The 72,089-nt window shown below is 42.7% G+C and overlaps 1 pseudogene; it reads right to left on the bottom strand.

Moving 5' to 3' along the window:
• Positions 1–55,425: 55,425 nt before the first annotated feature.
• On the bottom strand, positions 55,426–57,770 carry LOC128136171 (uncharacterized; annotated as a pseudogene).
• Between the last annotated feature and the right edge of the window lie 14,319 nt (positions 57,771–72,089).

Raw genomic sequence — 72,089 nt, 5'->3', positions numbered from 1 at the left:
TTGATGACATCGTATGGGGCAACACGGCAGAAGTCGTCTTTGAGAAAGGGAAGAAAATAATCCAAATCCTTCTGAAAGCCGGTTTTGCCATAAAAGAAAGTAAGGTCAAGGGACCTGCACGGGAGATCCAGTTTTTAGGAATTAAATGGCAAGATGGACGTCGTCAGATCCCAATGGACGTGATTAACAAAATAGCAGCTATGTCTCCACCAACTAATAAAAAGGAAACACAGGCCTTCTTAGGTGTCGTGGGTTTTTGGAGAATGCATATTCCAAATTACAGTCTGATTGTAAGCCCTCTCTATCCAGTGACCCGAAAGAAGAACGATTTTAAATGGGGGCCTGAGCAACGACAAGCCTTTGAACAAATTAAGCGGGAGATTGTTCATGCGGTAGCTCTTGGGCCAGTCCGGGCAGGACAAGATGTTAAAAATGTGATCTATACTGCAGCTGGGGAGAATCGCCCTACCTGGAGCCTCTGGCAGAAAGCACCTGGGGAGACCCGAGGCCGACCCCTGGGGTTTTGGAGTCGAGGATATCAAGAATCCAAGGCTCGCTATACTCCAACTGAAAAAGAGATATTGGCAGCATATGAAGGAGTTCGAGCTGCCTCAGAAGTGGTTGGTACTGAAACACAGCTCCTCTTAGCACCCCGACTGCCAGTGCTGGGCGGGATGTTCAAAGGGAAAGTCTCCTCTACACATCATGCAACTGATGCCACATGGAGTAAGTGGATTGCACTGATCACACAACGGGCTCACATAGGAAACCCCAGTCGCCCAGGAATTGTGGAAGTGATCACGGACTGGCCAGAAGGCAAAGATTTTGGAATGTCACCAGAGGAGGAGGAGGCACGTGCTGAATAAGCACCGCTGTATAATAAACTGCCAGAAAATGAGAGGCAATATGCCCTGTTCACTGACGGATCCTGTCGCATTGTGGGAAAGCATCGGAGGTGGAAAGCTGCTGTATGGAGTCCTACATGACAAGTCACAGAAACTGCTGAAGGAGAAGGTGAATCGAGTCAGTTTGCAGAGGTGAAAGCCATCCAGTTAGCGTTAGATATTGCTGAAACAGAGAAGTGGCCAGTGCTCTATCTCTATACTGACTCATGGATGGTGGCAAATGCCCTGTGGGGGTGGTTACAGCAATGAAAGCAGAGCAACTGGCAGCGCAGAGGTAAACCCATTTGGGCTGCCGCACTGTGGCAAGATATTGCGTCCCGGTTAGAGAATCTGGTTGTAAAAGTACGTCATGTAGATGCTCACATACCCAAGAGTCGGGCCACTGAAGAACATCAAAACAACCAACAGGTGGATCAGGCTGCCAAGACTGAAGTGGCTCAGGTGGACCTGGACTGGCAACATAAGGGTGAGCTATTTATGGCTTGGTGGGCCCATGATGCTTCAGGCCATCAGGGAAGAGATGCAACATATAGATGGGCTCGTGATCGAGGGGTGGACTTGACCATGGACATTGTCACGCAGGTTATCCATGAATGTGAAACCTGTGCTGCAATTAAGCAAGCCAAGCGGTTAAAGCCCCTGTGGTATGGAGGGCGATGGCTGAAATATAAATATGGGGAAGCCTGGCAGATTGACTATATCACACTCCCACAAACTCGCCAAGGCAAGCGCTATGTGCTCACGATGGTGGAAGCAACCACTGGATGGCTGGAAACATATCCTGTGCCCCATGCCACTGCCCGGAACACTATCCTGGGCCTTGAAAAGCAGGTCTTGTGGCGACATGTGTAGGAGTTGGTTAGAAAATCAGCATTCTCTCAACACTGTCATCAGGAACATGAACAGTACATTTCCTGACAATGGCCTGTTTGGAGCGCAGCGGCCAATCCCAAGAACGGAACGCGTGGTACAAGGCTCCTGGAAGGTACCTGGCTAGAGCCATTAGACTGTCAAAAAGGATGGATTGCAACTGTTGCCATAACATCAATGAAGAAATCATGAACTTTAGATGAACTTTGCTTCATTATAATACCAAAACACACCTCCTGGTCGAAGGCTACCCGCCTCCAAGACTTACCACGCCTCGGACACTGACCCCGCGCCTGCGTGATAGCCTCGCTCGAGAAGGGCGGAGACTCCTGAGGCAGAGGTGGAGCAAGGTGTGTTACTAAGCATAAAAGATGATTTCTGAACAACGGAAGTTTGAAGCTTCCCCACCAAGGACCACGACGATCGACGACGCAGCATTAGCTGGACCCGGGACCGTTAGGAAGTCTTGAGATCAGCGGTGGTAGCTATAACTTCTCTTTCTCCTCTCTCTAAACTTAACTTTACTTTTCTCCTTTCTTTCACCCATCTCTAACTATCGCGTGCCTCTTCACAGGCAATACAATAAAGTTTTACTGTGTGATTATTGCTATCCCCTTTGGTGTTGGTCACCTTAATTTTGCACTTTCGAGATCGTAGCAAATGAACCATCATGAGTCCACCGAGTGGACCGTGACAACATGGCACCCCAGAAAGAATTGAGTCAGACAACGGGACTCATTTCCGAAACAACCTCATAGACACCTGGGCCAAAGAGCATGGCATTGAGTGGGTGTATCACATCCCCTATCATGCACCAGCCTCTGGGAAAACTGAGCGATACAATGGACTGTTAAAGACTACATTGAGAGCAATGGGGGGGTGGAACTTTCAAACATTGGGATACATATTTAGCAAAAGCCACCTGGTTAGTCAACACCAGAGGATCTGCCAATCGGGGTGGCCCTGCCCAGTCAGAACTTTTACATACCATAGAAGGGGATAAAGTCCCTGTAGTGCACATAAAAAATATGTTAGGGAAGACAGTCTGGGTTACTCCTGCTTCAGGCAGAGGTAAACCCATTCGTGGGATTGCTTTTGCTCAAGGGCCTGGGTGCACTTGGTGGGTGATGCAGAAGGATGGGGAAGTCCGATGTGTGCCTCAAGGGGATTTAATTTTAGGTGAGAACAGCCAGAATTAAACTGTATGATATTAGTTGCTATATAACCCTGCTACTGTATGTTATCCTTACTATAATTGTTATATGCTATATCCATAGTACTATAGTAAGAATCACTTAGATCAAGCAAGAAAAGAACTGTGATAAAACTGAGCAAAGCGCAGTAGTGATGGAACCAGAACTGACTCCAGCATGCAACAATCCAACGGTGCACACCATCCTCCTGCTGCGCCAAATGTCACCTGCTCGTCACACTGCACTGAAGCCCAATTCTGCTCTACTGACTGAAAGGACTTTGCACCATCCCTCCTGCCCAGAAAGACTGGTATGACAGATGGAGCCCAGAGTCAGAAACTAAATGAACTCAACGAACATTTTATGAACATAACCCATAAACTAAAGGAATGATATCTCTGTGTGTGTATACATATATATATATATATATATCATTGTTCATATGTCTTAAAGGGATGGAAAGGTGATGATGATTGATCAGGATGTAACTAAAGGTATGGGAACTGAGCATGACGTCAGTGGTATAGAATAAGGGGTGGATACTGTCCTGGTTTCAGCTGGGATAGAGTTAACTGTCTTCCTAGTAGCTGGTACAGTGCTATGTTTTGAGTTCAGTATGAGAAGAATGTTGATAACACTGATGTTTTCAGTTGTTGCTCAGTAGTGTTTAGACTAAAGTCAAGGATTTTTCAGCTTCTCATGCCCAGCCAGGGAGAAAGCTGGAGGGGCACAAGAAGTTGGCACAGGACACAGCCAGGGCACCTGACCCAAACTGGCCAACGGGGTATTCCATACCATGTGACGTCCCATCTAGTATAGGAACTGGGAAGTGGGGGCGGGGAATCGCCGCTCGGGGGACTAGCTGGGTGTCGGTCGGCGGGTGGTGAGCAATTGCACTGCGCATCATTTGTACATTCCAATCCTTTCATTATTGCTGTTGTCATTTTATTAGTGTTATCATTATCATTATTAGTTTCTTCTTTTCTGTTCTATTAAACCGTTCTTATCTCAACCCACGGGTTTTGCTTCTTTTCCCGATTTTCTCCCCCATCCCACTGGGTGGGGGGGAGTGAGTGAGCGGCTGCGTTGTGTTTAGTTGCTGGCTGGGGTTAAACCACGACAGATGTTCAACTTAGAAAAGTAGAAAATAAGGGATTTTTTTACTTAAGAACAACTTTTTAATTATTTTCTGAATTTCATATTCCATTGCTATGTTTTTACTATTACTTTAGATACTAGAGCATTTCAAGAACTGAAAAATAAAATGTTGAAACTAAGAGCATATAAGGAAGAGCTCTTGAATGCTTTGGGTGAATTCCTAGAAGAACATTTTCTTCTTCCAGAGAAAGGTGGAAGTGCTAAAAAGAAAAATTAAGACTTTCTTAACTATTAAATTTGGAATGTTCAATTTTTATTGAATTACACATAATGTCTTTTTAAAGGCACTAGCATAGAATCTTCAGTTATATTTTGAAATAACTATAGTTCTTACAGCTGATGCTTTATGTTTAATTGATATTTTTCAAGTTGGTTTATATTATTTAAGGCTGTTCCCAGCTGGATATTTTCTTTTTTTAATGCATATATGCTTTGCCAAATAAGATGCATAGCAATGTATTGTATTTCTTATTGAACTGCAAGCTATGCCAAATTTGGAAATAGTGAGGGGTTCACTCCAAATTGTTCCACTTTTTTTTTTTTTTTTTACTGGACTAGGCAAGTGGATTCATATTTTCCTTGGCAAAGAAAATTGTAATTGTCTAACAATGTTTTTGGAACAATAATAAGGACAAGTGTTTATAATTACAGTGTAGTTTAGAATGTTAACCACCAGTTTCTCTTCAGGCAAACTGGGCCAAAAATTATCTTAAAACTTTAGGGAAAATAGGCAGTCAGGGAGTATTTTGCATAATAAATTCAAAGACTACCATTACCATTTGAAAGAATAGTTACAAAATAGCTACAAAAAAGGTGGAGGTTGATTTGTCTTTCAGACACAAGAACACAGAAATAGAAAGGATTTCTTGAATCCGGTTTCCTGCTATTGCAGACAACCGCATAATTTCTTTCATACTATCATTGAGCTCCATTTTAAAACTAATTTTTTTTGTTACTACTGTTTCTATTGGAGTTTATTCTAGTGCCTCAGTACTCTGGTTAGAAACTGTATCCTTATTTCCAGTCTAAATTTATTAGCGCCTAACACAGATCCATGTATTCTTATACCAGTATTGTCCTTAGAATAGCTCACTCTCTTTCTTGTGTTTATTTCTCCTAATATATTTATAGACAGCAATCATATCCCCTCTCTTTCTTTGTTTTGCTAATTGAACTAGCAAAACTTACTTGTTCTCCTCCTGTAAGATAGTTTTTCAGTTCCCTGGCTTATCCTAATGTGAGAGACTGAAAGAGTTAATGTCTCAAACATTGTGGCAGGGCAAGTTCTGCATAACAACGAACCCTGCATAACACCCGTGCACAACCTGTGCTGGACAGACTAGGGAGGGGTCATGGTGAGTTCTGAGTTCCCTCGGGCTAAATTAAGGTGAAGTGACAGCAAACGATCAGTTGAATGTTTTATTTATGGCAGAAGCAAACTGAACTTGGAAGGCACAACAGTAGATGGGGGGGTTTCTCACAACAAGAATTGGCATGAAACTACGTCAGTAAACCGTAACCACATATACATCAATTCAGGGAAGAAAATAAGGAGAGCCCTCCTGTTGAGTCACGAGGTTCAGAGTGGACTCCCTTGCTTTCTAGACTCCTTCTCAGAGAAGAGCCTAGGGGTGGCTAGATCCAATCCTAGTCCCAGACTTGGTCAATGGGTTTGTGTCTAAAAGGGATGAAGTGTAGGGGTTATGGAAAAAAAAAAAAAGAGGCAGAGGAAGAGAGAGAGAGAAAGGAAAAGAAAAGAGAAATATTTCACCAGTCCTGGGTCCAGCATTGGTCCAGCCAGCCTAGAGGTCCGGTTCCAGAGGGCGTGCGCATGTGGGGCTTCAATTCGTGTCCTTTTATAATCTACTTGCCCCTCCTTCGGGCGGGCACTCAAACTCATTAGGCTAATTAGGTGTCACACGTGGTTTGTGCTTTCAGAACCTTCTGGAAATGGGTGGTGGGCTTGGGGGTCATTTGGGGAGTAACTTCTCCCTCCCTGCAGGCATGACCATTGTTTGACCTTTGGCCATATATGGTGAGCTGCCCTGCTGAGCATATCAAACATGGAATTGCGCATCCTCCAGTATGCCCTCCGCATCCTGTTGCTGACCAGCTTCTTCACTTGTGGTTTGTTGTTATGCAGGTTCGTTGTTATGCAGAACTTGCACTGCCACAATGTTTGAGACACTAACTCTTTCGGTCCTTCACATATGGTGTTGCTATGCAGCCTTGCAAGCAAGTTCTGTTCCTTCCCTCAACTGCAAAAGCCAGGCCCTGGTCTCTGTCCATCATGATGGGTGTTTGAGGCATTAACTACGTCCAGTCTCTCACAGTCTCTTCAAACACTAACGACTTTCCCAGATGCATTTTAAGTAGTTGTCCATTTTTCCCATATATATCATTATTATTTCCTTAAAAATATATTTCCTATAATGAGATACATCAGTTCATTTGCTCCCATATGTGTAATGTCATTGAAAAATTCAGGCTGGAAGTGACCTCTGGAGATCTTCCAATCCAACCCCATCATCAAGGTAGTGCCAATTTCAAAGCTGGATCTAGTTGCTCATGGTCATGTCCATCCGAGTTTTAAAAATAAGAAACAGTTAATTCCTGTGTGTGTTTTGGAATTCTGCAAAAGATTTTATGTAAAATCTCCTGCCCCAGAGCAAAATTCAACTACTTGAATTCTCTCAGCCTATGTTATACTGACTGTCAGAACTTCTGATTAGCTACCCTGCCTTCATCTCTTTTCCATGCAATTTTCCTTATTAAAATCTAAAAAAATGATCACCCAAGGTGTTTGGGATTAATCTACCCTTCCCCTCCTCAGAGAAGCTCACCTTCTACCTTTTTTTTTACTTAAAAGTAAAATTTGTTTTGATAAATTTCCAAGCAAGGTCTTATCTTGTATTAGTTTTAATTTTATTTATGCATTTCCTGAACTCTTAAACACAGTTTATTTTCTGATCAGTCTCTTTCTTTCTTTCCACTCCTTTTGCATTCATCGCTGCTTCTATATCTTTTGACTTAGCTGGATCTCACTGGTTCAACTGCAGATCCCCCGTAAACTGCATCTGAAGCAGGGAACCATCTGGAGACATGAGCCGAGTAACAACAGGACACCGATACGGTTAAAGTTGTTCTCCCTTTATTGCCCAAATAGCGTGGTTATATACCTTGTCAAGCTAAGCATCAGCCGTCCACGCGCCGTAAGCTAAAATGCCACTGGTTAATGTCCTCTTATCACGCACCCGGAAGGGAGCGTGATAGGCGCTCGTCATCAAATCCTGTGCCCAAACTCCTCCTGCTTTGCGGTTAACACATCCTGTTAAACATCCCTATTTTACATAACACAAGTGTCTTTCTTCCTCCTTTTGTCCTGCCAAGGTGACGCCAAGGACATTACGCAATGGCCTCGTCCTTCGCTATCAGTCCTGGGTTGTCCAAACCCTGCAGTATTATTTCATGGCCGTTCTCTGCAAGGAATTCCTCCACATGCATCTAAGTGATTAACCATGAAGGCAGAAGAGACAGCCATTTTCAACTATATTATTTCCTTTAATGTGTCAGAAATACAAATTGTAGGCATTAACAATGACATTTGCTGCTACATTGATTCGGAGGAATCCATTATTCGCATCTATTATCAGCTTTGTTCAAGACTCTGGAAGCACAGAACTCTTAACTCTGTATGTCAGTAATTTTGCTTTGCTTCATGGAAGCTTCTTGTGCTCTCAGTAGTTCTATGTGACCATGAAAGTGCAGGGCTGAAGCCTTTAGGGCACAGCTCCACAGCAGTGTGAACTGCTCCAAACCTAGCTGTTCTGGTTCCATCCTCCTTTCACCAGACACCTGCATCTGGGAGTGGGAGGGAAGACTGAATCACGGCAGCCCAGGTCAGCTTCTGTTGCCATGGTCCAACACCTTTTGTATAGGTAGTGCTTGAGATAAGAATTATCTTGCATTTGAAATCATAGAATCATTTAGGTTGGAAAAGACCCTTAAGATCATCGAGTTCAACCATTAACCAAACACTACCAAGTCCACCACTAAACCATGTCCCTGAGCGCCACATCTACACGTCTTTTAAATACCTCCAGGGATGGTGACTCCACCACTTCCCTGGGCAGCCTGTTCCAATGCTTGACAACCCCTTCGGTGAAGAAATGTTTCCTAACATCCAATCTAAACCTCCCCTGGCACAACTTAAGGCTGTTTCCTCTTGTGGGAGCAGCTCAGAACACCTGGCATTTGTTTTCAAGAGTGACTGTTAGAATTTGTTGTGCTGCATGTTTGCCAAGCCTTTGAAGAACTAGTTTCACAAGGTCAGGTTGGAGGATGGCCTTGTGTAGGCCTGGGAAGATGTGGCTGAAGACAGTCACGAGTATGTGTATGGAATGTTTTTATCTTTAACTGTTCTGAGGACTGGCAAACATCCCAGCTGGGCCAGATATGCCCTCCTGTGTTAGTAGTATTGGCTGTATGCCGTTAGTACTTTCTAGATCTTTGTTGAAACATATATAAGTTGGATTCTTTTGTGAAATAAAGGGAATCTTGCACAGAGAGCTTGAGCGCTTGATTGAGTCTCCGCAGATGGTGACCCCGACGTGATCGAGAGAAGAAGATGACGTGATCGAGAGAAGACGACGTGGTGGAGAGAAGAAGCCGGCACGATTAAGAGAAGAAAACGACGTGATCAAGAGAAGAAGAAAAGACGTGATTCCCCTTCACTGCGGAGACCACACATTCTAATGGGGAGAGTTTTGAAGAAGTGGCCACGACTCCGAGAAAATAGGTAACAGCAACCCCTGCGGAACGGGTGAGTTGCGAGATTGCGGTAGCATGGGGCAATCAGTTTCTCAGGAACATAAGCTCTACTTAAATGCTTTGCAGCACATTTTACGGGCTTCTGGGTATAAAGTAACAGAGGGACAAATTGCTTCACTTTTAATATGGGTAAAGGATAATTGTAACTGGTTTCCCACAAAGGGAACTTTTGATAGCAAGGTTTGGGAAAGAGTCGGGGAGCATTATAAACGTGAAAAACTTTGGCCTTTGGTGTATCAGAAAATTTAATTATGACATGGAGATTTATTTATGCTGCGCTGGTGCATTTACAGCCGGCAGTGAAAATCATACCAATACAGCCTGATACTGCTTTTGAGGAGACAGTCTGTAAGCAGGCCGCTAATGAGCAGGATTCTGATTCTGATAATAATTCTTTTGTATCAGGCAGGGTGGACTCTGAAAAAGAGCCGGATTTATATCCCTCATTACCTCCACCACCGCCTGCACTAACACCGTTAATGCACACATCCCGCCGGCAGGCAGACAGGCAGGCAGCACGGGCTCCGCGGTGTCGCTGACCCTCACCACCGCATACAGGTCCCCGCCGCCTCGCCGCTGCCTCCCGCCGCTTTCGCACCCCCTTTGCCGCCACCACACCTTCACCACCGTTGCCTCTGCATCCGCCATGGCCGCCGCTGTGCCGCCGCCGTCCCCTACCCCCCCACCCCAATCACCTGGTACTCCCTCTCCAGGGTTTGCAGAACTTAAAACAGAACCTGGCTTTGCTGCACTGCCTGTATCTCCTTCTCCTGCTAATCCCTCTAACTCTGTGCCTCTGTCTAATCCTGTGGCTCCTGCTTTACAGCGGTGCGGAGAAAACATTATAGTGCCTTCAGCTCCGCCTTTAACAAGATTTTGATGCTAAATGTGACAATTCACTTAATGATTTGGGAAAAAATACACATAGCTTGATGCAACGCTGTCGAGAAAAAGCTCTACAGCAAGGTGATACCATGTTCACTTTTCCTGTTATATACAAACCCCATACTCCACCACAGCATGACGGTTTACCTTATAAAATGATAAAAGAATTACGGAAATCAATTCGTGAAAATGGGTTACACAATTCATTTACAATGGGACTAGTGGAAGCAATTGGAGGAACTTATACTATGACTCCTTGGGACTGGTTATTGCTGTTGACTTCTGCTCAGTATTCTGTATGGCAATTAGAATACAATGCTTTGTCAGTGGAACAAATTATGGAGAACTTGTCATCAGGGATACTTATAGATCAAAACATGTTACAAGGAACAGGCCCTTACATTACACCTCAGGCACAAGCAGCTTTGCCAAAGCAAGTTTTCGATCAAGCCACTCATATTGCAATCATGGCTATACGATGTGTACCCGAAACTGGGCAAAGTACCACTTCGTTTGCCTCTATCCAACAGGGCTCTCAGGAACCGTATGTATCTTTTATTGATCGCCTTCAAGCCGCGATAACATGGCAGGTAGAAAATCAGGAAGCTGCAAAAGCATTATTATTTCAATTGGCTTATGAGAATGCAAATACAGACTGTCAGGCTGCACTGAAATCAGTTAGAGGAAGAGCTACTGACATTGGGCAGTATATTAAGATATGTCAAAATGTAGGGACAGACACTCATAGAGCTAACATGTTAGCTGCTGCACTGTCACAGCAACTAAATGTTAATCAAGTTACTGTGAAATGTTTTGAGTGTGGAAAATTGGGACATATGGCTAAGCAATGTCCTAAACAACAAAAATCCAAATGTGATAAACCCGTAAATCACTTCTGCCCTCATTGTAGTAAAGGATATCATTGGGCGAATCAACACAAATCGAAATTTGACAAAGAAGGTAATCTCTTCCAGGGAAACTACAGGAGGGGCGCGAGACCTGGTGCCCCGCAAACCAACAGGGTCTGGAATTCAGTGCAGGCACCACTAACCAATTGGACTGCTACACAAACAGGCAGCCCGCAAGAACCATCTATGACCTCCAGCCCGCAACTACAGGGAGTGCCGGGCTGGATTTGGCAACAGCAACCGACCTCTCAATAAAAGAACAGAGGATTTATATTGTGGGGACTGCAATATTCAGACCTTTGATGGCATGTTAGGATTAATAATTGGACGATCTAGTGCTACGACACAGGGAATAATTGTATACCCTGGAGTTATTGATTCAGATTATCAAGGGGAAATTAAAATCATGCTAGCTTCAATGCAAATTCCATGTACAATTCCGGCAAACACAAAAATAGCTCAATTAATATTGCTTCCTTGTTGGGTACCTCAAAACATGCAAAATACTCGAGGCGACGGTAGCTTTGATAGCACCGGGAGTCCTTTTGTATTGTGGTCACAGGAAATAACACAGCAACAGCCGATTTTAAAATTGCAAATCGAGGGTATATGGTTTTCGGGATTGCTAGATACCGGAGCAGACGTTTCTATAATATCAAAAAAGGACTGGCCAACTTCGTGGCCATTGCAAATAGCTCTTTCTACAATTGTTGGTATAGGAGGCACTCGACAGCCCATGCGAAGTGCCAAACTTTTGTCAGTAAAGGGGCCTGAGAAGCATGAAGCATGGATTCAGCCTTATGTACTTGACTCATCTGTAAATTTGTGGGGCAGAGATTTATTGAAACAATGGCACATTACCCTAACCACAGACAATTCAAATTTATCCTAAGGGTCACTGATGTAAAACCCCTGCTCAAACTTACATGGTTAACCTCTGCGCCTGTTTGGGTCGATCAGTGGCCGTTAAAAGGGGACAAATTGATACAAGCACATAAATTAATTCAAGAGCAGTTGCAGCAAGGACACATTGTCACTTCAACTAGTCCATGGAATACACCGATTTTTGTTATTCTCAAAAAGTCAGGAAAATGGAGATTATTACAGGATTTACGAGCGATAAATGCAGTGTTACAACCTATGGGGATTACCCAGCCGGGAACACCAAATCCTGCAATGATCCCTAAAGAGTGGGAATTACAAGTCATTGATTTAAAAGACTGCTTCTTCACGATTCCTTTACATCCTGATGATTGTGCACATTTTGCCTTTTCAGTGCCTAGTGTAAATAACGCCGAGCCTATGCAGCGTTATCAGTGGACAGTGCTACCTCAGGGCATGATGAATAGTCCTACTATCTGTCAGATAGTAGTTGCTGCGGCTATTCAACCGAGCTGAGACGCATTTCCAAATGCTATAATATATCATTATATGGATGATATTTTAATTGCAACAGAAATAACACAGTATTTGGAAAGTGTTGTGCAACATCTTGTAAATTCTTTGCACACCTTTGTACTTCAAATTGCTACAGAAAAAATTCAAAAGATGCCGCCCTGGAAATATTTAGGGTGGATTCTTACGGAAAGAACAGTACAGCCTCAATCATTAAAGTTGCAGACAGATATACAAACTCTGAACGATGCTCAAAAATTATTAGGAACAATAAACTGGGTAGGACCCATGTTAGGTATAACCACAGAGGAATTAAGTAATCTCTAACATTCTGAGAGGTGATCCTGATTTAACATCACCATGGATCTTAACTCCAGCTGCCAAGGAAGAGTTAAATCTAGTTTCACAAAAGATATCTACATTACAAGCCTATAGAAGGGACCTAACTTTACCTGTTGATGTGTATGTCATACAAGGTCCAAAACAACCTTTTGCTATTATAGGACAACATGATAAAGCCACTCAGAAAATTTTATATTTGGAATGGGTGTTTCTCTCTAACACTTTAAAGAAAACTATTACACAGCCTTTAGAAATGATTGTGACTGTGGTACAAAAAGCACGGTCACGCACTCAGTGTCTCATTGGTTTTGATCCCGATACATTGTATCTTCCTTTTTCAAAACAAGATTTTGATTTCGTTTTTGTTCAATCACAATCACTGCATATCGCATTGGCCAACTTCACGAACAAAATTTCTTTCTCACTGCCTAAATGTAAGTTACTGCAAAACCTTCACACATTAAACATCAAACCACAGACGATAGCATCAGATACTCCTGTTGTTAATGCTCGTACAGTTTTTGTGGATGGCTCTGGAAAAACTGGACGAGGTGTAGTTGCCTGGCTAGATAATGGAGTATGGCACACATCTGTTGTTCTGTTACAAGGTTCCACGCAGCGTGTGGAAGTACAGGCTGTTTTACACGCTTTAGCTTTATTTCCATTGGAACCACTCAATATTGTTTCTGATTCAGAATATGTCATCCGTGTTGTACAGCGATTACCAGGATCTTACTTAAAGGAGATAAATGATGAAGACTTATTCAACAAATTTTTGGAATTGCAAACTCTTTTAAATAAAAGAGCTTATCCTTTGTTTATTTGTCAGATTAGGTCGCACACTGTGCTGCCAGGACCTTTGACTAAAGGCAATGCCGTGGCTGACTCTCTTACTGTCGGCACAGTGCAATTCCACTCTGCTGTGGCCTCTCATTCCTTTTTTCACCAAAATGCTGCAGCATTGCAAAAGATGTTTAATTTGACAAAAGCACAGGCTAAAGATATAATTCGTTCTTGTCCAGATTGTCAAAGAGTTGCTTCTGATGCAGTGAGCATTGGAGTTAACCCACGTGGTTTACACTCTAATGCCATTTGGCAAAGTGATGTTACACATGTATCTCTGCCTTTGGCTCCTTGAAATTTGTGCATGTTTCTATTGATACCTTTTCCTCTTATATTTGTGCTACTGCTCATTCTGGAGAAAGGGCACGTGATGTTCAACGACGTTGGTCACGATGCTTTGCAATTATGGGGGTTCCTCCAACCATTAAAACTGACAACGGTCCAGGGTATGTAGCTAAATCTACTCAATTATTTTTGCAACAGTGGCAGGTATCCCATGTGACAGGAATTCCACATTCACCTACTGGACAAGCAATAATTGAGCGTGCGCATCATGCTTTAAAGTCCATGTTGCATAAACAAAAAAGGGGGAATATGCCACCACAAGAACAGCTAGATAATGCTATGTTTACTTTGAATTTTTTAAATCGCTCACCAGACTTAATGGCCAGCACAGCGATAGATCGGCATTTTAAAACTCCTGATTCTATTTCACATAGACCTAAAGTACTGTATAAAGATCCTTTTAGTGGGCCTGGTTGGAATGGACCTGTGGAACTAATCACGTGGGGGCGAGGGTATGCTTGTGTTCTTCTTCCCACAGGAACCAAGTGGATTCCAGCTAAACACATGAAGCCATATAATGAGCTGGCGAAACCACTTGGACAACCCAATGCCACAGATCAAGACTCTGAATTTGAAGAAGAGATAAATGAGGAGGAAGCAGCACATCGAGAATGAAAAAGCTATCACATAGGGACATTTGAAGAGAATGTAACAACAAGCTAGCGTGATGATGCAACGTGTATCCTACTCCAAAGAATACCTTTTTTAGCATACCTGGCAATAGTGGCCAGCAACAGTATTGTAAGAATTCTGATCTTTTTTCTTTGCGGGGTCACTGTGGCTCAGGTGCAGCATTTTCATTGGGCCCACTGAAGGTGTTGAGCCTAAGCCACGGTGACTATATAAAAAACCATTCCTTGTATAAGTTTGAACCTCACACAGAATCACAAAGATTCAGTGATGATATGTACTTCACATCCTTATGTTTTTGTAGCAGCTCAATTTCTAGATATTGTTTTACATAACCATGCTTTTGAAACTAATCTGAATTAACCTTGGTATTTTAGCTGTTTTACTCATAAGAATATATCTGAATTAAGTCTTACAGTAATCATGCCAATATGATGTCGTGCTGAATTGTGGATCCCTGTAAATATGACCAAATCGTGGGAAAGGGAATAAGGATTAAGTCAATTATCAAGGCTTTTAAAGCAGACAATTAGTCACCCAAAACAATTTATAGGATGGCTAATTGCCTTTATAATATCAGCTATCATTATTGCAGCTACTGCCGCCGTTGCTACCACGGCGCTTGTGAAATCCCTTCAGACTGCTCACACAGTAGCTAATGTATTAGAAAATGTTATGTCTGAAATGAAAACCCAGGTACAAATTGATCAACAATACTAGAATGATTGGACACTTTAGAAGCAGTGGTAATTTGTCTTGGAGTGTATTGGGTTTGTGCGGCAAGGTTTTGGTAGCGGGGGGTTACAGGGGTGGCTTCTGTGGGGGCTGCTGGAGGTTTTCCCCTGTATCTGACAGAGCCAATGCCAGCTGGCTCTAAGACGGACCTGCCGCCGGCCAAAGCCAAGCCGATCAGTGATGGTGGTAGCACCTCTGTGCATATAGAAAAAAAAAAAAAAAAAAAAGGAGAGAGAGAGGAAGAGACAGAAAAAAATAATAAAAACAAACAGCTGGAGAGGGGGAAGAGAAATGCGGTTGCGGAACACACAGAAACAGCAGCCGGAGAGTGAGAACATGTAAGAGAAATAACCCTGCAGACACCACGGTCAGTGAAGAAGGAGGGGGAGGAGGTGCTCCAGGCACCGGAGCAGAGATTCCCCTGCAGCCCGTGGTGAAGACCATGGTGAGACGGGTTGTTCCCCTGTGGTCCATGGAGGTCCACGGTGGAGCAGATATCCACCTGCAGCCCATGGAGGACCCCACGCCAGAGCAGGTGGCTGCCTGAAGGAGGCTGTGACCCCGTGGGAAGCCTGCGCTGGAGCAGGATCCTGGCAGGACCTGCAGAACTGTGGAGAGAGAAGCCCACGAGCGGGTTTTCTGGCAGGACCTATGACCCCGTGGGGGAACCACGCTGGAGCAGTATGCTCCTGAAGGACTGCACACCGCAGAAAGGACCCATGCTGAAGAAGTTCATGGAGGACTGTCTCCCGTGGGAGAGATCCCACGCTGGAACAGGGGAAGAGTGTGATGAGTGCTGCCCCTGAGGAGGATGAAGTGACAGAGATAATGTGTGATGAACTGACCGCAAACCTCATTTCCCGTTCCCCTGTCCAGCTGAGGAGGAGAGAGTGGTAGAATAGCTATGGTGGGTGCTTGGTGTCCAGCCAGGATCAACCCATCACATAGAGATAGACAAAGTGCATTACAAAATAGAATGAAATTACATTGTAATTGGGAATTTCAAAAACAAGGGCTCTGTGTAACTCCTTTACAAAGGAATGAAAGCGTATGAGATTGGAATTAGGTGAAGGCGCATTTGCAAGGTGCATTTGCTACTAATATTGCACGAGAGATCTAAGACCTTGCACAGATAGTACAAGATCAAATGGGAAATATACAAAATTAGCAGAATAAGGTGTTTTTCAAAGAATTGTCTAATAGTGTTAAATCCAAAAACATGGTTTGAAGGTTTAAATCTGTGTATCTGAATTTGTATCACTATTGGAGGGTTATTAATCATTTGTGTGTTTTCAGCAATCAGAATCATCTGAGGAGCAGTACAAGGATTGCGTCGGTTCGAAGCTAGAGTCCTCGCTGCCTTCCTCGTGAATCTGATGTTCCTAAACAAAAAAGGGGGAGATGTGGGAGCAGCTCGGAACACCTGGCATTTGTTTTCAAGAGTGACTGTTAGAATTTGTTGTGCTGCATGTTTGCCAAGCCTTTGAAGAACTAGTTTCACAAGGTCAGGTTGGAGGATGGCCTGGTGTAGGCCTGGGAAGATGTGGCTGAAGACAGTCACGAGTATGTGTATGGAATGTTTTTATCTTTAACTGTTCTGAGGACTGGCAAACATCCCAGCTGGGCCAGATATGCCCTCCTGTGTTAGTAGTATTGGCTGTATGCCGTTAGTACTTTCTAGATCTTTGTTGAAACATATATAAGTTGGATTCTTTTGTGAAATAAAGGGAATCTTGCACAGAGAGCTTGAGCGCTTGATTGAGTCTCCGCACCTCTCATCCTGTCACTTCTTACTTGGAAGAAGAGACTGACACCCACTTTGCTACAACCTCCTTTCAGGTAGTTGTAGAGAGTGATAAGGTCTCCCCTCAGCCTCCTTTTCTCCAGGCTAAACAACCCCAGTTCCCTCAGCTGCTCCTCATAAGACTTGTTCTCTAGACCCTTCACCAGCTTTGTTTGGACATGCTGCAGCACCTCAATGTCTTTCCTGTAGTGAGGGGCCCAAAACTGAACACAGTAGTCAAAGTGCGGCCTCACCAGTGCAGAGTATAGAAGGACAGTCACTTCCCTGCTCCTGCTGGCCACACTATTTCTGATACAAGCCAGGATGCTATTGGCCTTCTTGGCCACCTGGGCACACTGCTGGCTCATATTCAGCCAGTTGTCAACCAGCACCCCCAGGTCTTTTTCTGCTGGGCAGCTTTCCAGCCACTCTTTCCCAAGCCTGTAGCGCTGCATGGGGTTGTTGTGACCCAAGTGCAGGACCCAGCACTTGGCCTTGTTGAATCTCATACAGTTGGCCTGAGCCCATCAATCCAGCCTGTCCAGATCCCTCTGTAGAGCCTTCCTACCCTTGAGCAGATCAACCCTCCCTCCCAACTTGGTGTCATCTGCAAACTTGCTGAGGGTGCACTCAATCCCCTCGTCCAGATGGTTGATAAAGATATTAAAGAGAATTGGCCCCAAAACTGAGCCCTGGGGAACACCACTTGTGACCGGCTGCCAACTGGATTTAACTCCATTCACCACAATCCTCTGGGCTCGTCCATCCAGCCAGTTTTTTACCCAGCGAAGAGTACACCTGTCTAAGCCATGAGACGCCAGCTTCTCAAGTATGCTGTGAGAGACAGTGTGTATTGGCTTTGTGTGGCAAGGTTTTGGTAGCAGGGGGGTTACGGGGGTGGCTTCTGTAAGAAGCTGCTGGAAGCTTCCCCTGTGTTCGAGAGGGCCCATACCAGCCGGCTCTAAGACGGACCCGCCGCCGGCCAAGGCCGAGCCAATCAGCGATAGTGGTAACGCCTCTGTGATAACATTTTTAAGAAGGAAAAAAGGTGGGGATGGAGGTACTCAGCAGCCGGAGAGAGGAGTGAGAACATGTAAGAGAAACAACCCTGCGGACACCAAGGTCAGTGAAGAAGGAGGGGGAGGAGGTGCTCCAGGCACCGGAGCAGAGATTCCCCTGCAGCCCGTGGTGAAGACCATGGTGAGGCAGTCTGTCCCCCTGCAGCCCATGGAGGTCCACGGTGGAGCAGATATCCACCTGCAGCCCGTGGAGGACCCCACGCCGGAGCAGGTGGGTTCCCGAAGGGGGCTGTGACCCCATGGGTACCCCGCGCTGGAGCAGGATCCTGGCAGGACCTGCGGATCTGTGGAGAGAGGAGCCCACATTGGAGCAGGTTTTCTGTCAGGACTTGTGACCCCGTGGGGGACCCACACTGGAGCAGTCTGTGCCTGAAGGACTGCACACCGTGGAAAGGACCCATGCTGGAGCAGTTCGTGAAGAACTGCAGCCCGTGGGAAGGACCCACGTTGGAGAAGTTCGTGGCGGACTGTCTCCCGTGGGTGGGACCCCACGCTGGAGCAGGGGAAGAGTGTGATGAGTCCTCCCCCTGAGGAGGATGAAGCGGCAGAAAATAACGTGTGATGAACTGACCGTAAACCCCATCCCCGTCCCCCTGTACCGCTGGGGGGTTGATAGAGAATCCGGGAGTGAAGTTGTGCCTGGGAAGAAGGGAGGGGTGGAGGGAAGGTGTTCTGAGATTTGGTTTTATTTCTCATTACCCTACTCCTGTTGATTTGTAATAAATTGAGTTAATTTTCCCCAAGCTGAGTCTGTTTTGCCTGTGATGGTAATTGGTGAGTGATCTCTCCTGTCCTTATCTCAACCCACAAGCTCTTTGTTATATTTTCTCTCCCCTGTCCAGCTGAGGAGGGGGAGTGATAGAACAGCTTTGGTGGGCACCTGGCGTCCAGCCAGGGTCAACCCATCACACAGTGTCAAAGGCCTTACTAAAGTCCAGGTAGACAACATCCACAGCCTTTCCCTCATCCACTAGGCGGGTCACGTGGTCATAGAAGGAGATCAGGTTGGTCAAGCAGGACCTGCCTTTCATGAACCCATGCTGGCTGGGCCTGATCCCCTGGTTGTCCTGCACATGCCATGTGAGCGCACTCAAGATGAACCGCTCCATAATCTTCCCCAGTACCGAGGTCAGGCTGACAGGCCTGTAGTTCCCCAGATCCTCCCTCTGACCCTTCTTGTAAATGGGCGTCACATTGGCAAGCCTCTAGTCCTCTGGGACCTCCCCTGTTGACCAGGATTGCTGATAAATGATGGAGAGTGGCTTGGCAAGCTCTTCTGCCAGCTCCCTCAGTACTCTTGGATGGATCCCATCTGGTCCCATAGACTTGTGAGTGTCCAGGTGGCACAGCAGGTCATTAACTGCTTCCTCCTGGATTATGGGGGGTATATTCTGCTCTCCGTCCTTGTCTTCCAGCTCAGGGGGCTGAGTACCCTGAGGATAACTGGTCTCCCTATTAAAGACTGAGGCAAAGAAGGCATTAAGTACCTCAGCCTTTTCCTCATCTCTGGTGGCAGTGTTCCCCTCTGCATCCAATAGAGGATGGATATTCTCCTTGGCTCTCTTTTTATTGTTAACATATTTGTAAAAACATTTTTTGTTGTCTTTTACAATAGTGGCCAGGTTGATTTCTAGCTGAGCTTTTCCCTTTCTAATTTCATCTCTGCCTGACCTAACAAGATCCCTGTACTCTTCCTGAGTTGCCTGCCCTTTCTTCCAAAAATGGTAAACTCTCCTTTTTTCCCCGAGTCCCAGCAAAAGCTCCCTGTTCAGCCAGGCCGGTCATCTTCCCTGGCAGTTCATCTTGTGGTGCATGGGAATAGCTTGGCCCTGAGCCTTTAAGATTTCCTTCTTGAAGAATGTCCAGCCTTCCTGGACCCCTTTGCCCTTCAGGACTGTCTCCCAAGGGACTCTCTCAACCAGTGTCCTGAAAAGGCCAAAGTTTGGCCTCCGGAAGTCCATAGTGGTGGTTTTGCTGACCCCCTTCCTTACCTCACCAAGAATTGAGAATTTTATCATTTCATGGTCGCTAAGCCTGAGACAGCCTCCGACCACCACATCTCCCACCAGTCCTTCTCTGTTTGAAAACAGTAGGTCTAGCGAGGCTCCTCCCCTGGTAGGCTCACCTACCAGCTGTGTCAGGAAGTTATCATCTTCCACACACTCCAGGAACCTCCTAGACTTTTTGCTCCCTGCAGACGTCTTGAAGTCCCCCACGAGAACATGGGCACATGATTGTGAGACTACTGCCAACTGCTTGTAGAATGTTTCATCTGTCTCAGTTTGTATCCTTTTATAATATCCTTGCCCCTCCTTCAGGCAGGCACTCGAACTCATTAGGCTAATTAGGTATCATGCCCAGTTTGTGCTTTCAGAACCTTCGGGGAAATGGGTTGGTGGGCTTGGGAGTCTTTTGGGGAGTAATGTCTCCCTCCTGCAAGCATGACCATTGTTTGGTCTTTGGCTATGCATGGTGAGCTGCCCTGCTCAGCATATCAGAACAGCATATCAGAACACAGAGCTGTGCACCCTCCAGCATGCCCTCCTCCTCCTGTTGCTGATGGGCGCTGATGTGCTGCTTTTCACCTGTGGTTCCTTGCTAGGCAGAGTTCGTTGTTATGCAGATTTCGTCATTATGCAGAACTTGTCCCACCACGATGTTTGAGACATTAACTCTTTCAGTCTCTCACAGAGCCAAAGAGGAAAAGTGGGGACACCTGTGTATTGGGTCTGGCTGAGATGGAGTTAATTCTCCCCATAGCAGCCCTCATAGCACTGTGCTCTGCATCAGTAGCTAGAAAGGTGTTGATAACACACCAGTGTTTTGGCTACTGCTGAGCAGTGCTGGCACAGCATCAAGGCTGTCTCTTCAACATTTTTGCCCCCCCCTCAATGGCAGGCTGGGGCTGGGCAAGATCTTGGGAGGGGACATAGCCAGGACAGCTGACCTAAACTAAGCAAACAGATATTCCATACCATATGACATCAGCTCAGATATAAAAGCTAAGTAAAGGGAGACAGAAAGGGGGGCATTTTTTGTCTTCTGGAGCAACCACTACGCGTACTGAAGCCCTGCTTCCCAGGAAGTGGCCAGACATTGCCTGCTGATGGGAAGTAGAGAATAATATCATTTGTTTTTCTTTGCTTTCGCACGTGAGCTTTGCTTTCACTTTATTAAACTGTCCTTATCTTGACCCACGAGCTTTTTGTCATATTTTTCTCCCCCCTGTCCAGCTGAGGAGGGGGAGTAATAGAGCGGCTTTGGTGGGCACCTGGCATCCAGCCAGGGTCAACCCACTACAGTCCTTTTTTGGCACCCGAACAGGGACAAGACAACGGCAGTTTTGCATTAAACATGCCATAGCTAGTTATTAAGTGGCAAGCTCCTGTGCAGGTCACGGAGCTTGTTGGCTGCTTGCTTATCTCTACCTTGCTGAGTTTGGGAACATGGTAACGCAAATAATGGCTGTGTGCTTTGCCCTGGCACTGATGGCTTTGCTGTGCTGCGGGAGCTATCTTGTGGGGAGAATGAAGGAACTTGGGAACATGCTAATACAAATAATATCTATGTGCTTTGTCCTGGCACTGATGGCTTTGCTGTGTTGTGGGAGCTATCTTGTGGAGGAGATGAGGGAACACATCTCCCTCTCCCTACCGGGCATTGATGTGAATGGTTTTATTATGCAGGCTCCTGAGGTCCTTGTTCACCCTTATGTGAGTTGTTCAGTACTAATAATTAATACTGGTGGTATATTATGGGTATTGTGGAATCTGGTCTCGTCCTGGTATAAGAGAAGACAAGTTTCAGGTGAGGCAATACTGAAATGTGCCCTCAAGCGACCGGTCCCTGGGTGGCAGGGTATATGGAAGGATTTGGGCAGATTCCTAGGACGGTTATCACCTCCCATAATCTGGGACTTTACACCCGAACAGGCAAGTAACCCTGGCAAACTGGCACGCCACCTGATAGAAGGGTGCCTTGCCTATCCCAATGAAAACCAGCAGCTTCTCGCACTGTACTGGGGCCTGGCCTATGCCTACCGAGCCATAGTTCAACACTCCCAGAGGACCACGGTTGAGGCAGGGACCCAGACTGCATCTGAGGACACCATGCTCGAGGCAGGGACCCAAACAACAACAACTACAGGAATTGCCCCAATAGTGAAAAAGAAACAGTGGACAAGGAGATCAACAGGTCCATACCATCGATTAGTGAGGGAAGAAGAAGAAGAGGAAAGGCTTAATCTAGAAGCTGGTCCTTCGATAAAGAAATTGGAGGAAGGAGTGAGGGAACTTAAACAGGAAGCGGAAACTACCCGGTCCCTGACCTCCTCAGAACTTCGGGACTTGCGGAAAGACTACAGCCGCCAGCCAGGTGAGCGGATTGCTGCCTGGCTGCTCCGATGCTGGGATAACGGGGCCGACAGTCAGCAACTGGAAGGCAAGGAAGCCCAACAGCTGGGATCCCTCTCTAGAAACCGTGGAATTGAAAGAGGAATTGGAAAAGAGGCAGCAATTTGCAGTCTCTGGAGCCAGCTCCTCTCAAGTGTGAGGGCAAGATACCCATTCAAGGAAGATCTTGTGAATTCCTCAGAAAAGTGGACTACCGCAGATGAAGGCATCCAGTACCTGAGAGAGTTAGCAGTGGTGGAAGTCATCTACAGTGATCTAGATGATGAGGAAGTCTCCAAAGATCCAGAGGATGTCCTGTGCACACGGGCCATGTGGAGAAAGGTGATTCAAGGTGCCCCAGCGTCATAGTCTAACAGCTTGGCAGCAATGTATTGCCCAGATATGGAAACACCAACTGTGGAGAAAGTGTCGTCTTGGCTCCAAAACTTTGAAGAAAATCTCTGTGTCTCCTCATCCCTACAGGACAGTGCCTTGGCTCTTAGGGACGCTCCAAGAAATCAGTCCTCTCCTGCCCCGGTCAGAGGGAAAGGGAGCCCAAGGCGTATGCCACGTGGTACACTGGTTCTTCCTGCGTGACCAAGGGGAGGACATGAGGAAGTGGGATGGTGAACCCACCTTTAAGCTGGAAGCCCGCGTACGTGAACTGAGAGGGAAGACAGCTGTTAAGAAGGGGTCACCCAAGAAGAAGGCTGTCAGTGTCGTTGCTGTAGAGGCCCAAGAAAGCAATCAGCGATCCTCCAGGCATAGAAGAACTGAAACGACCTCCCTTGACTCTGGTGAGGGGACTTCTGGTCTGGCACCGCAAGGGTCAGACAGTGAATACTCTGATGAGGAACAGCAATAGAGGGTCCCTGCCTTCGGCCAGGAGGAGGAAAGGGATGACTGGATATACTGGACTGTGTGGATTCGATGGCCTGGCACATCAGACCCACAGAAGTATAAGGCTTTGGTAGACACTGGTGCACAGTGTACGCTGGTGCCATCAGTGTACAGGGGCACAGAACCCATCTGGATCTCTGGAGTGACAGGGGGATGCCAAGAATTGACTATATTGGAGGCTGAAGTGAGCTTGACAGGGGACAAGTGGGAAAAGCACCCCATTGTGACCGGCCCAGAGGCCCCTTGTATCCTTGGCATAGACTACCTCAAGAGAGGGTACTTCAAGGACCCAAAGGGGTACCGATGGGCTTTTGGTGTAGCCACTGTAAACGCAGAGAAGATCAAACAGCTATCTACCCTGCCTGGCCTCTTGGAAGATCCCTTCATTGTGGGATTGCTGCAAGTTGAAGAACAGCAGGTGCCAATCGCTACCAGGACGGTGCACCGCCGGCAATATCGGACAAACCGAGACTCCCTGGCTCCCATCCATGAGCTGATTCATCAACTAGAGAGCCAGGGAGTCATCAGCCAGACCCAATACAACCTGTTAGAGTGGTTACATGTGAAATGTGGTCATTCAGGGGTTAAAGATCTTGTCAAAGAAGCCAGTGGCAGGGGTTGGCCTATTACCCGGGAACTGTGTAATATGATCATTTCTGCTTGTAGTCAGTCCCGTACCTGACTAGAAAGACATCCCTTACAAGAACCCCCTCTCCACCTACCGGATGGGAAGGGACCCTGGGAGACTTGGCAAATTGATTATATAGGAGCCTTCAAGTCGTCAGACGGGAAGCAATATGTTCTTGTCGGGGTGGAAGTGGTGTCAGGACTTACCCAAGCAGCAGCTGTTGCAAGAGCAACTGGGGACAACGTGTGGAATGATTGCTGGAGGTGACTTATTGATATGTCCCCCCCACTTAAGGGAAGGTAAACCTCCAGGGTGGAATGCGGTGGATATATATGAAATCTGCTCCATAATAATTCCCTAAGCAACATAACCTGCAACCTTAGATGTTAGCAACACTAGGGGAGCTTGGTATGCTGACTCTGAGAAACAACGTGGAGGGTGGAGCGGAGTGGAGACGCCGCGGCCAGGTTCTATGATATCATTGCAGGGATAGGGAAGTGGAACGATAGGAACAAGAACAGTAGGTCCCTGCATTGAATCCCCTGAAGCAAGGAGGTAAAATAATGGGGGTTCTGTCAACCTACTGCCCTACTTCTGATTTATATCATAAGTGCCCCATTCTGGAGTAGTGACATGGAACTTTGCTCATTATAATCTCATTATAATACCAAAACACACCTCCATCCCAAAAACTACCTGCCTCCAAGGTGCGATCACCCCTCACTGAGCATGCACTCTGAATTTTCTCTAGCATGTACCTTTAAAAGTAAAGTGAGGAGATTTTACACCAATCATAATAAAGGTATGTATGACTAGAGTCACTCAAGCTCCACCTAAACGTAAGAAAATAGTATAAAAGCGCTTAAGAGAGGAGGAATGTTAGGGAAGACACCATCATAGACAAGTCGGGAGGACATTGCTGACTTCTGGGATCAGTTGATGGGCTGAACCTCTCTTCCTCCCCATAGGGACGCCTACTGGGTAAGATTCGAACCCTTGGTCATACTGAGTGCTTCCCCAGGAAACTTAGAAATCTCTGCAGAGTTTTTCCATAATTTAACGTGTTTGTAGTCAACTGTATTATTATTTGCACATGCTTTGCAGACATTGTATTTATCATCGGCAATCCAAAAGAACCTGTACTCGTATTGCTTTAATAAACTGTACTATTCATTAATCTAGCCATGATAGTTCATTGAACATGACTAAATTGAAAGTACAGTGCACTATTAGTGCATCCATAATCATGGTAGTTCAATATATTGAATGTGACCAGACTTATAGTGCTGAATTGGGCATCACTCAGAATCTAAGCCTAGCCGCCCCCAGCCCCTGTGATATCTGAGGACAAGCTGGAATGCAAGGGGGTTTATTTTCTGCCAAATTTCATTACGCTTTAACGCAACAACACGGTGAAAGGATTGAAGCTATGGTTTAGTTATCTGAGTAAACCCCAGTTGATCCAATCAGACAACAGTAGCCACTTTACTGCCAGGGTGGTGCAGGATTGGGCAAAGGGCGAAGGAATACAGTGGGTATTTCACACACCCTACTATCCTCAAGCTAATGGGATAGTGGAGAGAACAAACGGGTTGCTAAAACGTGTCCTTAGGCCCCATGATTCCAGATGGCCCGCACACCTCCCTGATGCCGTAGCGAAGGTGAACAGTTGCTGGGGAGTAAATGGATGTCCCAGGCTCACCGCATTTTGCCCCAAACTGACGTGCGGAAACAGACTCCACAATCAGTGAGATTGTAAAGTAGGTATGTTCATTCAGCGCTGGGCAGCACGGGGGGTAGTCCCACGCATGTAGTAGTAGTAGCACGCAGGTAGTCATGCGCACCTGACTCGGCAGTTCGCTTCAAATTTATACAGTCAAGTGTTACATATACATAGAGTTTCGCAATACGCCTATACATAGGCATGACCTATCCCCGCTTCATATTAAAATTAGTTCCAAGAAGTCATTTCCATAAGTTCTTCCCAACTGTGCCTGCGCAGTGCCTCCTTGTGGTGGTCGTCGGGGGTCGTGAAGATGAAGGCTGTATGTCTTCTTCGTGGTGAACTCTTAACCTTCTGTCCCTGCGCAGACTCAGTCGCTCCTTGGCATTTATCCAAATCACAAGGCCAGTCTTGGCTGGTTCTTGGGGTCGACTTCTGCTTCTTATCAGGGACTCTCTTGCCCCAGCCAGCCTCAACAATGCAAACGTTAAGCATCACCTCTCATCCCCTTGGGCCATGTCTACCTCTATTGAAATTTCTTTAACTTCATTATAAGCTAGATAATTATTAAACAGTTCCTATCTACATCCATATATCTACTATATCTACTAAGGTTCCTTTGGCTCCCCATCTCAAAACCCCCCTCCCTACTCCCAGGGGAAAGGTGTTATGGAGACACGCACAACCAAATCCAATAGGTGTTAAAAGTCAGATTTATTCTTCAGTAAAAAGTTAGCTAGAACTCCGATAACATTTATGAACCACAGGCTCAATGACATAAGGGGAATTAGTACTACACAGCTGAGTTAAGAATCCTTAAGATTTAAATGTGATGACTCAAAACGTGCATATCACTCACCTAAAAGATGAGGGCGCTCTCCCTTGAGGGGTTACCTCAGGCGGTGCCCTGACCCAAGGGGGAGTCCCCGACTGCAGACCCGCTGCTCCGAGGAGGACTGATTCCAACATGTCCTCCGGCGGGACCCCGTTTATACCCTTGTCGAATCTGATCTGTGGTCATTTAATCCCTATTGGCCAAGAGGGTCACCTCAGTGTACCTGGCACGTCTCGATTGGTCTGTTCAACTTTCAACCTGCGGCCTCTAGGGTTTGGGTTTTTTTCCTCTTCTCCCTGCCTGGAGAAGTTTCGTTTCCTGCTGGGGGGAGTGTACTGCCACAAAAGGGAAACAAAGGATCTAGTAAAAGTACTTCAATACCCTGGGCAACCTGTTTTGGTAGACTTACCGACTGTAGGAGAAGTACCTTTAACCCTAAAATCTCCACTCAACCTTTATGCATGGATAGCCACTGATGCTCACGGAAGAGACCACCGAATCAATACCCAATGGATTGTGCCATCCTTTTAAGCCCGCTTTGTTTTCATTGTGTATATTCTGCAGGTTATCACAGAGACCTCTACGGACCATATGTTTATATTATAACCCTTAGTGATTACTTGTATTATCTGCACAGTTGCTTGTATTATCTTTGTATGCTATAACAGAACACGATGTTTTGGAAAACCCTTTTCCTCGCCCTCGCCATCCTTGGTGAGAGAAGAGGAAACGAGTCTCCAAACCTTGCCTGGGAATTAATTCAAAGATTTGTATGCATTTGGAACCACACTGATCAAGGAGTTTGTGTCCCAATCCCTGAGTCTTCAGGAGAAGGTATTTGCTTTTCTATGATTAATCATAATTTCTCTAAGCCATTGGAAAAAAAATTGCATATGGCCATTAATAACTGTAGCACCAATTGCACCTGGGGCAGGGTGAAAGCTCCATTTGAGAGTCAAATTAACAACGCTTTTTATTTCAATGGGGCCTGGAGAGTGAACCAAGAAGCATTTTATCAAATTCCCCTGGCAAATTGGACTGATCTTTGGAACAATATACGTAAGAGATGGAATGAGAATAATCCAGTACTTCCTATGTTGGGAGCCCTGTTTAAATTGCCAATATCTCCTTGTCCTAAAGATTTGATGAACATACATAACCTGTCAGGAAAGTGGTGAGGCCAGACCCACTGTATTAATCCCCACAGAATATTGTGTACCCAAATCCCCTATTGGCTTCCACCTCCTGAAACAGAACCTTTAAAAGACCCCTATACAGTTAAGTAGTCTCCTACATGGTGTATACAGATTCCCCATCACCCAGGCCAAGAATATGGTAAAATTAATGGAGCCAGATATGAGTGGGCCTGGTCTATCAAACATGTAATATATCCTGATAAACCCATTTATGAGAAATATGTTGAGACTCCCCTGGACACTCCCAGTTAATGAACTGTACCACGGGTGCAGGAGATCCCATTGAAACATGGTATATTCCTAAACTCTGAACCCTCATACGAGATATGTGTACTTGCTGGGGATACCCTTCCCAGGGCTTCCAAAATTTGGACAAGAGGTGCAATGGGACCTGGAGAACGGGAAGAACTGCAATTAGGTGCGGTATTCCCATAAACCATGTTCCAGAACACTGAAAGGTGTGGAATAGGGACCTACAGGGTACCTGGGTACCCAGAGACGATGGTTATCAATGTCGTACAGCATGGTACCCTGCCCCACAAGGGACATTACAGGGATGCTCTAATGGAAAATTATACTCCCATCTTAACATAAGGCAACATGCCAGATTATGGTGTGGAGTGGGAGTTCCTACAGTGTGCCCTTCCAAGGTGTTCCAATTCTCAATGACCCCACAACACAGAAGGCGTCAAGAAAGTGAGGGGCCCAAGGCATGACCCAAATGGGCAGTGAATAGAGTCCAAATCCCCAACTATTATACCTGGGGCATGAGAACATCTCTAATGTTAGAAAATATATTTACCCCATACGTGATCCTTAAAAGACACCAATTTGTCTTCGAAAACCTGACCTGGCAAGCACACATCTTGAGCAACTGGACCATTTATGACTTCAGGGAAATTAATATACAAATCCAGCAGGTGTCTAAAATGGCTTTACAAAATAGACTAGCTTTAGATATGTTGTTAAAAGAGCAAGGGGTATGTGGAATGTTAAATCTCACTGACAGAGAATGCTGCATCAGCATAAACAACACAACTACCGCCATAGAGGAAGTGTGGAAGAAGATGAAAGAGGTGTCTGTCCGGCTCATAGTTCACAAATGAGTTTCACCATGTCTAGTGCACACAGGCAACTCATGGGGGGTTACAAAAGTGACCCAGCCTTGGATTGCCTTGAGGCCCTGTCTCTCTGCAGTGATGACTCATGGGGAGCTGTGTAGACAGCTTAGCCCTGGGTTGTCTGATAAACCCTAAACTAAACAGGGCGGTGGCTGTGCCATTCAAAGAACCAAAACCTGAACTGAGCCTTGAAATCCCTTAACAAATAGTATGCCCTGAGTCTCAATCCAACCACTATTCAGTTGCTGAGGAAGCAAGGTAAAAAAAACCCAAAACCTGGAGGGTTTCAGCTTCAGTTTCAAATGACAACCTTGTGTATTCAAACAATCACAGACCAACAAAGGAAAGATAAGGGGAAACTCCACTCAGATATACATAATCCATTTAGGCCTATATCATAATCCACTCAGACATAGTCATACACACCATTCCACAAGTCAGGGGATAAAAACTCTAAGATTCAGGTTGGAAAGGGGGGCAGTCACTTCTCCAACTATACAGTTGGCTTGTGAAGGAGACCCTTCCCCACCTTGATCGGGACACCGGGCGAGGTAACTTCCCTGGGATTGAGAGCCCTTACCTGGAGGGGTAAGTGAATATTGTTTATGCTTTAAGTTTGTAAATGCGTTTGTGGTTGTGGTTGTCTGTGAATCGCTTGTGGTTGTAATAATGTACTACTCTTGCCTTAAAAAATTGCAATAGTGCATTCCTCCATTGTATCTGTAAAACCTGCAATAGTGGCATGTTAAGTCTGTAAGAGAAGTTCAAATAAGTCGTTTGCTTGAACCTTGCAGTTAAGTCCTTTTCCGTCACAGTGTCGGAGCAGACCAGAGAGTTTTTCCAAGCAATGCAGCCAAAAGACTGGTTTGGCGGCCAGAGCCCTGGAACTTGGCTCACCTCTCCTGAATTCACTGGGACTTATGGGTTGGGGAAAAAGGTTGTTAAATATTGTTATGATGTTACTATGTGGATTCTTGTTTATGATAATAGGCCTAGTGGTGGGCAAATGTATGATTTCTTGTGTGCTGTCTTCTCTCTCTTCCTCTTCTGTCGCTATGCACGAAGAAGATCTTGAAGTATCACAATGTAATGGGTTAACCCTGGCTGGATGCCAGGTGTCCACCAAAGCCGTTCTATCACTCCCCCTCCTTCTCAGTTGGACAGGGGAGAGAAAATATAACAAAGAGCTTGTGGGTCGAGATAAGGACAGGAGAGATCACTCACCAATTACCGTCACAGGCAAAACAGACTCAGTTTGGGGAAAATTAACTCAATTTATTACAAATCAACAGGAGTAGGGTAATGAGAAATAAAACCAAATCTCAGAACACCTTCCCTCCACCCCTCCCTACTTCCTGGGCACAACTTCACTCCCGGATTCTCTACCAACCCCCCCCAGCGGCACAGGGGGATGGGGATGGGGTTTACGGTCAGTTCATCACACGTTATTTTCTGCCGCTTCATCCTCCTCAGGGGGAGGACTCATCACACTCTTCCCCTGCTCCAGCGTGGGGTCCCACCCATGGGAGACAGTCCTGCACGAACTTCTCCAATGTGGGTCCTTCCCACGGGCTGCAGTTCTTCACGAACTGCTCCAGCATGGGTCCTTTCCACGGTATGCAGTCCTTCAGGCACAGACTGCTCCAGCGTGGGTCCCCCACGGGGTCACAAGTCCTGACAGAAAATCTGCTCCGTGGGCTCCTCTCTCCACAGATCCGCAGGTCCTGCCAGGATCCTGCTCCAGCGCGGGGTACCCACGGGGTCACAGCCCCCTTCGGGAACCCACCTGCTCTGGCGTGGGGTCCTCCACGGGCTGCAGGTGGATATCTGCTCCACCGTGGACCTCCATGGGCTGCAGGGGGACAGCCTGCCTCACCATGGTCTTCCCCACGGGCTGCAGGGGAATCTCTGCTCCGGCACCTGGAGCATCTCCTCCCCCTCCTTCTTCACTGACCTTGGTGTCCGCAGGGTTGTTTCTCTTACATGTTCTCACTCCTCTCTCCGGCTGCCATTTCCGTCTGTCCCAACTTTTTTTCCCTTCTTAAAAATGTTATCACAGAGGTGTTACCACTATCGCTGATTGGCTCGGCCTTGGCCGGCGGCGGGTCCGTCTTAGAGCCGGCTGGTATTGGCTCTCTCGAACACAGGGGAAGCTTCCAGCAGCTTCTTACAGAAGCCACCCCCGTAACCCCCCCACTACCAAAACCTTGCCACACAAAGCCAATACACACAGTAACCCTATAGCATTGTGTCTTGGGTCTGGCTGAGATGGAGTTAATTCTCCCCATAGCAGCCCTCATAGTGCTGTGCTCTGCATCAGTAGCTAGAAAGGTGTTGATAACACACCAGTGTTTTGGCTACTGCTGAGCAGTGCTGGCACAGCATCAAGGCTGTCTCTTCAACATTTTTGCCCCCCCCTCAATGGCAGGCTGGGGCTGGGCAAGATCTTGGGAGGGGACATAGCCAGGACAGCTGACCTAAACTAAGCAAACAGATATTCCATACCATATGACATCAGCTCAGATATAAAAGCTAAGTAAAGGGAGACAGAAAGGGGGGCATTTTTTGTCTTCTGGAGCAACCACTACGCGTACTGAAGCCCTGCTTCCCAGGAAGTGGCCAGACATTGCCTGCTGATGGGAAGTAGAGAATAATATCATTTGTTTTTCTTTGCTTTCGCACGTGAGCTTTGCTTTCACTTTATTAAACTGTCCTTATCTTGACCCACGAGCTTTTTGTCATATTTTTCTCCCCCCTGTCCAGCTGAGGAGGGGGAGTAATAGAGCGGCTTTGGTGGGCACCTGGCGCCCAGCCAGGGTCAACCCACCACACTTGCAAGGCACTGCAACAAGATAAGTTCTGCATAGCAACACCACGTGACACAGGACACCGGAGGTGTGTCAGAGGATGCACAGTCCCGCATCCTGATGAACTGGGCAGAACAACTCACTGTATATGGCCAGGGGTCACCCAGAGTTTATTTGGGGAAGGGGCTCACAACCACCCCCATGATGGCGCCTGCGCAGAAAATCGAGAATTACATAAGTCCTTAGGGGCAGTGCACAGAAAACCAAGAGGGGTATGATTGACATGAGAAAAGGCGGGAACTGGGCTATAAAAGATGCAGACATGAGGAGCCCTGCACACGCCCATCACTGGAGAATTACCACGACCATCAGCATCATCAACTGTTAACTTCATCACGGGATCCAAGGGTGGTGATATCTCTCTCCTTTTCTTGTTTTCCTCTCCTCTTTCTCCTCCTTACCTTTTTAGACATTTCAATAGGAACCATGCCACCTACTATTACGCCTTCCAAGTTTAGGTTGCTTCTGCCATAAATAAAACATTTAACTGATTGTTTGGTGTTGCTTCACATTAATTTAGCCCAAGGGAATTCTGAACTCACCACAACCCCTCCCTGGTCTGTCCAGCATTGGTTGTGACAGGAATCCATATCAATTTATAGGCAAATGGCTTGATTTGTTTGCTGCAAATCAAAACAAGTACTTTTCTAATGGATTGTTGTACAAATATTTTATCAAGGACTTTTTTTTTTCCCTAACTTTTTATTATTCTATTTCTTAAACTTGGCCAAATTTTTAATTAAAGTCATGGTAAGAGTAAACATATTCATTGGCAAATCATGAAAAAATATTAAGGCACTATGAACTGAAGTCTTGAGCTGTGTCAACTTTGCAGCTCATTGTAAACATTTTCTAAAGTTCAAGGAAAACATTTTTTTTTCCTAACAAATCATATTCACAAAATGTACATTTATAAATATGATGTATTTGGTTTTATTCAAATGTAAACCCAGATAGATATACTGTAATCACTTAAGATTAATCTTCTTAACTAATAATTAATTCAAAAAATGTTACATTTAAAGTTTATGATATTGAACTGGTGGATGAATGATTTAAAACCTACCTTGTAATTGTGTCATGACTGAATGTAAGTAGAAGTCTTCATCTGTTGTCTACTATGCAATCAAATAATCGTGTGATTATTTTTCTTTGTCAATTAAGACTTTTTCCTGACTATTTAGTTTTGGGTTTCTGTTAATATGGCTGGGGGGTGGTTATCCTTCCAGAATTCTTCTGAAGAGCCAGCTGTACAACTGATAACACTGCATGAAATTTTAGAGGTAAGATGGCATTATTACGTAGAGATTATGGGGATTTTCTAATACTCAGACCTGATCACAATATATTAATAAGATAAATAACAGTATATGACATACAGTTAAGACAGTTAAATGAAAAGTAGAATGTTTAAGAATGTTATGTCAGGTTTCTATTTTAATTCCTATCAAATTAAACCCCCAAATTTTTATGAGATGTGGCAATAATTTAGATACCTAAATCTTCAGTTTGAGCTGGAGAATTATTATCCCTTATTTCTTAATTTTATAATTATTCTATAGAAGTTTTATGAGCCTTAGTGGTTCATATTAGGGTAGACAAATACTGTGCTTAACAAAAAAAATTAGTGTTCCATTTCATGCTATATTTTGTACTGTTTCAATAAAGTAAAGCCAGTAACAAAGCACCACAAAGCCGCCCGCTCGCTCACTCCTCCCCCTGGCCACGGTGGGATGATGAGGAGAAAATATAAAGAAAAGCTCGTGGGTCAAGACAAGGACAGGGAGGGATCACTCACCATTTATGGTCACAGGCAAAAACCAGACTCAACTTGGGGAAAAAAACAAAATCAATTTAATTTACTACAAATCAAATCAAAGCAAGGATAATGAGAAGTAAAACCCAAATCTTAAAACACCTTCCCCCCACCCCTCCTTCCTTCCCAGGTCAACTCCGCTCCCAGTTTTCTCTACCTCCTCCCTTCAGTGGCGCAGGGGGACAGGGAATGGGGGTTGTGGTCAATTCATCAGACGTTGTCTCTGCCACTCCTTCCACCTCAGGGGGAGGACTCCTCACTCTTCTCCTGCTCCAGCGTGGGGTCCCTCCCATGGGAGACAGTCCTTCACAAACTTCCCTGGCATGGGTCCTTTCCATGGGCCAATCTTCAGACACAGGCTGCTCCAGCGTGGGCTTTCCCATGGAGTCACGGCCATATTCGGGGGCATCCACCTGCTGTGGCGTGGGGTCCTCCACGGGTGCTGGGGGACAGCCTGCCATCTCACTATGGGCTGCAGGGGCATCACCTCCTCCAGCGCACCTCCTCCCCCTCCTTCTTCACTGACCTCGGTATCTGCATAGGTGCTTCTCTCACATTCCAATCTCCTCCCCTGCTGCAGGTTCCCCTTCTTAAATATGTTATCGCAGAGGCGCTACCACCATCACTGATTGGGTCAGCCTTGGCCAGAGGTGGGTCCGACGGAGCCAGGGAAGCTTCTAGCAGCTTCTCACAGGAGCCACCCCTGCAGCCCCCTTCCCCACTACCAAAACCCCGCTACACAAACCCAAAACAAAATGTAATACTAAAAACAGTTATCAAATGACCAGTTCATGTGTAGTCTCTTGTATTAACTGGATCATCTTCTCATATGAGGAAATTAATGAATCTGATACATGTATTTCTAATCAATTTTATAAGTATGCCAACATTGCTCAGTGTGTATTTTTAATCATGGTGCAATTTATGATTTTTAATTGCAAGGCATAATTTTGAAGGAAAATTAAAAATCTTTTCACTAGCATTTTTCCTTCTCTTTGAAGTGAAATTTCTCATTCCTCCTCCATCCTCACTCTTCAGACAGTTGTAAGCATTTATGTGTAAGACCTCCCAGGGGGAAGTTTTTTCCTGAGGGAAAACTTGATGAATAACAACTTTCTGGTATTAAGATGCTACGATCCGGTCACTATGACATTGCTGTACTTTAAAGCCCAGACGTTGAATTAGTACTTACATCATCAAAATCATTTTACATGCTTCAAGTATCTCAGCATGCCTATTAATGCCAAGTTAGGCAGAGCTTGAAAAGAGATCAGAATCTAAAATAGCCACATTTCCTATGGAAACAAAATTTTAAAGCTCTTTTAATGCTTTAAAATTGCCCTTCATAATTTTTTTTATGATATTAATCTCCTCAAAATGTGAAAACATCCAAGTAATGTCTGATTTCAACTTGGAAGAACATACTAGTTCCAGATATTCAGACTTAGTTTTAATTTTAATTATCTTGGCATAAACTGTGAATGTCCCTTATCTTTGTTTTATGGTTGGGTTTTTTTGTTGAGCAACTTGGTTCTAGCTTCAAGTGCCTGTTAAATTTCAAAACTGTTTTCTTAGTGTTGTAGTTTAACCCCAGCCAGCAACTAAGCACCACGCAGCCACTCACTCACTTCCCCCCCACCCAGTGGGATGGGGGAGACAATCAGAAAAAAAAAAAGGTAAAACTCATGCGTTGAGATGAGAACAGTTTAATAGAACAGAAAGGAAGAAAATAATAATGATAATAATAACAATAATGAAATGACAATAATAATAAAAGGATTGGAATATACAAAATAAGTGATGCACAATGCAATTGCTCACCAGTTGCCAACCAATGCCCAGTTAGTTCCTGAGCAGCAATCTGCCCCCCCCGCCAACTCCCCTCAGTTTATATACTAGACATGACGTCACATGGTATGGAATACCCCGTTGGCCACTTTGGGTCAGCTGCCCTGGCTGTGTCCCCTCCCAACGTCTTGTGCCCCTCCAGCCTTCTTGCTGGTTGGGCATGAGAAGCTGAAAAATCCTTGACTTTAGACTAAACACTACTTAGCAACAACTAAAACATCAGTGTGTTATCAACATTCTTCTCATACCAAACTCAAAAACATAGCACTATACCAGCTACTAGAAAGAAAATTAACTCTATCCCAGCCGAAACCAGGACACTTAGGCACAGATAATAGTTTCTTAGAGACAAATGCAAAGTCATCTTTGTATTATGATTACAGATTTAGGATTTGCTGTTGTACAAATGTAATTCATTCCCAGAATTACAACCATTGCATATGTTCCTAACCATGTCTCCTCAATCCCCATGTGTTTACTTTTTAAATAATGAAAGTATACATTGTCAATAAATCCACTTCGATAAGCTAGGTGTATATATTTATATTATTTAGGTATATCAGTACCTACTTCATTAAATTAGTGTAAAAGACACACAGCAAGCAGTAAACTCTTTTTCTCATGCAAACCTCAGAATTTTTTTAATACTACTTTTTATTCCCATAATGAGCTGTATTTCTTTTTAAAAAACGTAGCAATTATTTTCCTTTTAAACAGTTTGAGGATTGTTCTTATTGTTGTCCCAAAACAGGGTTCATCACCTGGTGTGTGAAGAGCCAATAACACACAGAGCCGAGATATTTGTTTATTTCATGTCTGCACAGAGATGGGTGCTAGGTGGTAACTCCACAAAGCTAGCACACGCTTGAAAGGCAAACAGGGTCTTATATACACATCAGGATCAAGGAAAAAGTGGTAACAAGATATATGATTGATTACAAACAATTTATATAACAAAAGTAATTCTATGCATGTCTAGATAATTACCTAACTCATTATATTAAGGTGGTCTTACATTTACATAGTCATTATGTGCAAGTGGGTGTCATTTTTAATATTAAAATCAAGCTAAGTTAGCTAAGGACACACTTTTTTCTTGACGCTACTCCAGAACTGGGCACTTGTGATATAAATCAGAAGTAAGGCAATAGCATTGACAGAACCTCATTGTTTCACCTCCTTGCTTCAATGGATTCAATGTAGGGACCTTCCATTCTTGTTCCTATGGTTTCAATAACAGATTGTCCTTCCGACATCAAATTCCCCCCCTTTGAGACTTATGGATATGTTTCACATTTCCCATATGTCTCACCTTTAGATTCCTTTTCTTCTATCTTTTTAAAAAAGAGATCATCCTCTAATTTAGTCACCATTATCTGCTGAGGTTTTCTGATTTTCACTGTTTGCTTACACAAGTCTGTACATAGAGGCAAACATTGGATCATATAGTAGCATAATACTAGGACCGTTATTATCATGATGATTATCACGAAGAGCTGTTTTAGCCAACTTAGATTGGGTAACCAGGAAGTTAATCAGGAAAAATCTATACCTTCTGTCTCATGGAATTGGAATGCTAAATATTTTAATTTATGAACTTTTTCCTCTATCAATTGGGAGTTGTTTGTTAAATTGAAGCAACACATTCCTTTAAATTCCTTGCATCTATGATTATGCTTTAAAAGCAAATAGTCAGTTGCTGCCCTATTTTCCAGGGTTGCTTCTCTTATTTGAGCCATTTCTGGGCAAGCGTAGTTGACTCCGTAACCTGGAAAAGAACAAAAAGTATATAACCCTTCATTTTATGACATGATTGCGCGACAATATTGTCTTTAACAGTCCCGCTGAGACAGCTCTCCACTCATCCGTAGCTTCTGGTGGAGGGGCTGGCTTGACCTGCGTGTAATGAATCCAAGAGCTGATTCTCTCTACCTTCACTGCTGTATAGATAGTCAACAGGATGATGTAAGGTCCTTTCCACTTTTCTTTTGATGGTTCATCTTTTCAAGTACGAATATAAACCAAGTCTCCAGGTTGAAAGTTATGTACTGGTGAATCCAGGGGCAAAGGAGCTCACTGATTAAGGTACCTGTGCAAAGACGATAAAACGTGAGAGAGAGAGACAACAAATAATCTCTTAACATTCCCTCCCCTTTAATATGCATTTGATCATTCTGAATTCCTATGCTATTGACTGGGTACGGTTTCCCATATAGTATTTCAAAAGGACTCACCCCTTCCCTAACTCGGGGAGTGATTCTAACTCTCATCAAAGCTATTGGTAAGACATCTACCGATTTGAATTGAGTTTCCTGGCACAGTTTTGAAATTTGTTTTTTAAGGGTTTGGTTCATCTTTTCCACTTTTCCAGTTGACTGAGGTCTCCAAGGGGTATGTAAATCCGACTTAAATTGAAGGAATTTAGATACTTCTTGGACTACTTCCGAAACAAAATGAGGCCCATTGTCAGAAGATATTCCTTCAGGAGTTCCGAATCTTGGAATTATTTCTTTTAATGGTGCTTTAACGACCTCTCTAGCTCGATTGGTGTGGCAAGGGAAACCCTTGGGCCAACCTGAAAAGTTATCAACTAAAACGAGTAGATGCCTGTACTGTCTACACTTTGGTAACTCAGAAATCTATTTGCCAGTGCTCCCCAGGAGTTATTTCCCTCTTCACTTCACAAGCGGATGGTCATCTTTGTATTTTGGGATTATTGACACAGCAAATTTGACATCTTCTTACTATTATATCCGCAATTGTCTGCATTTTTGGTCCTATGGCATATCTTTTAACGCTACTTATCATGGCATCTGCTCCCATGTGAGTTTCTTCATGTAATCTTTTAAGGAGAGCTTCCATCATTTTGGCTGTGATGAGAACCTGTTGATCCAAAGTCATCCACCATCCTTCAGCACTTTTTGAGCATTTTAACTTTTCTGCCAGTTGATTTTCCTTCTCAGAATATTGAGGGGGCTTCATGTTAATTCTTTTATCGGGTACCAAAGCTCCAATTACTTGATCATGCAGTGCCGCTCTTTTGGCTGCCAAATTGGCCTTTCTATTTCCCTGGATTATTTCTCCTTGTCCTCTTTGGTGGGCTCTGCAATGAATTATGGCTACCTCTTTTGGTTTTGAAACTGCATGTAACAATTTCAAGATTTCTTGTCCATTTCAATATTTCTTCTGGCCCCTTTATCGCATCATATAATGGTTTAGCTATTAATCCAAAGTTCGGGATCCAAACATGACAAAATCCAGCCATCCCCAAAAAAAACCCTTAATTGTCTTTTAGTTTTCTGTACTGCAGTCCTGCATATAGCCTCTTTTCTTTCTATTCCAAGTTCTCTTTGTCCTTTTGATACTTCAAAGCCCAGATATTGAACTTTTTCCTTTCCTATATGAGCCTTTTTCTTGGAAACTTTGTATCCTGCCAATCCCAGATAGTTTAACAAGCTGATTGTTGCCTTCAAACAACTTTCCTCAGTGTCAGCTCATATTAATAGAGGTGTGCTTGAAGGTAATGGTGCTATAGAAATCCAGTCTTTTTCACTGATATTTCCTTGTAAATAGCCTGAATTCAGATTGCTTACAAATCTCATCTCCCCTTGCAGGAAGAGATCTAAAAGCATCTCTAGAAATTACCCTGGGCCGTGTGTTCAGCCTAATACCAACCACTTGCCATCATCTCAAGGGCTAATGAGAGAAGTAGAAGCTATTGTGCCTGGCACATTGTATTTCAGAGAGAGAATGCATATCAAAGTGTACTTTCAATTGGAAAAATGCACCCCTTTTGAGTTGAGCTGTCCTTGATGGCCCTCTAAAACAAAATTCACAGTGATGCATTTGGCTTCAAGTATGGCCTTGAGGCTACTTCTGCCCAGCAATACGGATATCACCAAGAATGTCTTCATGTAAATACGAAGAGCCTTACCCAAAGCAAGATGATAGACCATCCTTTTCTCCCTTTGCTCCCTGCAATCAACTGTGTATGTTATGCTGATGCGGGGCTTATAGTCAGCTGAGCCTCCTTGTTTCTGCAAGACCCTGTGAACCTAGCTAACCCGATTATTTTAGTATAAGATTTGGAAATAAAACTGGAAAACTCAGGTCTTGTAAGCTTGGCATCCTCCAGTATGTCCTGGCCAGTTTCCTCCCTGGTGGAACACAGATGAGGCAGGGCAGAGAGAAGATCAGAGAATATGGATGTGGTGAGAGAAACACTCTGAGCTTGCTCAAAACATGGAAGGGGTGGACAGTGGGAGGGGTAAGATTAAATATCTTTCCAGTAAACCTGAAATGAAGAATCTTACACCACTCAAGCTGATTAGGGAATCCCTATAGCAGAATGGATATTGGCCTCAAATTTTCCAGGCAAATAGATGGAGCTGATCCTATCCTCATTAAGATTAAAGTAGAAAGTATAGAAAAAACAATACGGTTCCATACAAGAACAGGAATAGTACTAAACAGAAAACATCTGAGGGAGTTTTTTTATTTTAAAAAGAGTATTTTTTCCCCGCTTTGTCTAGTTCCAACTTTCCAAGTCAAGAGATAGATAGATACCAGAAAGATTAGCTCAGTAGGCATAACAGTTTGTTTAAAGGAAGCATTTTCCAGCTATATTTATTATAGGTTTTTTATGTATTATTGTTATTTTCCTATTTCCAGATAAAAAGTTGTTCATAAGATCTGAACAATCTGTAAGGGTTATGGAGATCAAAGTTGAGATGAATTGTACAATGTGTGGAAAATGTATATGGAAAATCTCTATGGAAAAAATTGGCAAACAGTATTCCTCAAATATTAGTGTACACAGAAACATATATAAGCTATGCAGAAAATCTTAGCAAATACATAAGAATTCAGTTATTTTGATTTTAGAATGAAAAATCTGGAATTAACTCACAGGAAGACTTGGCTATCACCATGCAGAGCACTGCAGCATTCTGCAGTCTGGCACTCAGCTCTAGGAATGACACTCCCAGTGCAGAATTAGGCACCTCCATCTAAGAACCTAAGTAAGTGACTTGTTTAGTTTCTGAATCGAAGGAGAATTACGGTACTCATACTGATGAGCATCACAGACTGCTTATTTAGCATCTGCTGAAATATGTGGTGATTCCCCATTTCTTGGTATGCTTTATATAAAAGCATGAACACATACATTAATGTCAGAGACTGTAAAATTGGATCATGAAATGAGCATGGATTTATTTTGAATGGAAAGAATTGGACTTTCCTTTCCATATTCCTGGACTGTATAGCTGGAAAAGATTTATTAAAGACTCAAGAGCATACAGTGCATACTGCTTTGGACACAATTTACAACTTTGTCTAATTTAGATGGTTTTCTGGCATTCTTTCTACCACAGTGTCTTGCAGCAGTTTATAAATGGAACTATCTTTAATAAAAGCTGTTAAGCCAATGGTTCAAAGAAGAAATGAAAAAAAAATTATAATGCTCACCTCTCCCCTTGTAACTTTTGGGTATCCCCCAAAAATGCAAAGACTTATTGTAAATGCAGTAAAGATATTATGTGAATGTGGTTAGTAAATACATTTCTTTCCTCTTATCTCACAAGTAACTTCATTGTTCATTTTCTTACAGGATTATCACAGCACTAACAGCTCCTTGTTTAGGGAAGACAGTGTTCTGCTTGAGGGGTTTTTTAAGGCCCCCTTAAAAAGTCCAGCATTTCCCTTTTACAGCTTATTTAGGATTGGCTGGTTTTGCATGAAGATGGTTTGTGCAGCAGTAAGGGCTCTGACCTTCATATATGTCCCTAACCTGGAACTGGTTAGACACTGAAGAGTAGAAAGGGGAACTGCCATATATGCTTGCCCTGTTCTTTGCCCAGTTATCCCTAGTTATCCCCTTGTAGCCACTCTTGGAGACAAGACCCAGGACCAGATTGTAGTTATATGTTTGAGTTACGGCCTAGCCGTGGTGGCGGCAGGGGGAGATCGCGACCATCGACTCAATTCAAGGCTGGAAGAACTTGCCTCCCCACACCTGCAAGGAGGATGCATGCTAATTTACATAACAAGCGAAGCTAATTTAAATATAACTGACCAATAATAGTCGAGAGGGTGACTACTAACCAATGAATAAATTTAGGTGGGTTTTTACTAATCATGTAACAGAATAAATACGTTGTAGCTCTTTGGTGTAGGGTGCCAGCTTTGTGGAGTTACCACCTGGCACCCATCTCTGCGCAGACATGAAATAAATAAATATCTCGGCTCTGTGTGTAAGATTGGCTTACTGCACACCGGGTACTGAACCCCACTTGTGGGACAACAAGATTAATCTTTTGGTATGACCCAGAAGCTGTTTTTATGTTAAGAGCACTCTTCAGCTTCTTCAATACAAATTGTAAGTAAGTGGCTTACCTTAAAAGCACTTCCCACTAGTTTCCACTGGAGTCCGCTGGCGTTCACAGGCATCCACTAGAGTCCACTACGCTGTTGAATTTCACACTGAGGCAGCTCAGGAGTGTCCATATACTGCATTTTGCACTCTGCTGTGAGAGCAGTGATCTCCCATGAAAGAAAAGGAATAAAAAGAAGTCCCCAAAAAGAACAGCTTCTGTTGCCCTAGTAATGACCGCAGCTATTTGTCAAATGAACCTCTCAGAGCCCTCTGCCACTTATACAAAGCCTGGGAGCAAGAGTAAATACCATGATGGTTGAAATTTATATAACCCTTTGATAGGACTTAATCCTATGAATCTTCTGATATTCCACTAAATATTCTTGAAATATGTTTAGTCTTGCACTTATCTTTGGTTATTATTTGGTAAAAGGATACTGTTATATTCTAAAGATAAAACTAAAATAAAGAACTTCCAATAAAAGATCAGAGATCACAACATAAGTTTTCCAGTCTCAGAAATGTCTTTTTCACATTTTGCTGAAAAATCAGCTATGCATTAAAATCACAAACAACTTTTTGTTTCTAAGGAGTCAAAAGACTACATTTTAGTTACAGGCCTATATTCTGGGCACAATCTGTGAACTGAAATATGAACTGGGTTTAGCGTATTTCTGTTCCTGCTACAGCCATTAAGTGATTATTTGCATCAATAGGCAAGTTATACTGAAAAAGGATAAGATTAAATTTTTATCAAAAACATTCAGGAAGCTTAATATTATGGTTCAGCAGACTTGTACAGTATATGCTATCAGTTTTGCACTCTAACATGAAATAACCATAAAACTATCCAGAGATATGAAGATGATGGTGTGTGGCTGTTCACAGATGTTTGAGGGTAGAGGAGGATGGAAAAGCAACTTGTTCCTGTGTTTGTACTTACATGATGAGCCAAGATCTAAAGAGGCCTCATCCTCCATGTGGTCATCTCTGAAAACTCTGATAAAGATTCAAGCTGATTCTAGCAGCAACCTTCTGAGCTCCTGAAAGACTAATTTCTCCTAACTTCCATTTTGCTTTTCCTTCTTTTGTTTTTTTTAAACATTCTCTGTATTCCCACCATGCCTGAAACTCAATTAGTGGTAATAACTTCTATGTATTATTTTTGTAAACTTTGTAATTAATAGTATACCGAGAGATTTGTCATACAAAATAAAAGTTCTCAAAGCAAATGGAGTAACAGCTAAAGAAATCTACATGCTTGAAGAAAATGCTGGACATTTATTTTTAGCTCATTGCATCCACAATTCCAGCCATCTATAAATCTACACAATTTCATCCACAGATTAGGTTATCTGGCAATAAATAGAGTAAGTGCTTACATAAATTATTACATAAAAAGTTTTCTGCATAAATTTAATTATAAACATAACACAACTCTTCCAGTACTGCCAGTCTGTATAAAGTTTGGCTAATGGTAAGTACCTACAGCTATCGTGATTTAACAGTGTATTTACAAGGGCAATCAGGTACACACATCATAAGGAGTACAAACAGAGAGATATCCCATTTGCAAATGTGTATCTACGGTGAACTATTCCTGCTGTCTTTAAAACAAGGACTTAAAGAGGAAGGTTTTCCCATTTCCTAAGCCAGTTAAAGATCATCCTGAGTAGTGCAGAAGTTGAAAGTTTAGATTTGTGTTTTACCACATATGGTTGGTATTTGCCAAAAGATCAAATGGGACTACAAAGGATCTAGATGTAATTAAGCATTAATTACTTTATAATTCAAGGTTCTACATAACTCAAATAGTTTAACTAAGTTTGTGCAACATCACACCTTTAGTTCAGCTGATACAAATTTTAGATCAGGTCCAAATACATTTTAGTAATTATAAAAATGAGGTCATTTACAGCTACCTCCACCCCTGCAAGACTCCTTATTTCCCTAGCCTAGGCTCATACCTCTTTTAAAGTATCGTACATTTTATGCATCACCTGTGGGTATAGCCTGTCATTTCTATTTAAAGTCTACACACAGAGCATTTTTATTTCTCATTTTCGAATAGCTATCCCTGGGCCATTCTCTTTCTCTGTCCCCAGATACAATGTCTGACTTTCAGAGGTGAGAAACAGAATTGGGATTCTCTCTGAATAGGCTTGGGGGAGGGTGCAGGGCTAACCTTTGCTCTTGCTTTGCTCCGGATTCTTGGCTTTGCACATGAATGGATAGTCCTCTATTGAGGTCTTTCTTTTGGGTGATGAAACAAATTGACTGCAAAAGAATACCAAGGAATTCACTTTGTGCACTATCTCTGCAAAGTTTTTTTCTGAGACTCCATGGAAAAAGGAAATTCAGAAGCTTGAAATGCTTGATGCAAAACTTTCAGAATAGGCAGGGCAGCCCAGCGTTCCTGAGGCGCTGCTCTACAATAAAACTAAACACAAATCTCTTACCAACTATATGGTTTCTTACCAAAGATGGAGTATAAAATATGTTACTATAATTCTTTTGAAGTCCAACTGTAGTTTTGAACATAAAAAGTTTTGCACTTGTTTTTTTAGTTCAATAACTTGGGGAGTTTAACAAAATATGATGTGCAGAAAAGGATTTTTTCATCTTGAGAACAGAACTCTGTGTGACAAAATGCCCACACTGTGTAGAGTATGATTATATACAACGATTGTTTTTCTCAAACAACCTCATTATGCTTGTGCTATTAAACATCTTGACATGCGGAAACAGACTCCACAATCAGTGAGATTGTAAAGTAGGTACGTTTATTCAGCGCTGGACAGCACGGGGGTAGTCCCACCAAAGTCGTGCGTGCCTGACTCGGCAGTTCGCTTCAAATTTATACAGTCAAGTGTTACATATACATAAGATTTTCTAATACGCCTATACATAGGCATGACCTATCCCCGCTTCATATTAAAATTAGTTCCAAGAAGTCATTTCCCTAAGTCCCTCCTAACTGAGCCTGCGCAATGCCTCCTTGTGGTGGTCGTAAAGATGAAGGCTGAATGTCTTCCTCGCGATGAACTCTTTACCTCTTGCTCCTGCGCAGGCTCAGTCGCCCTTTGGCTTTTGTTCAAATCACGTGGTTGGTCTTGGCTAGCTCTTGGGGTCGACTTCTGCTTTTCATCAGGAACTATCTCTTGCTTCAGTTAGTTATGTTGAAAATATTTTGATAAAGAAATTAAAATCTAATTATATAAAAGTCTTTGGTTTGACTAAGAAGTAAAAAATTGTGAAGCATAGGTATGGGAGTGTTAAGTTTGAAATGTAGTCATAGGAACTTAGGAACTTTAGAAAATGTACTATGTGTGACTATAAGAATTCAAGTATTGTCTAAAATCAGTTAACCACAGAAACTTTGACAAAGATTTGTTGGTTTGTAGTGTTTTGTTTTAGGAAACTAGGGAAACCGTTATGGACACCAGTTTGCTGCCTGGAAACCCCTTACCCTTCCCACCTCGATCTAATTATTGAGGATTCCAATCAGTAGAGTTAAGTGAGATTAACCAATGATTGTTTTAACATAAGAATATTAATAAGATGGTGTGACTGAAGGACCAATTATTAGAAAGGTTAAATTTAAGAATAGACATAGTATGCATTTTTATGTAAACTAATATAGATGATTGTGGACACATATTTAGCTAACGGTCGCAAGAGCATTCCAGATGCCTTTAGAAGACCTTGAACAGAATAAACAAGAAGACAAAAAAAGAAAGATGCCAATTAGAAGAACACAGGTGCACATTCCAAGATAAAGGGAACTTGGCACAAAGAACCGCAATTTGGCAGTTTAACTTGACCAATTAGACTGAGACAAGTTTCGCATGTTTTAGTTAACATAACCAATTGTGTCCTATGTTTATGCACATGTACAGCGTTAGTATAACCAATTATATCTTATGTTTATGCGTGTGTACAGCGTTGATATAACCAATCATATTTTATGTTTGTGCGCGTGTACAGTGACTTTGCAGAATATGTGACTATAAGTATGTGTGTGTTTTAGCAATAAAGCGTCGTCTGCTGTCTGCTCTCAAGATTACAGGCATCCGTCTACTTCAATCTCCTCAAATGGTGACCCCGACGTGATTGCGGGCTGAGAAAACGCTGGAAGTGCTGGAAGTGCATCCGGAGGAGACTCTAGCCAAACGATCGTCTAGCCAGCTGGACTGAGCAGACAACCTTCTCCCGGGAGATCAATCACCCTGCTCGTTTGGAAGTAAGGTGAGCGGCTAGAAGGATTAAAATGGGTGCCCAGATGTCTGTGGAAGAAGGGGCAATTGTACGAATGCTTTCGCATATCCTCTCCGAGAGAGGGATTAAGTATGATTCAAATACTTTACGTATGATGCTGAAGTGGCTTAAGGACCATGGTGCCCCCACTTCAAATGTAGAAGTCTTTGAAGTTAAAAATTGGGAAGAAATGGGAAAAGTAATTTGGGACTTTGTATCGCGTGGGGACGTGAAGGCTCAGAAAATCTCCGCTATGTGGAGATTGGTGCTGGAAACGTTGAAAGCCCTTAAGGCAGAAAAGGAGGTGGCTGCTGCTGTAAAAATTTCAATTGAAGATACCCCGGAAAAAAAGAGAAGTGTGTGTGGCGAGGTGGTAAATAATTCGGACAGTGATGAGGAATTAAACACCGAGGGAGATGTCATTAATGGAGGCAACGATCAACCTTTAAGTAACCTGCCTCTCGAGCAGAGACCTATCCCCTCTGCACTTCCCTATGAGGCAGATACATCCCCAGGAGAAGCTATAAAAAAGCGATGGAAGGACATAAATGATAAAATGTTAACCAAAGGTCTAAATCCTGTGGCTTTTCCAGTTACAGTCAGGCAGAATGCCCCAAACGTGTGGCAACCTTTCAATTGGGATTTAATAAAAGAAGTACGGAAAACAGTAATGGCTAATGGACTGTCTGCTCCGTTTAGTCAGGCGTTATTGGAGAATATATTTTCTGGTCAAATTTTAACGGGCTTTGACTGTACACAATTGGCTACAATGATTTTTAATCCCGACTCAGCGTCTATTATGGAAGGCGAAATGGGCAGAATTATGTGATTTAGCGGCACTAAGAAATTTGGACCGCCCAGAAGGAGATCCGCGGTATATGATCACTTCTGCACAAATGATGGGGACTGGTGACTTTGCAGATGTTAATAGGCAAGCGAGGCTACCGGTGGAAGCATTACAAGAATCAGCTTCCTTAGCTCTGAAGGCAATGGTAACCTTGCCTGAAGCTGGAAAGCCACAACAATCATTTACAAGTATAAGGCAGGGTAATACGGAACCTTATATGTCCTTTATTGATCGTCTGTGAGATGCTATTGAAAAGCAAATAGATAATGCTGATGCCAAAGAAGCATTGATAATAAAATTGGCCGTGGAAAATGCAAATGCAGACTGTAAAAAAATACTACAATTGATGCCAGGAAGAGTGACGCTAGTAGATATGATAGAGGCCTGTAACAAAGTTGGGTCTTTGGAGCATAAAACTACATTAATGGCCAATGCTTTTGCCGTAGCCATGCGAATGGATACAAAAAATGTTAAGAAATGCTATAAATGTGGACAACCGGGACATTTGCAATTTCAGTGTAAAGAAGGGCGAAACAAAGTGGAAGCTGGGCCTAATATATGCCCTCGTTGTCATAAAGGGAGACATTATGCTAACCAATGTAGATCTCGTTTCACAAATGAAGGTGTAGCTCTGCCACCTCGAGGTACCCCATCTCCGGGAAACTACAAGAAGAGTGCGAGGAGCGGTGCGATGACCCCAACAGCTCCGAAAGGATCCCAGAACGGCGCCAAGAAGGATGTCTGGCAGAATTGCCAGCCCGAACAGCTGGAAGTGCCGGAGTGGATGTCTCAACAATAGAAACCATTCTACTATGGAACTCTCAGGTACACCGTGTGCCAGTAAACGCACAAGGACCATTAGGTAATGGGCTTAGTGCCCTGTTGTTGGGACGGTCTAGTATAACATTACAAGGAATTTTTGTGCTTCCCGGGGTGATTGATGCAGACTACACAGGTCGCATTTATGCTATGATTTGGACGCCGTCTCCACCAGTATCGATACAGGAAGGAAGCAGAATTGCACAGCTAGTCCCTTTTAAAGCAAATGTACCATGTAAGGTTAATCAACAGCGTGGCAATGCAGGGTTTGGATCTACGGGATTAGAAGCTCAAATTATGTGGTCAATGGAGATCAATAAAACAAAACCTAGTATATCAGCAGAGTTACAAAATGCAAAGAACAGGCCAGAAAAAATAAAATTACAAGCATTAGTGGACACTGGAGCAGATGTAACAGTTCTGTCGTGGGAGGACTGGCCTGTTACTTGGGAGCTTTCTGAGATGGATTTGAAACTGTTCGGTGTGGGAGGATTATCAAAAACTCGACAAAGCAAATATATGATTCAATTGATTTGTCAAAATTCAGTTTCTTATATCAAACCTTATGTAACCAATATCCCTATGAACCTGATAGGCAGGGATGCATTAAGTCAAATGGGATGTGTGCTTAGTACAGGAGACAATTTTGTGGCGCGGCCATTGACGGGCAACCATGCCTAAAACTGAAATGGAAAACAGAGGAACCGGTTTGGGTAGATCAATGGCCGCTGACTGAATCTAAGGTCGCCATCTTGAAACAGTTAGTACAGGAGCAATTGGAACAAGGGCACTTGGTGAATACCACGAGCCCTTGGAATACACCAGTTTTTGTCATTCCAAAAAAATCTGGGAAATGGAGACTGTTGCATGATTTAAGAAAAATAAATGAAGTAATGGAAAATATGGGAGCCCTTCAATTAGGGTTACCCACGCCTACCATGATTCCACAAGGATGGAACATTTTGATTATTGATTTAAAGGATTGTTTCTTTACAATATATTTAGACCCAAAAGATGCGGAAAAATTTGCCTTTTCTATCCCCACCATAAACAAACAGGAACCCATGGAACGTTATCATTGGGTAGTTCTGCCACAAGGAATGAAAAATTCTCCAACCATATGCCAATCCTATGTATCCCAAGCTCTAAAAGGGTTTAGACAACAAAATCCAGACTTGATTACTTATCACTATATGGATGATATCTTGATAGCAGGGAAAAGAGAGTTATCCGAAAAGCTCAAAGAATTGACTACACAATTGTCTGATTTTGGTTTAAAAATAGCACCAGAAAAGGTACAAAAAATGCAACCATGGAAATATTTAGGCTGGAAGATTTTAGAAAAAACTATAGTTCCACAAAAACTGGAAATTACAGACAAGATTGAAACATTGAATGATGTGCAAAAATTACTGGGGACAATCAATTGGGTTCGAACACTGTTGGGAATAGATAATGAGCTTCTGACCCCTTTATTCGAAATGTTACGAGGCGACACTACCTTAACGGCACCTCGACAATTGACTCCTCAAGATTTCAAAGGAAAGGTAGATATTCATCTTCCTGCACACAAAATGTTTACCTTGCTACAAAATATACAACTAGAAGAAAAAGAATTGTGTGCAGAGTTACCTACTGATGGTCCTACAGTATTTACGGATGGCAGTGGAAAAACAGGAAAGGCAGTAGTAGTTTGGAAAGAAGGTCAGGTATGGAAAAATCACATTGTCACATGTGAAGGCTCCCCCCAAGTGGTGGAACTTCAAGCTGTAATAGAAGTATTTAAAAAGTGGCAGCATGTTGAGGTCAATATTATTGCTGATTCTTTATACGTGGTAGGTGTAGTAAAACGCTTGAGACGGGCTTATTTGAAAGAAATTGATAACATCACATTGTTTGAAAAATTTAAGATGTTGCTATTTCTGTTAAACCAACGGACAAAGTGTTATTATATAATGCATGTGCGAAGTCACACCAGTTTGCCTGGATGGATCACAGAAGGGAATAAACGAGCTGATTTGCTAGCTAATCCTGTATGGACTGGGCCACCCCCCAATAAACTTCTACAGGCACGTGGAGCTCATAGTTTTTTCCACCAACCAGCAAAAGTATTAGCCAAACAGTTTCAAATTTCTATAGCAGATGCCAAAGCCATCATTCAATCCTGTGCTGAGTGCCAGAAATTATCTGGGCACGGAGATGGCACTGTAAATCCTAGGGGTCTGCAATCCCTGCAATTGTGGCAGACTGATGCGACTCACATACGAGCTTTTGGAAAATTGTGTTATGTTCATGTTTCTGTTGATACATATTCCTTGATGATATGGGCCACAGCACTTGCGGGCGAAACAAGTCGACATCTACAAACACACTTACGACAAGCATTTGCAGTAATGGGTGTCCCGGCCCAGATAAAAACAGATAATGGACCATGTTTTATAGCACAACGGACTCAGGAATTTTTTCAGCAATGGGGAGTTACTCATATTACTGGCATTCCTCATTCTCCCACAGGTCAAGCTATAATCGAACGTACTCATAAAGTATTAAAAGATTTTTTGGAAAAACAAAAAACGGGGGAATTAGGGGAACCTCCTTCAAATAGACTCATGAAAGCAATATATGTGATGAATTTTTTGACCCTGCGTGGAGAGTCAGTTGTCCCCCCTGTAGTTCAGCATTTTCAAACAATGAATAGTGGGATTCAAAATATTGATAATGGGTGGAAAGTCTGGGTTAAAAATATTGAGCGTCAGCAATGGGAGGGACCTTTTAAAGTAATAATGTGGAGCTGAGGTTATGCTTGTGTCATTACAGAAAATGGGCCAAAGTGGATTCCAACTAAATGGACGAAACCTTATGCTGAGATTGATATGGAACACGCTGACAGTAGTAAGCAGCATGACAGTGGCACCGGTGATTGATCCACATCGTTTAACACCGTGGGACAGTAAGAATGTTTGGGTGACACTGGCTAAAGCTATTAATCAAACCTCTTTTTGTGTGTCATTGGCATTACCTGAACAGTCTTTTATTCTTATGTATTTTATTAGGTATAATGTTGCTTTTGCTGTGTTTAATTAACTGTGTTCATAGGTTTTTGCAAAGGGCAATACAGCATGTTGTTACTTGTCGAAAAACAAAAAAGGGGGAATTGTGGACACATATTTAGCTAACGGTCGCAAGAGCATTCCAGATGCCTTTAGAAGACCTTGAACAGAATAAACAAGAAGACAAAAAAAGAAAGATGCCAATTAGAAGAACACAGGTGCACATTCCAAGATAAAGGGAACTTGGCACAAAGAACCTCAATTCGGCAGTTTATCTTGACCAATTAGACTGAGACAAGTTTCGCATGTTTTAGTTAACATAACCAATTGTGTCCTATGTTTATGCACGTGTACAGTGTTAGTATAACCAATTATATCTTATGTTTATGCGCATGTACAGCGTTGATATAACCAATCATATTTTATGTTTGTGCGCGTGTACAGTGACTTTGCAGAATATGTGACTATAAGTATGTGTGTGTTTTAGCAATAAAGCGTCGTCTGCTGTCTGCTCTCAAGATTACAGGCGTCCGTCTACTTCAATCTCCTCAGATGATGGTGAGAATCGTACTGCGCAGAATCACCTAAGAGAGGTCAAGAAGCGGACAAGTGAGGAAGACTATGGAAGACCACCAGAGACCTTCACTGCACTTGCGTAAAGGACATTTACATATGTTAATAGTTTCCCGGAAAACTAATGATTATGTATAACATTTCTCGGAAATCTAGTGAATATGTATAACAGGTGTGTATTCAACCTGCACAGTTAGACTAGACAGGTGCACACGATAGGTGGAGCGATCCCCCGTGTGCCCAGCACTGCAATAAAGGAGTGCCTGCTTCTTAACTTCTCATTGTTGTTAAGGAGTTTTATTCTGGATTTCGGCAACAGTTTCAATAATGTATACATTAATCTTCATTCCTCATCCCTTTGAACTATGTTTACTACCATTAAAACTCTATTACAAGTTAGATAATCATTAAACAGCTCCTACCTAAATCCATTCTTTACCATAATCATTAAACAACAACCCTTACCTATATCTATAATAAGTAACCACGCTGATATATTTCTCCTAAAATTTCTAGCCCCCCATCTCAATCTCTTATGTCTAAGTAAATGTGCCTGGGTGGACGTGTTGCTACCAAAGTGTCTTCTGCCCCTTGCTAACATTTAGGCCTTTAAACATCTCAGTTGTTTCATGTATGTATTTTACATGGAACACAGTGACGTGCAGAAACAGACTCCACAATCAGTGAGATTGTAAAGTAGGTATGTTCATTCAGCGCTGGGCAGCACGGGGGTTAGTCCCACCAAAGTCGTGCGCACCTGACTCGGCAGTTCGCTTCAAATTTATACAGTCAAGTGTTACATATACATGGAGTTTCGCAATACGCCTATACATAGGCATGACCTATCCCCGCTTCATATTAAAATTAGTTCCAAAAAGTCACAAGGCTGGTCTTGGCTGGTTTTTGGGGTCGACTGCTGCTTCTTATCAGGGACTATCTCCTGCCCCAGCCAGCCTCAACAATGCAAACATTAAGCATCACTTCTCATCCCCTTGGGCCAACAATGCAAACGTTAAGCACCACTTCTCATCCTCTTGGGCCATGTCTACCTCTACTGAAATTTCTTTAACTTCATTATAAGCTAGATTATTAAACAGTTCTTATCTACATCCATATATCTACTATATCTACTAAGCTTCCTTTGGCTCCCTGTTTCAACAGGAATGAATCTCATATGATTCAATATGAAAAAGCTGTAGAAAAAGATGACCATCACTACTTTTTGTTTTTTCTCAGTTATGAAGCACTTAAGTATGCAATATACACTCATTGAATCTTACAGTGTTTTCAGGTGAGACAGTGATATTGTGATCAACAATAATGAATGCTGTGCTTTGTCCATCAACAATGAACTACCATCAGCAGTGGAATCAACAATATATCAGGGCTATCCTACTTCTGTCTCCTTCTCTGATCCTGTTTAGAGAATGTGAATTCTCCCCCCAACCTCTGAGATGCATTAAGAATATTAATGGTAAGTATGTGCAATCCAGCGGGTCATTCCCTCTTAGCTTATTGAACATCTTTTCACAAATGAGAAACATATTACTGTACATTAGTTGGCAAGGTCACACAAGCTTAGTGACTTAAATGCATATCAAAAAAACTAAACTATTTTATTCAAGTCTATATAGATTTAGAAATAGATTTTTTTCATATATATATGAAAACAGTATGTATGTATAAATCTAAAATGTGCATATGCTAGTATTGGGAGGGTGGGCAGGGCTAGTATTTTAATTAATTCTTTAAAATTTCCATGAAATAATGCTTTGCTATTAAAAAACCAAAATGATCTTGTCTTCTGGTTATAACACTGTGAGGTAAACTCAAATTCCTAGCTTTTCTCATCTTTGTTTTTGAATAAGCATTTTCTGAAACATTCAGATGGTTTGATAATAGTGAACTTACAAGCACTGTAGATTTATAATTAAGATGTTCTTAATACTCACAACTATATTTCTCTTCACAAACTGAGCATAAAGCATAATGGCAGGCGAAGATTCGAGACTGGGTTGTGAGAATTAGCTGAGAAAGGGGAAAGGTCTCTCCTGTTGTTGATACTCTAGTTTAGATTCAGCTTTTCAGACAAGTGTACAGGCCCTCACAACAAATAGTTCTGCTTTTGAGATTGAATAAAAGTAGTCTAGATTACCCAAATCATTTTTTTTAAACACATGACGTGTGGAAAACAGACTCCACAATCAGCGAGATTGTAAAGTAGGTATGTTCATTCAGCGCTGGGCAGCACGGGGGTAGTCCCACCAAAGTCGTGCGCACCCAACTCGGCAGTTCGCCTCAAGTTTATACAGTCAAGTGTTACATATTCACAATACGCCTATACATAGGCATGACCTATCCCCGCTTCATATTAAAATTAGCTCCGAGAGGTCATTTCCATAGTCTCCTCTCAACTGCGCTTGCGCAGTGCCTCTTTATGGTGGTCGTCTGGTGGTCGCAGAGATGAAGATAGATGACTCCTCTTCGTCACCGCTAGTAACCTTTTTTCTTGCGCAGGCTCAGTGGTTTCTTGGTATTCACCCAAGCCGCAAGACCAGTCTTAGCTGGCTCTTGGGGCCTGCTCCTGCTTCTTATCAGGAGCTGTCTTTACCTCATTGGCTGGTTCTTGGGACCAGCTCTTCTTATCAAAGACTGTCTTTGCCTCAGCTAATTTCAACAATGTAAGCGCTAAACATCATCTTTCATCCCCCTTTATGATGTCTACTGAGATTCTTTTGACTCCCCTTGTCTCAGTCCCCCCTTTTCTAGAAAATAGTAAATTCTTTTACTATATCTAATCCTAGTACTTCTAATACATTGTTTCCCTATCTAGCATCCTCTCAAAGTATTTGTTGGTCTCGAGTTTTCGTCGTAACTGATTCTTTTTCCATTCACTGTAAGAGTCTCCTGTACTCTTACAGCACAAAAAGCCACATCGAACCACTATGCAAAGGACCACAGACAGGAGAATGATGATTATTATAGTGACAAACAATTGCTTCAACCATGCCAAATTTGGCAACCAGGAGGTTAATTTTTCTAATATGCCTGTCAAGCCCCAAGAAGTGTCATCTTGGGAAGCTTCATGTAGTATTTTAGTCTTTTCCCATATCTCTTCAAGATCTGTTTCAATTCGTTGGTTTTGATTGATATAGGTACAGCAAGTTTGGTTTATAACTACACATAAGCCCCCTTGTTTTGCTAAAAGCATGTCCAATCCCATTCTATTTTGGAGTACTACTTTACTTAGGGATCGTATTTCCAGTTGCAGCCCTCGAATTGCATCAATTGTAGCATTTTCTATAACCTCTAATGTAGCAGATATATTCACAATAGCTTTCTCCAACTCACCCCTAAAGAGGGGATTAACCATCAGACAAAACTATGGTACCCAGTACCTCGAATAATTACTGGGTTTTCAGTCCATTTTACACGGAGCCAAGGTGTTCTCAAAAACCCTCGGGGAGGCGAAGCTCCCTCGAATATACTGATCTGAGGTGCAAGGTACCCCCGAACACAGTGTCCCTTCCAGTTCTGGGGTAAACTCTTTCTGGCCCTGCCATCCCCACAGAGCCACCAGTATCCAGGCCCTGTGTTGCATCTTGGACCGAGATGTGTCTCCCTTCTGTCTTGTTCTCGCCCCTCCTTTCCTGGCCCCCTCTTTGGTTTCCGGATATAATAGAAACTGATAGTTAAGTTCAGTCCAAGACGTTCTAATTTTCCTTTATCAAAAGTTCCCAGATTTTCTGCAAGGCTACAATTATCCATGTTTCCCCAAATATTATCAGTAATATTTAAGCAACAGCCAGTAATTAAGACCTCTTTAGGGTCAGGTACCTCCAGATCAAAGCTGGGTCCCTGCTGGGTATTTCCCTTTCCATAAAGGCATAATCCATTCCTGTCTGGCCCGTCTTTAATAAGAGATGTCCAATTTGTGGTTGGGACTCCTAAAAAGGGGAGTTCCATGTTCCCCTGAGGAAGGGGATTACATACCCAACAATCTGATAAATTTAGTACTTTCGAGATACTCTCTGTCATATTTAAATAAGTATTTTGATCCCAAGCCTGCCCCTTAGGCAAGGTCCAACTCAGGAGCGTGACAATCAATGTCTCACAAATTTGAGCTTCAAAGGTCCCTTTTCTTGTGAAGTCCTTTGGGTGCCTTCTTCACCCTAGTGTGATGGATCCAGGCGCTCTGTTCCTTGATCCTAATCGCGGTGAAGGAGGTAAGTAATACTTGAAATGGTCCTTCCCACTGCGGCTCCAGAGTTTTTCTGTAAGAGACTTTATATACACATAATCTCCTGGTTGTATATTATGTACAGGCCCATCCAAACCTCTCCCTCGAGTCCCTACCACATGCTTCCTGGTTTTATTAAGTTGCTTACCTAATGCTACCATGTAAGAAGTCATAATTTCATCCCCCGCTTGTACAGACACCCCTCTCTGTATCCCATAGGGTTGTCCATACAGAATTTCAAAGGGGCTCAGTCCTTCTTTCGCCCTTGGTCTTGTTCGTATACGCAGAAGGGCTAAAGGGAGAGACTGAGGCCATGTCAAATTTGCTTCTTGTCCTAATTTCACAATTTGCTGTTTGATTAAGTGGTTCATTTTTTCCACTTGACCACTCGACTGGGGGTGATATGGAGTATGAAGCTGCCAATCTATACCCAAATGGCGGCTAATTTGTTGTACTATTTTTGAGACAAAATGTGGTCCTCTGTCAGAGGATATGGTTGCTGGAACCCCAAAACGTGGTATTATCTCTTGTACCAGTATTTTAGTTAGCTCCCGAGCTTTAGCCGTTCTTGTTGGGAATGCTTCTGGCCAACCTGAAAAGGTATCAGTTAATACCAATAAATATCGATACCCCCCTTTTCTTGGAAGTTCTGTAAAATCAATTTGTCATTGTTGTCCAGGCCCATTGCCTTTTCCAATCTGGCCCATTTCCGCCTTGGGGGTATTCTTAGGATTAGTCTGGAGGCAAAGATCACACTGTTGAGTCACCTGTCTCACCGTGGTGTATAAATTTCTAGCCACAATTTCCCTTATCAAATGATTATACAGAGCCTCTGTTCCCCAATGTCTTTTCCTATGTTCCTCCCGTATCAAATGCCATAATAAGCAAGAGGGAATGATTAGCTTTCCTTGTGGGGTATGAGCCCACCCCTCTTCATTATATGACCCTTCTAAAACTGTAATGAGCTTCTGATCTTCCTTGGTGTATTCTGGCTTAACTTCTAGGGAGATCTGCCTATCAGGAATTAAGGCCCCTTCTGTTTTTACCTTTGTTTTGGCCACTTGTTTTGCCTCTCTGTCCGCCAGCTCATTCCCTCTTTCCAAATCTGAGCTCACTTTCTGGTGTGCCTTAATATGCATAATTGCTACTTTCTTAGGGAGCTGGACAGCTTCCAGTAACTTCAGAATTTCTTCTGCGTGTTTGATATTTTTCCCCTGAGAACTCAATAGTCCTCTCTCCTTCCAAATTGCTCCATGTGCGTGTACAACTCCAAAGGCATATTTTGAATCTGTATAAATGTTCACAACTTTGCCGTGGGCCAATTCCAGGGCGCGGGTTAGAGCAATTATTTCTGCCTTCTGTGCGGAGGTGTTCAAAGGCAAAGCCCCTGATTCTATTACCTCTTGGCTGGTGGTGACGGCGTATCCCGCATGTCGATTACCATTTAGGACGTAACTGCTTCCGTCTGTGAACCAAGTTTCCCCGTCTTCCATGGGGCTGTCTTTCAGGTCTGGGCGACTGGCGTATGTTGCTTCGATGGTTTCCAAACAGTCATGATGTACCGGTTCTCCTGTGTTCCCGCTGAGAAAAGAAGCTGGGTTGACAATGTTAGTGACTACAATCTCCACATCATCCTGCTCTACCAATATAGCTTGATATCGCAGGAATCTTTGCGGAGAGAGCCAATGTCCACCTTTCGCTTCCAGTACTGCTCATACTGTGTGAGGCACCAAAACACTCATTTTCTGGCCCAGAGTAAACTTTCAGGCTTCCTGTATATTCAGTATCACAGCCGCAACCGCCCGCAGGCATCTAGGCCAACCTTTTGCAGTCGTGTCTAACTGCTTAGAAAGGTAGGCAACTGCCCGTCGATACGGACCCAGGTTTTGTGCTAATATTCCCAGGGCAATGCCCTGCTTCTCGTGGGAGTAAAGAAGAAACGGCTTACATCTGGGAGTCCGATGGCCAGGGCCGACATCAAAGCCTTTTTCAGTAGCTCAAAGGCTCGTTCGGTCTCCTTGTTCCACTCAAGGTGTTTCTGCTCAGTGGCTGTCAACGTATACAGTGGTTTAACAAGCAATCCATAATTATAGATCCACAATCAGCACCACCCCGTCATTCCCAGAAAAGTTCGTAACTCCTTTACTGTCTGAGGTCTCTGGGTTTGGCATATTGCCTCTTTACGGGCCTGTCCCAAAGTTCTTTGTCCCGCACTAATTTCATAGCCCAAATAATTCACTTTGCGTTGCATTACCTGTGCCTTTTTCTTGGATACCCGGTACCCCTGGAGCCCCAGGAAATTCAACAGACTCACCGTCCATGTCATACAATCTTTCTCTGTTTTGGTGGCGATCAGGATATCATCCACATACTGCAACAGCTTCCCTTCCTCAGACGGGGCTTCCCAGGATTCTAAGTCTTTCACAAGCTGATTGCCAAAAATGGTAGGACTATTCTTAAATCCTTGTGGCAACACCATCCAAGTGAGCTGGGTCTTTCGACCACTCTTGGGGTTTTCCCATTCAAATGCAAATAATTTTTGGCTGGCTTCATGGAGAGGGAGGCAAAAGAAAGCATCCTTCAAATCTAAAACAGTAAACCAAGTCAATTCAGGTGTTAATACAGTCAACAGGGTATATGGGTTCGCCTCTACTGGGTAAAGATCTTCAGTTATCTTATTCACCGCCTGTAAGTCTTGGACCACCCGATATGACCCATTGGGCTTCCAAACAGGTAATATAGGGGTATTGAATTCAGACTCACACTCTTTTAATAATCCCAACTGCAAAAATTTTTCTATCACCGGCCGAATTCCTTCTCTGTCTTCCTTCTTTAGGGGATATTGTTTAATTCTTACTGGCTTTCAGCCTTCCTTGATCCTAACTTCAACAGGTGGAGCACTTTTCGCTCTTCCAGGTGCATTGGTAGCCCATACCCCTGGGTACACTTGGTTTAAGATGTCCTCGTTAATGCTTCCTTCTAGGGGGAGACTGGTTAAGGTTAGGCTCAATATTTGAATATATTGCTGATCTTTTACCTCCAGAGTAATTTCTCCCTTTTTGAATACAATTTTTGCTCCCAATTGTTCCAACAAGTCCCTTCCCAAAAGTGCCTTTGGGGAGTTGGGCATATATAAAAATTTATGAATGCCCCACTGTTTTCCTAATTTATATTCTAAAGGTTTACAAAAATATGCCTTTTCACTTTGGCCAGTTGCTCCCTTCACCATGACATAATCATCTCCCAGGGGCATCAAAGCTTGATTCAGAACCGAGTATGTTGCTCCTGTATCTACCAAAAATTCTACCTCTTCTTGTGTTTTCCCTAGCTTAATTATAACCAGTGGATCCGCTAGGGTAGATTCCCCAGGTTCCCATCAATCTCCCTTCACATGGGCTACCGTTCTTCCTGTTTGAGCCCTCTGATCCTCCTTCTTGTTCTTTGGGCATTCCTTTTTCCGATGACCGAATTTATTACACAAAGCACATTGATCCTTGCCCAGTCGGGGCAACTCTCGTCTAGGCCCTCTTCCTCTTTCTTCCTGGATAACAGACATCAATTTCCTTTGCCCTTGCCTATATCCTTCCTCTCTGTTACTAAATACTCTCCATGCTTCATCCAACAATATTTCTAAATTCCTATTCTCTGTAGGCCGTAATTTCTGAAGTTTGCGCCTTATAGCCCCTGTAGATTGACCCAAAACCAGGGAGACCAATTGTTGTACTCCTACCTCTGACCCAGGATCCAGCGGTGTGCTGTGGCGCATTACATCCCTCAGTCGATCCAGGAATTCGGATGGAGACTCGGAAGGACTCTGTTTGACTGCATACAAAGCTGACCAATTTATAGTTTTGGGGATTGTCCTCTCCATTCCTTTTGTAATCCAATCCTGATACCCCTGCAATCTTTCCATATGTGCAGATCTATTAACATCCCACTTTGGGTCTTGGAGAGGGAAATATTCCTTAATGTCCCCTCCTGTAATCTTATAATGATCTTCAGCAAGGTTCCCTGCTGTTTTTAAAATCAGCTGTTTCTCTGTCTCAGTCATATATTCCAATAATAGCTGTATATCCTTCCAATCAGGGTTATGCTGTTTTACAATAAATTGGAAATGCTTAGTTACACTTATCAGATCACTCCTATAATCTTTTGCAACCTTTTTCCATTCCCCTAGTTCAGCAGTAGAAAAGGGAACTTTGATTAACATCGTCCCACCATCCAGCCTCACCGCCTCTCGGAGAGGTGCTTGTAAAGCTGTTGAGGTAGTTTTCTTCCTAGTACGGGAAGATACAGGGCTGTCCGGAGGGGTTGGAGTTCTATCCGAGTCTGCATCCTGTTCCTGTGGTCGAGGGGGAGGCTTAAACAAATCAATTAGATCTTGTTCTGGTGCCTGATGGATTTTATTGGTCTTTGTACATCTTTGTCCAATACTACATGCCAAACAACACCGCCTCAGTTTACCTCTAAGCTCCTTGTTGTTCTCTCGCTCAAGTGCAAGCACCATGGGGTCCTGTGGGGGTACCATTCCACAGTCCCTTTGCCACTCCGGATGATTTCGGAGGGTGAAAAACATGTCTGCATACAAAACCTCATCCCATTTTCCTTCTCTTCTTAAAAACAGCATTAGTTGTAATAGAGTATTATAATCTATTGACCCATTAAGTGGCCACTTAGCATCACCTTCTAACTTATACAACGGCCACCATTGATTGCAGTATTTAATAAGGTTCTTTTTACTTTCCGTACCTCCGGTCCCAACAATATCTTTCCAGTGGGCAATTACACAACCCAGAGGACTCTTCCTCAATACTCCTCCTTGATTGTTTCCCATTTAAATACTCTTCCTAATGATTCTTAAGTTTGATTTTGGCTTCTCCTTTTAATAAGCTTCCATGCAAATGTTTCTTACACTTCTTTATAGTCTTCCCCCAGTTTCCCTCCCACACGTCCCAAATTTCTGGAATTAAATTTTCCCTTACACACACCAATCTCACTATTTCGGATTCTTAGTGAACTCTTTCCCAATCATAAAAGTGTGGAATTTGGGGAAAACACTCAAGGCAGTCTAGTTTCCGTCTGCTAGATGTACAGTACCACCTTCTCCCACAAGATTTACACTTCAACAAAACCCAAGCCAGATGCTAATTACTATATAGTCCAGTTACAAGCCCACATACAAAGCAGGGAATCACCCCTATTAATACGGAAAGACATTCACACATTAACAAACATACATACACCTATAGATTTCAACATATCATTTCCACACACCCACACAAAATCTTTAACATAAATTTCCAAACATTCACATCATACAATCATCGCTCCAGTTGACAATCTTTCAGCAGCTGCAAAAATAAACCAAGCGCAATTGCGAGGGGATCCGCTTACCCCATTAACCAAGCGCAATTGCGAGGGGGTGCGCTTACCCTTCTCCTGCCTCTTATATACCAGTCATCGACAGGTCCGTCCTGGCTCCCGATACTGGGATGCAGCGGTCACCCCGGATTTGCTCGATCTACCCCCAAGATCGCTAGCGGCCGCTCTATCTGTCAGCAAATCCCCCCTTGTTACCATACAGGGTACCCTCCTCCCATAGGGGGACTACGCTGCACACCAGACGTCTCTGCGCGATTTACCAGCTGCCCTGGCCTGTACTTTTACAGGCTCCCTTTGTAAAACATATCATTTAGTCCGCGGCTTCAGGAGGTTGTTGTCTGCTCCCGCGGTGAGCGGCTGGCAGCGGAGGCTCCTCCGAGGAAAGTGCTCGGGGCGCACCTAGGGGCGTCTGCTCCGCAGTCGGTCCCGCAGCCGAGCAGAGAGTCTCCTGCCTGGCTCGCCAAACTGACGTGCGGAAAACAGACTCCACAATCAGCGAGATTGTAAAGTAGGTATGTTCATTCAGCGCTGGGCAGCACGGGGGGTAGTCCCACCAAAGTCGTGCACACCCGACTCGGCAGTTCGCCTCAAGTTTATACAGTCAAGTGTTACATATTCACAATACGCATATACATATGCATGACCTATCCCCGCTTCATATTAAAATTAGCTCCGAGAGGTCATTTCCATAGTCTCCTCTCAACTGCGCTTGCGCAGTGCCTCTTTATGGTGGTCATCTGGTGGTCGCAGAGATGAAGATAGATGACTCCGTCACCGCTAGTAACCTTTTTTCTTGCGCAGGCTCAGTGGTTTCTTGGTATTCACCCAAGCCGCAAGACCAGTCTTAGCTGGCTCTTGGGGCCAGCTCCTGCTTCTTATCAGGAACTGTCTCTGCCTCATTGGCTGGTTCTTGGGACCAGCTCTTCTTATCAAGGACTGTCTCTACCTCAGCTAATTTCAACAATGTAAGCGCTAAACATCATCTTTCATCCCCCTTTATGATGTCTACTGAGATTCTTTTGACTCCCCTTGTCTCACACAGTCAAATTTAAATTAGACTAATTAACTGTATAGTTATAGGGTAATTTGCATGATTAACAAACACTGCCTTTTACCCTTTGGGGGAAAAAAAACCCAATTAAAAGGAATTCCCCTTTTAAAATACAGCTGATTTTGGATATATTTCTTATCCATCTTTCTTCCTGTTATTTTACCAAAATAAACATACTTAATTGTTTTTTACATAATACTGGTAACAAGATCAGAATCTCCCTACAAATATTACAGCTCTGTCAGAGTAGGTAGTTTGTATTTCCCAACTTCACACTTGGTCATCAGGCAATCATCCCACATCAGGCAGCATAATACTTTAAACCCCTGAGCTATAGAGCGGCCAGCTGGAAGCAGAATAGGTTTCCCGTTACCCATTGCCAATGTGCTGGACTCAACCAGTTCCATGAAGAAAAATGACTATATATTTGGCACACAGCAGCTACTAAATTTAAATTTCTCCTGCCCGTATATACTAAGCTTTCTATCTGGTTCAACACTGAACTCTTATGATTTGGCCAGCTTGGATTCAGAAAGGGATCTTAGCCATGAATAAATTTAGTGAAAATGATGCTTTTCTTTCCTTTACTCGATAGTACTAAAAGGAAGTTTCAGGAAGATGGAAAAAGTGGCAGATACAGCCAACCTAACATGCCATTGACAATCATTTTGGCTCTATTACCTGCACCAGTCCACACCCAATTGCACTGCTTCATTATTATCAAATTCATTATTCATGAATTACTGTTGTCTGTAGCACTGTGCATGTTTAACCAGCAAATCTGAACTGAATTCAGATTTTCTAGAAAGGAATGGAAGAGGAAAATAGTCTGAATAGTCACTTTTACTTAATGAAAACAAATTTTAGTTAGGGTTCTCAACTGTTCCTGGGACTTCTATATGAGATTCATCCAACATTATATGGAAGAATCATTGTATCACACTCTTGTGATTGTTTAAAATAAGTGCAACTAAACTGAACAAATGTTGGCTGTGTGACTCAGCAGATATTAATTTAACCCAGATGTTTGAGTTCTCTGATGTCCATTTATTCTAGAGAAAACTTAATTGCAGAATTAGTATCTTTATCTCATATTAGATTATGTTATAAACTAGCCATGTATGTTGTAAGCCTGATGGATACTAGATAGGAGATGAATAAATATGAAGAACTCTGGCTTAAGAGATCAATACAACTATTATAGAAGCAGAAGCACAATTCTCTGATTTTGTAAACAATGAAATCGAGGTAATTGTGTTTGGTGTCAATGAAAGCAGGATTGGTTTCTTTATTTTTACTAATCTAATTTTGACACACAGCACTGTCTGTCTCCAGTTTCTATTATTCCTACAAACCCTTTTTATGTGGAGGCAAGATGGAACGACCCATTAAAACATCTTACAGCCACCCTTACTATGTATACTAACATTGAGATGAATGTATACTAACTTGACAGAAAAAGAAAATGATTGTCAGATGTTCAGAATCCTTATGCATATCCCTTAAATTAAATAGAAAATAGAGATTTTTTCCATTGTGTTTTTAGACCGAGAACTTTGGGATTTTTTTCTGTGTGACATTCATATTCTAATGTCTACCCCATATTAAGTCTAAATATAATGAAGCAACAGAGTTAATATTGCTCACAATATTTCTTGAATAAAATAACGGTTTAGCAGAAAACAGTCTTTTTCTGAGCCAAATGCTTTTCAGGTTGCACTGCCTCCACTGCTGTTTCATTCATTGCCAATACATCATTTGTGTTTGGAGCCATAAAGATCCCTCAAATTTGTAGAATTTGTTTGTAGAAAAAACAAAAAAAAGCTAGAGAACATATCTTTGGGCTTATATCCACTAGTGATTAGTCTCTTACAGTGGGTCACAGTTTTCATCTCCTTTCTTTGAGTTTGAGAGTTTAGGAATAGTGACGGCGAAGTTGAAAAGGAAGTGGTTTATCTGATTAAAAAAAAAATTCATGCATCTTCCCATTTAACAATGAGACAAAATATAGTCGTCTTTTAAATTGTACAACCAGAGCACTTAGCTGAGATGTGAGAGACCCAGTTTCATAACCCTGCTTCAAATAAGTCAATATTATTTAGAGTAACTGGAATGGATTTAACATAAAACTGGGGAGAGACCTATGCTTGACTGGTAAATAGGTTTGTTGTCCTGGTATTCAGTAACACAAATCAAAGTTCACACCTTTGCTTTGCACCAAGGTTTTACACATCCTATCTGGGAGCCCTTATGAACAGATTTTTGGGGGGGAGGGGGTTCTTTTTTTTGTTTGTTTAGTTTGGTTTTGGTTTTGGCCTTTGTAGACCTGAGAAACCTTTCCATAAAAAGAATACAATGAGCCATAGTCTATGGCCTGGATTTTAACTTCCATAAAACTGAAAAAAAAAAAAAAAAAAGGTATTTATTGGTTCCACCTACAATAGCGTATAAGTATTACAAGGAGAGAAAAAAAAGTCAGTTAAATGGCACACCTTACACTGAAAGATTTCCAACTATTCCATCACTACATTTACAGAAACTTGTTCTGAATTCAACTTTTTGAAAAGTTTTTATTTTCCACAGTTTTCTTACTTTTCATAAAGCTTAAGAGAAGGAACACAATTTGGACTATGCTTCTCTAAATTGATCTGCCAGGACCAAAGAATGTCAGTAATCAGCAAGTGAAGCGCAAAACCTTTGTAAAGAAAAGAAGCTCCCTTTCAAACTCTTAACTGGTAACCATTTTTTAAAAAAATAAGTAAGGATAGATAACAGTAATAAATAAACAGCAAATAGAAATGTAGTACATAGCACATGCTTGATCTTTGATCCACAGTTTTCCTGGTATAGAAAGTGTAATGGAAGCTCTAGACATTCAACATGCTTAAAGATCTAGTCACTTAGGCTAGAAACTAAATACAGAGCTAAGTGCGCAGCACCAATTTATAATTTGCCTCTAAAATGCTGTTCATCAACCTCTTCCAACAAACTGTTATTTGGTTTTGCAATTGTAATTCCTTTTTCCACCTTCCCAGTTTTGTGTGTGGCAGAGTTTGCCTTGTACCAAAATCTATTGTTGGGAAAATTATGTCCTTTTTCTGACAGAAAGACATTCTTATGTTCTAGGAACAAAGGACTGGAAGGCCCAACAAAAGCTGTGACCTGGATCCCTATGGCCTGTTTGCATGATCTTTTTTTTTTATTAAATATTTTCACTATCAGTGGCTTGGCATCAAGCAGTAGGCTAGTAGGAAGGAAAGCATAACAGAGTCTGAGGGCACCTAGAAGAGAGGTCCACAGCTTTCTGCAGTGGGAGCCGTTTTTGTACTATTTTAGCATTTTCCAGCTGGACCTGGCATGCAGGTTCACTCACAACACTTTCAGACTTCCCCTGCAGGGTCCAGATTTCAGTCTCTGTGCAGGTACATGATTACCAGGGTCAGTTGTCCCTCATCTTTTTTCCATGTTGATATTGGAACCCAAGGCAGTTTTTCTGTGTAATACTAAATATCTTCTGATTTACCAGTTTCATATGCTAATCTGACAAGTGTTCCACTGAAGATGGGAGAGGGACAACTGAATGATTCACAGAGCTAACTGAACTATCTGCATCTCACCTCCATCCACAGCTCTTCTTTGTTGCTTTAGCAGCTCAGGTGTGCACCCCTCACAGACAGTTTGATATTTGTGCTGATGACTTGCTGCTTTGGAGTCAGCAACAAGTGGCAGATGAAGAATTATCTCCCCAGGAGATATTGGTATGGTATCTGGATCAAAAATTTTACAGACTTTGTAGTTGCATGGAATGCAACTGTTCGTTCCTCAATAAGGAAACTTACCAGGTCCTCTGGGTTTCCTGGAAGCTGGAAATGGAAGGGGGATGCATCTACCCTTCTCTGAATGTATTTATCTCCTTGCTCTTTGCAGCAGCATCCTGGTCAGATGAAGGCTGACTGCCCAGAACAAGGCGGCAGCTGAAGATCCAAGATGATTCCCAATAGCTGATGGTCTGTTAGAAAGCTGACTCTTTTTCCACTGGTTAAGACATGACATAATGAGCTTCTGGAGGAGGATGCTCTTGCCATATACCTTCTAACGTGTTGGGAGGGATACAGACTTTTTGTTTTTATTCTTCATACAGGGGCTTTTCCTTTTAACATGATTCAGTGAGATTCTGCAAATTTCTTTCACAGTTTTACAACATAATGGGTTAACTCACACTTGTATTATTGGGAAATAGAATCATAGAATAGTTTGGGTTGGAAGGGACCTTTAAAGGTCATCTAGTCCAACCCCCCCGCAATGATCAGGGACATCTTCAACTAGATCAGGTTGCTCAGAGCCCTGTCCAACCTGACCTTGAATGTTTCCAGGGACGGGGCATCTACAACCTCTCTGGGCAACCTCTTCCAGTGTTTCACCATCCTCATCATAAAAAAATTCTTCCTTATATATGTAATACTATAATAATATATGTACTAATAACCCCATGTTTATAGGGAAGTTTTTGGAAAGCTCTAAAAAAGAAAAACATGTCCTGAAATGAGAATTTTTCACTAATTTGAATGAGGAACAACTGCAGGCAGTGCCCTGCTCACAAAGCAGCTAAAACTCTGCATCTGGTAACATTCTTGACAGGAAAGGGACCATTTCTTGCCCCTTAGCTTCCTCTGGACACTTCTGTAAGAAAAAAAGAGATGCATCCCTCAGAATTGCCTCAGAAACCAAATGAAACTTTTTTTTAATGTATTAGCTTTGAAGAGAAAAATCTTCAGAGCAAGCTGTGCCACAATAAGGCATCTGGATAGAGGCTCAGAGCCAAAGAGAGGTCTGGTTTGAGTTACAATAGGGCTAGGGAACACTCCGTTGTGAATACTACTTGACCTAGAAGGTACTGATTTTGGAAGGAGAAATGGGAGAAGAAAGGAAATAGAAAACAGAAAAGAGAAAGTCAAGAACAAAATATAGAGAAAGAAAACTTAAAATGCATATGGAGGAAGATGGAAAGAAGAAATAGACACAAAATCTCTCAAGAAAATCTATCATATGATCTTTTTTAATGGTGTGAACATGATAGAAGAAAAAAAAAAAGACAAAAATGGCAGTTTTTCCCAAAATAAAATGGTAGTTCTTACTCTAGAATTACTCTATATGCAATATATGGACTGAGATTTTTAACATCACAGCATATAACGTAACAACTATTTTCTTGTTTGTTTGTTGTTTTAATTTAGACTACTAAAGGATACATAAGTGCTTCATATATTGAGTAGTATATAAAAACAGTAGCATGTTATTTGTAATTAATTATGTATTACTATGCCAAAATAGGAAAACAACTTTCTAAAATTGATCACAACTTGTCTTATCCTTTGATTATCAAATGTTTTGGAAAGTAATAGTGATTATAAACAAAAACATTACTATTTTAATATCTAACTGCCATAGAGTATTAGTAAAGCATTACAATGATTACTTACTGCTTAAGTTTAGTTGAAATATACTGTTAATCAACAATGAAATTTTGATCACTATTACTATTGTCAGTAAATTTATGCAAAGGATTTCCTTAACCATCCAAAAAGCAGGCATAATTCTTTGAAATAAAACATTTTCATGGGAAAATGTAATATTCTAATATACTAAAAACATTCCATTTGGTCTGATTCAGACTGATTTGTCACTTACGGACAATTGTGTAGTTTGCTAATAATGTGCTAAACTCCCATATCTGATAATGTTTTTTCACATAAGCCTGATCCCTGCCATATATATGCATGTTTATTGGAAAACCACATACTAATATTACTTCAATATAATTTACTTCTTAAATTGAGTTCTGAACTGCTACCACAAATTAAATGTTTGAAAGTGAAACACATCAACTTCAGTTTGATCATTTCAGTCTCTATTTTTTTCTAGGTTCTCCTGCTTTTTAAAATTGGCAGCAGGTTTGTGACCCCTCACAGAATTAAGTGCATTCTGACTACCTTACAGATTGCGTTTTTGAATAATAGCAGCTTGAAAACAACCTTGCTAAAATGTTGCAAAGATAACTTTGTTAAACAATCACAACAATGCTTCTTTGTAAACACTGCTGCTGCAGTAATCCAGTGGGACAGTTTCATCCCTGGTATAGCCCCATGGACAGTCCTATCTCTAATGGAAAAGAATTGCTGCAGGAATTAATTTGGCTGAGTAAAATAACTCTAGATTTAAGGCGAAGGTTTACACCTAACTCCCGATAGTTCTATATAGAGTTAGCTGATTTGTTTTAGGATGTTTCTGGCATGGTATAGGAGACTTCTCATTGTAAGTACTATTCCTATCATACATCCTACTGGGGCTCCGTCTGTCTTCTCCCAATTTCATTTGCTTTACGTGACTCTTAGCTCCCTAAAAAGTGCTGCTTTTCTTGTGGTAATTCACAGTTGATGTAGAGATGTACTATTTAATAAAATTAGTATCTGTGTTACATTATAAAATTTGAACACTGCTGCAGCTACACTTTTCTTGATGTAGAACAGTCACTGTTTGACAAATTCAGTCAAGACATAGTTGTTATTCTCAAGGTCAACTTCAGTGTTCCTGAACTGTAACCCATATGTGAGAGCTTTTTTTCTGAGTTAGTCATCCCAAAGTTAGCAGTCAAGAGACTTGCAAATGTTTTTTAAATTCAGTTTTGTTGTTACCCGCCCATGTCAGTCCTAGCTGTAGGAGGAAAGTTACATACCAATTCGTATGTTGTTCTTAGCAGAATTCTGCTGAGACTCTCACATATGCAGTTATGGTATTATTTTTATACCTTTGCCAGCTTTTCAATATTTCATCCTCACAAATCAGACTATGTGCAATGTTGCCAGAATCCTGTCATATACAAGGGACTTTGATCAGGTTATGCTATTTTTGTCAAGCTTGCGCTCAGCCAAAGAATGTATTGACTGCACAGCATTAGCCTTCGTGCACAAAGAGCATCAAAACTAAGCTCTTGTTTGCAGTCAGGGGTTGCCCTGCAAGGTTAGAGCCATCTGGGAACTACCTGATAAAGTCTAGCTGAATTTTTAATTTGCAAAATGGGTAGGGGGACTATTCTGAACAGACTATCTAACTTTAAATTCAGTTCAGTTGAACAGTTTCACCTTTCCATGATGAAACACAGATCTGTTCCCTTCATTCACGTTGACCTTGGCCTTTGGATTCTTCTCTTAAATACAACAAAGCAGTTACCTAGTTTTCCAGTGTTGCAGTTCAGTGTTGCAGGACTATAACCAACATGTTCCTGGACCTAATGAAAATACAACTGTCAATGCAATGACTTTCACAAAACAAACCCCTCTAATAGTGAAATAGACACAAGTCCAAAAAGGAATCATACTAAAATAAAAGCATGCTGTACATTCAAATAAAAACCTAGATGCAACTGCTGATTGGCTCAGCTTTGGCCAGCGGCAGGTCCATCTTGGAGCTGGCTGGCATTGGCTCTATCGGACATAGGGGAAGCTTCTAGCAGCCTCTCACAGAAGCCACCCCTGTAGCTCCCCCGCTATAAAACCTTGGCATGCAAACCCAATACAATGTGGATAATTTAGTATTCTGGCAAAGATGTCTCTAGAAGATCATGACACCAAGAATAATGACTCGCCTCATCACCAATAAAAATTCTCCAGTGTTCTATTAAAAAAAAATAAAAACACTTTATAATCTTAAGGAAACTTGAGCAATTGATTGTCGGGGAAATTACTTATTATTTAGTAAAGGACTGGTTATTTATCAAGTAAACTGCAACATTAATCTATTTTAATTTGTATTTTAAGTCTTTCTGTCTGAAACAGTCTCCAGCAACTTATTTAAATGCAACCTAAATTACAATTACAATAGGAATACCGCCAAAATTACATTTTTCTTGGCTAACTATAAACCAAAAGCTCATTTGGAAGCACTTGCAAGCATCATTTATTGCCAAATAGAGAAGGCAAGATTATGTTTCATTTGACACAATACATTTTGTAAAGTATAGAATTTAAAACTTTTGCAGAACAAAGAACTTTTTGTAACCATGGCTGATGATTATTATGAGTAGTTCAGCACTGTTGATATACCTTGGAATGCACATTATTTAACTTGGAAACAATCTGAACTAAAACATAGTGTTAGTATTGCCTGAGAATATGCATGAAAAAAGAGTCTCACTGGCTTAATCACTAAAATTTCACCGCTGAGAATAAGTAAAAGTATTGTGATCAGAAAGTTGCTATGCTAAAACAGTTTGAAGCAAAATAAATAAACAAGCAAATAAAATATAAATCCAACAAGAAAAAAAATAATAGACCAAACCCAGTAGACCAAACCAAAACACTGAAAATAAAAAAAACCTTTCTCTCAGAAAGTACATGGATTGGCTATCTTTTGTGAATAAATAACTCATAAAGGATGCATTGGAGACTTAAAGTAAACAGGTGCAAGGTAGCAATACCTTACCAGACTAAGTTTTATATGCTGTTTATTTGACAATTCCTTTTTTTTTTAAGTTTCAAATACAATATAAGATACAGAAAATGTAGTGCTGTTGTATCAAAATAATAAAGATTCTTCTAGGTTTCAAGGTGCACTTATTTTTTTAATGCCTGTAACTAGCCATAGCAGTCTTCATTAATATCACCTGTTCTCTCTCAAAAACACAAGCAAAAAGCTCATCTATATTTCTGCCAAAACTTTTCTCGTGGTTTAACCCCAGCCAGCAACTAAGCACCACGCAGCCGCTCACTCACTTCCCCCCCACCCAGTGGGATGGGGGAGAAAATCAGGAAAAGAAGTAAAACTCGTGGGTTGAGATAAGAACGGTTTAATAGAACAGAAAAGAAGAAACTAATAATGATAATGATAACACTAATAAAATGACAGCAGTAATAATAAAAGGATTGGAATATACAAATGATGCACAATGCAATTGCTCACCACTCGCCGACCGATGCCCAGTTAGTCCCTGAGCGGTGATCCCCCCACCCTCACTCCCCCCAGTTTATATACTAGATGTGACGTCACATGGTATGGAATACCCCATTGGCCACTTTGGGTCAGGTGCCCTGGCTGTGTCCTGTGCCAACTTCTTGTGCCCCTCCAGCTTTCTCCCTGGCTGGGCATGAGAAGCTGAAAAATCCTTGACTTGAGACTAAACACTACTGAGCAACAACTGAAAACATCAGTGTGTTATCAACATTCTTCGCATACTGAACTCAAAACATAGCACTGTACCAGCTACTAGAAAGACAATTAACTCTACCCCAGCTGAAACCAGGACAGGTAACAATGGTCATAATGCTTTTTATATTTCTTCCCCTTGGAATTACAGACGTCTTTCTTTGAAATAAGGGTAACTGTTAAAGTTCGTAAATATTGGCTGAAGGACAGTAACAGATAAGAATAGCTTAAGTGCTTGTCCTGGTTTCAGATGGGGTACAGTTCACTGTCTTCCTAGTAGCTGGAAGCCAGGTGCCCACCAAAGCTGTTCTATCACTCCCCCTCCTTCTCAGCTGGATAGGGGAGAGAAAATATAACAAAAGGGCTTGTGGGTCGAGATAAGGACAGGAGAGATCACTCACCAATTACAGTCACGGGCAAAACAGACTCAGCTTGGGGAAAATTAACTCAATTTATTACCAGTCAACCAGAGTAGGGTAATGAGAAATAAAACCAAATCTCAGAACACCTTCCCTCCACCCCTCCCTTTTTCCCGGGCACAACTTCACTCCCGGATTCTCTACCAACCCCCCAGCGGCACAGGGGGACGGGGATGGGGTTTACAGTCAGTTCATCACACGTTATTTTCTGCCGCTTCATCCTCCTCAGGGGGAGGACTCCTCACACTCTTCCCCTGCTCCAGCGTGGGATCCCACCCACGGGAGACAGTCCTCCACGAACTGCTCCAGCGTGGGTCTCCCATGGGGTAACAAGTCATGCCAGAAAACCTGCTCCATGGGCTCCTCTCTCCACAGATCCGCAGGTCCTGCCAGGAGCCTGCTCCAGCGCGGGGTACCCACGGGGTCACAGCCTCATTCGGGAACCCACCTGCTCCGGCGTGGGGTCCTCCACGGGCTGCAGGTGGATATCTGCTCCACTGTGGACCTCCATGGACTGCAGGGGGACAGCCTGCCTCACCATGGTCTTCACCACGGGCTGCAGGGGAATCTCTGCTCCAGCGCCTGGAGCATCTCCTCCCCCTCCTTCTTCACTGACCTTGGTGTCTGCAGGGTTGTTTCTCTTACATGTTC

Source organism: Harpia harpyja, chromosome W (assembly GCF_026419915.1).
Source record: "Harpia harpyja isolate bHarHar1 chromosome W, bHarHar1 primary haplotype, whole genome shotgun sequence".
Classification (NCBI taxonomy): domain Eukaryota; kingdom Metazoa; phylum Chordata; class Aves; order Accipitriformes; family Accipitridae; genus Harpia; species Harpia harpyja.
The sequence above is the reverse complement of the archived record's forward strand: the minus strand, read 5'-3'. Positions and strand labels throughout refer to the sequence as shown.